The sequence below is a fragment of the Molossus molossus genome, unplaced genomic scaffold (assembly GCF_014108415.1).
Source record: "Molossus molossus isolate mMolMol1 unplaced genomic scaffold, mMolMol1.p scaffold_m16_p_8, whole genome shotgun sequence".
Lineage (NCBI taxonomy): Eukaryota > Metazoa > Chordata > Mammalia > Chiroptera > Molossidae > Molossus > Molossus molossus.
The window spans coordinates 104,786,881-104,852,409 of NW_023425402.1; the positions used below are offsets into that span (position 1 = coordinate 104,786,881).

Here is a 65,529-nt window from a genome sequence, read left to right on the forward strand (position 1 = left end):
GCCGTAATGGAAATGGCTCGTGTTATGCAGCCTTTAAAAAATTTCTAGTGCTCAGCCTCCATGAAATGGATTGCTTATGGGGAGATAATGTCTGTTCTATTCCTTTTTAAGTCTGTGAAAAATGTCATCCTGGTTAATAGGGTGATTAAAACTCTTTATGCTCCGGGAGATAGATGTGATTATGTTTGTCATACTCTACCCCAGATAAAGACAGCAAAGAAGACAAACTTGAAATTCCATAACATTTCCTCTCTTCCATATCCAGGAACATTCAGAACTCAATCCACAGATGGTACTTCACATAAAGAATAACATTATCTGTTCAACATTTTTCCTTTCCATTAACCAATTTAACAATATGCCGTGGTATAAAAGGAATAGACAAATGCTACATCTTCTGATGTCTGAGTTCTGAGTGCGGAAAAATACCACTTCAGTCACACTGTTTGTTTTCCTTTTAATTTTCACCCGTTACTTCATTTTGGCTTTTCAAATGCAACCAGGGCCTACGCTTGCTACCTATTCTGGGGACTCTGTCCCAGTCCAACTCCCCTCCGCAAGCGATTCCCATCATTCTTATGAGATCCCCGCCATCCTGCAGGGACCACAGACAGATGTGGAAAGGGTTTGTAGACACCAGGCATGCCGCACCATGTACATTCAGACCGCGTGCCTTCGGGCCTTCCACGAGCTGGGCCGTGGGGACAGTGCGCCCGGCATGGCTGCTGGCCCTGCCGTCAGCCCAGCAGCAGGTGCTGTCACAAGTTTCCAAGGCCCTGAGAGGAGCCCCTACCTTAAGAAGCTTACAAGGCAGGAACCTATTCAATAGAATCGAGATTAATAATGATTTTCCCTTTTTTGTTTAATTTGATTATTTTTATCCTCACCCGAGGACATTTTTGCATTTATCTTCAGATAGAGTGGGAGGGAGAGAGGGAGAAACATCGATGTGAGAGAAACATCGACTGCTTGCCACCCACACGACCCCAGCAGGGGCTGGGAACACACTGCACCCGAGGTACGTGCCCTTAGTGGGAACCGAACCCGGGACTCGCTGGTCCGCGGGCCAACGCTCCAACCACTGAGCCAAACCGACCAGGACGATTTTTCCTTTTATTATCCCAAACAAGCTAGAAATTCTTTTTCTCGTGCCCAGTGGAGGGCTTTTAAAAAATCAATAACTATTCTCTATCTAAGAAAAAGAAAAATCTAGATTCTAGCTGTAAGAAGTGGTAGGGAGCCCCCCCCCCCCCCATCTACTAGGGAAACCTAGACTCAGAATAATAATATGGGCAAAAACTCGTTCAGTTTGGTCGCAGCCTTTCTTCCCGTCGTTTCGTTCAAAGGCTAGTGCTGAGGTCATCGATGTGGCTGCTGGCTGGCTGCCCTGAGGGCTGGACCTGGGCTACCGGAGCGCGCCCCCCCCCCCCGCCCGTCCCTGCAGCGCATGCTCTGCACCTCTCAGCTCCGAGCTCTGCAAGGATCCAGCCTTCGGACAGAAATGTGGCGCTGAAACTAGATGGACAGTGCAGTGACTGACCCCAGTCTGGGCCTCTACAAAAACTTGCACGGACAGATATAAAAAACTCCTCAGCCCAGCCCTGGCCGCTTTGGCTCAGCGGTTAGAGCGTCGGCCTGCGGTCCGGAGAGACCCGGGTTTGGTTCCCGCTAAGGGCACGTACCTCGGCTGCAGTTTGTCCCCGGCCCTGGTTGGTCGTGCGGGTGGCAGCCACTCGATGTGTCCCTTCACGTCGATGTTTCTCTCTCTCTCTCCCTCTCTCTCCCTCCCACTCTACCTGAACAAAAAATGGAAAAATGTCCTCTGGTGAGGATGATAAAAAAAATAAAAAAATAAAAAAATAAAAAAACTCCTCAGTCTTGTGGCCGCCCAAGACAAGCCTCGTCAGGAAGTCCCTCTGCTCAGTGACCCTGCCACCCGCCCACCTGGAGTGGCCCTTCTTTGTCTCTCCCTGCCTCTGAGCAAGGGGCTGGTCAGATTCCACCCGCAACTTCCCCAGGAGGTCGTGAAGCAACAGCTAGAAATCTTAGCGGAGGTTTAGTTAAAAATGAAAGGTGGGTGAAGAGATTTTGTTACTCTACAGTCCTTTCTGTGTAGTCTGGGATTTTTAACAGGTTACATACGGATCCCAGAATTAATTCATAATACAGCAGTTTTAACAGGGTAATGTGGTCCAGAGAAAAATGTATATATGCTACATGCTCACACTTCATTTAAAATTTTTCCTTAGAACTAGAGAGTTTCATTATAACAGATTAAGTTCAAACATACTTTATTAAACCTGATTGCTAATTAGAGCCCAAACAATGATAAAAAAAATTGCACACTTGATATTCAATCAGAGGTTATTTTTCTGGACATATTATTTTTCTTTAAAACATTTAAATCTCCAATACAAATAATTCCAATGAGACATGATTCTGTTTTCTGGAGGAGCTCATGGAGGACAGGAAAGCTTGGGTGTGTATGTAAAAATCCACCAGTTTCATCAGCAGGCAGTACTAAATACTTAATATTGAGACTTACTGCTCAGGTAACTTGCTGGTTAAAAATACTTGTTTGGATAGCTGATAACTGGGCAATGTGTACATTGACAACTGAGACAAAACTACAAACTGTCAGTTAATGTTTAGAGACCCAGAACCAGTTTCTCAGTATAATACATTTTATACCCATGATGTCATTATTCTGATTTTAGCATAGCTGTACCTTCCCAAGCTAAGATGTGCTACTGGCTTCTCGTCCCAATGTGAGACTATGCAGGACACAGGCGGGGTCGCCGGCCCTGGAAGGCCAGCCCCGCCGCAGGCTCGGATTCCCTCGCCTGTCCCCTGGAGGCCGCCCAGCAGGAGCAGCCGTCTGAGTCACAGACGGACAGGAAAGACTCTGGAGACTCATTTAATCAGACACACTGAGGTGCTGCTGGTAGGAATCCAGCATAAAGATTTTCCATCACAGGCTATTATTCAGTTTTCTCAGGTACAAAACTTAGTTCCAACTGTCACAGTCGTAAACAAGTATTTCCCCAGGATCTTCTCCATAGAGAGGTTATCCATGTATTTATTTTTAAAGTCTTCCTAACTTTGGGAAAATTGAACCCCCCCACCCCACACCCCCGTGCACATGCACACCGGGGTTCTGCAGCAAGCACAAGGACTGTGGAACACACCCAGGGTCGCCCGCCACGGGTTCAGACGACACCCGGCACGTCTTCCCGAGGAGACATCAGCCAGGCCCTTCGCCGGGGCGTCGTTCTGGAATCATTCACCACGTTCCTCTCACTTGGGTCTCAGCGCCTCCTCCCACTCGGCAGCAGGTTCGGAGTGCTTGGGAATTGCTGGAAACACTGACTGCATTTTACTTCGAAAGTCTTTCATCTGGAAGGAAAGTCCAGAGTCAAACGCTAAAAGAAGGAAAAAGAGCCAAACAGTGAGAGGACACAGCTGCTCACGGGAAGACACTTCACTGTGCGAGGGCACAGAGCAAAGGAAGACCAGTAAAAGGTAGATACTGTGCATCCCGGCTACCTTGAAAGAAAATGAGATACACCTCTTTTCTTCTTCTAAGTATAAATCTATTGGGCCTCAAATAACATAAAATTGCGCTTTGAATCTGGAAAGCAATAGACTGTCCGCTGTCACCCTGCATGACAGTTACTCCCTACAGGACAGTGTGTATTGCTGGCTTCCACGTGTAAAGACGCAGCTGAGAGCCAGATCCGTCTATCTGAATCCATGAGTACACTCATGCGGGTCCAGGTTAGAAGAATTTTAGAGCCAGAGAGGAGTGGAGGGAAAAAACTTAGTGGGGAGTTAGTAAAGGAATGAACCCATGCATGGCAGATAAACTAGAATGTTTTTATGTGCCAGACAGTGTTAAAAAATCTAGGCTGAGGTTTTACCAGGCGAGGTTGATTTGGAATCAAGAGTCTGATCAAAGGGTTGAAAGATCTTAATATCCAGGGTCAACCTGGGCACCTGGCTCCACACGCTGCCCACTGCCCTCAGGAAGGGGAACACTAGTTTATGGGAGCTGATAATTTTTACCTTAGATAGTACTAGATACATGCCCTTTGGTCCACTCTTTTTCATCTATACGGTCCTGCAATGGCGGTTTGGCTCAGCAGTTAGAGCGTCGGCCCACAGACCAATGAGTTGAGGGTTCGATTCTGGTCAAGGCATGTACCTCGGTTGCGGTTCATCCCCGGCCCTGGTTGGGATCCTGTGAGAGGCAGCCACTCAATGTGTCCCTCTCATGTTGATGTTGCTCTCTCTCTCTCTCTCCCACTCTATCTGAACTAAAATGGAAAAATGTCCTCGGGTGAGGATAAAAAAAAGAAAAAGAGAAACTCCACGGCCCTGCTCTGAGGCGATCTCAGGAGCGCCAGGCGCGGCTGCGCTGTTCGCGTCGGCCGCATCCCAGGCGTTCATCCCAAGGACGCAGCTCTCCTGGATGGGGTGAGGCACCCTGGACTCACCTGCAACACGCCAAGTCATTTCGTAAAGTGGTTATCTTGATGATGCTTTTTTATTCTAATTTGAACCTGAACTCTCACTTTGTTTCCAAGTTCAGGGGGTACATCTTGTCTGGGACCTGCCATCCCTAGGCACTAACTCAGTCACCCTGGCACTGCGTTAGGCCCCCGCGAAGCACGGGCTCTGGCAGGCCTCTCCTGTGCCCGTCCTCGTCCAACACCTGGGAAAGCGGCTCTGCTAAGCGGCAGTTTCCAGGTGTTGGAACGGAGATATTGACCTGCTTACAGGTTGTGAGGCTTGAGATAATACATGTGCCATTACAGCATCACCAAACATGTGTTGTTTCAAGAACAAAGCTCATATGGATATGAATATTATGGTATGTTTATTAAAAGCATTATTTTATGGTTATATATCATTTTGATTATATATTGACACTAGAAGATACATAGGGTATCCATTACATGTCGTCTGTAGGAGGTCCATGCCAGCGTGTCAGTGTTGGGTCCTAGACACCCACCTTGAAGACACACATGTCCACGGGACATCCCACCCCCTCCTCTTCCATGCGGCTCTCTGGTTTGCACCGTGATGAACCCTTCATGAGAGGTTCTTAACTAGAGGCAGTACTGCATCCCTGGGGAGGGACTGAAAATGTAGGGTGTTTTGATTGTCACATCACAGAGGATTGCTACTTTCATCTCGGAGGGCATGGTGCTACGTGTCCAGGATGGCCCACAAAAAGAATATTTTTGTCCAAATACCCCGAGCCCCCCTGAGGAAACGTGCATAAGCCTTTCTCCGTCGACAGACAGACCTCTCTCCGGCTAGGCTTTGCAATGTGCTGCCTGGTTCCTTTCCTTCCCTCTCTCGGCTGCTAAGCTGACGACAGAGTTTTCGAATGGACTGTCAGGTAGCCAGCACATGCACAGGATCATCTGCCGTTTCCCATTCTCAGGGTCTGGAACATGGTTGGGAGCTGAGGAGGGTGAGGCTGGGTGGTGCAAATGAGGCCCGGGTAGGAGAGTAAAGGGTGGCTGCCCTACTTCAACATGGTTCTGTTCCCATTCTCCTCTTGGCCCAATTTTTTTCTTTCCTCTCATTTCCCAAGTATTGTATTCTTCACGTGTTCCCAGGGTCCTAAGTGAGTAACTGAACCACTAGAAGGAATCATATCTCAGAAACAGCCCACTAGGAACAGACAGGCTTCAGAGCAGGTAAAGGGAGGGAGGCAGGTGGATAAAGAACACCCTTTAGCCTTCTTTAATTTTGCAGCAGTGGAAATGGAAACCCCGAGTCTACATTTAAGTTACAAACAGGGCCTCGGGTTGCTTTAAACAACGGGACTCCACAGAAGGTTTTAACGCTCATATTATTTATATTATATGCACAGTAAACGAAAACCTTCAGTTTTCTCACCTATATCAATTTCTGATACGCAGCTCAGAGAAGGTGTTGGTCTTACCAGTGATACTCTTATCACTGGCCAACAGAACACTCCCCTGCTTAGAAGTGTGCTTGGAAAGATTTAGGGCTGGGTACATTTCAGCAAACTCCGTTGTAAGTGTACTGAATTCAATGATAACAATCACAGCCATTGCCATAGAGCCACCCCCTACTCTGGGAACTAGTGTCTCTCTATCCAGCAACTTAGTTTTACTCCAAACTCTGGGATCATTTCCCTGCAGTCTTCCCTTCCCTCTGAGCAGGGAGAATTTCTCCGTGGCTTTGGGTCACTGGGCTCCCTTCTAAGCAGGGCCGCTGGGCACCGCACAACCCAGGGGTGCTCTCCAGAGACAATGGCACTCCCTAGGCACCGAGCCTGCTGCTCCCAGAATGGCTCCCTCGAGTCCCAGTGATCATGTCCAAAAGCACTGGTTTCTAACGTTATCAGAAAGTACAATGTCTAAGGCAGCAGTTTGCAAATGGAGTGCCATGACAACGGGCATTTGTCACTAATCTGGATACAATCAACTTTTTAGATATGAGAACAGATTCAAGACTATATCTCTAATAATGTCACTCTCATTCACATTTTAATAGCTTCTTGAAGGGCCAAACAGCCAGTATGCCAGGAATGAACATAGGCCATGAGGTGTATTTACTATGCATGTCCTGGTGTAGAGAAACAATGTCTAATATGTGGTACAATGAGAAATTACTTAAAAGCTTCTGTGACTGGCTCCATAAGCCAGTCACAGAAAGACAAATACCGTATGATCTCATTTACATGTGGAATCTAATGAACAAAATAAACTGTTGAACAAAATAGAAACAGAGGCATGGACACATCGAATAGTCTGACAGAGGTCAGAGGGGAGAAGGGAGGGAGAACTGGTAAAAGAAGATGAAGAGAGGAGCCAAGGAAATTATATATAGCCTATGAACACAGCCCAGCCGGTGTGGCTCAGTGTTTGAGCATCGACCCATTCACCAGGAAGTCACCGGTTCAATTCCCAGTCAGGGCACATGTCCAGGTTGTGGGCCAGATCCCCAGTGGGGGGCATGCAGGAGCTAGCCAACTGATGTTCTCTCTCATTGACGTTTCTGTCTCTCTCCCTCTCCCTTCCTCTCTCTCTAAAATCAATAAAGAAAACAAACAAACAAAAAACATAGCCTACGAACACAAACAGCATGGTGAATGCCAGGGGAGGGGTGGCGGGGGCTGGGTGGAGGTGGGCAGGGGGAGAAATGGGGGACATCTTTAATAGTGTCAACAATAAAAATTTTTAGAAAGCTCAGGATATGTCCTTGATGTAATTAACATCATAAAATCCTTACATCATTTATTTTAATAAATAGGCAGTTACTAGAATTCAAAGCTTCAAGTTTTAAAGTGTCTTTGCCATTGACCAGCTTACTTAGCTTCCACTTCCTCACTTGCAGGCCTGCTGCCGGCCTCAGTGCTAGGGTTAGAATGATGAACGCCTTGTAGGACCGACTGATGAGAAAGCCTTTGGACATGTCCATAATTACAGCACCAATGGTAATTTTGAAGAATCTGGAAATTCAGCTTCTTCGTAAACTGAAACAGAATAAGACTATAAATATTACCTGAACAGGAATAATAATGTCTGCTATCTGGGATCACCTACGAGCCAGGCACTATACCACGTATCAGGTGATTATTTAGACTTCGCAATTCTATGTGGCAGAAATGAGGACCAACAGAGGTTAGAGGTCAACTCATTCATGGTGACTTATAATGGTTTATGATAAGTACAACTGCCAGACTGATGTCCAGAGCTCTTTTCCACAGTCACTCTGGTTGTGACCTGGAAAGACAAGGTACCTCTATAACCTCTACTACAACCTTCATTAAAAATGACTTTACAAACATATATACCTCTTGCAATGGTGACAATTTTATTTAGAATGGCATGACAGATTATTACCAATTTCACCAGGAGCCAGTACTCATCTACTTGTGAATACAGAGGGGTTAGATTTCTCTACCCTTGTTAAAGTCAGGTAACCATGTCACCAGATCTAGCAAATGAAATGTAAAGAACTGTGTGTCACTTCCAGGGTAAAGCATTTTACTACAGGTGTTTGATTCTCCAGGCCTCTCTTGCCTTTCCATAGCAATCATGGAAACCTGTGTCGCCACAGTGGTGCCTGGAGACCAAGACAACCTAAGGAACTGAGCCAGCTTGTGGAGGACAGCTTCCCAGAGTCGTGTAAACCCACAGTGGGTTTTACATAAGATAGAAATAAACTTTTATTTTAAGCCACCCTCTTGGAAGTTGTTTTTTACTGCAGCATAATCCAACCTATCCTGACATTAATGGTGAAGAGAATTACAAAACAGACGAGGCATGCTCTGATGCCCTTCAATAGGACATTAAATTTGGCTGAAACATGGCTAAATAAAACTCTAGGCCTGGACCAAGGAGAAGAAGAATTCTGTGCAGTTGAGCTTAAAGAGGTTCTATAACTACCTGGAACAAATGAACCTGCACCCTGACCACTTTCAGGGTGCTCACAGTACATGAGTCAGTCCCATTACATGATACTGTTTCCTGGGGAATTAGAACACTTCTAGATGTTGTCAATGAAATAGTAAGGGAACTCAGATCTGCACGGTAAAGAGTTCTCTTTTTGGGAGCAGATCACTGTCCAATGTCTACATGATTAAATTCAACTAAGGAGAACTGGCTTAGAGAGTAGATGCTGGTACTTTTCATGTTTGATGAGGCCTGTTGATATCCACAAGGATCCTGAGATATGATTGACTATACCATATTATTTATTTAATATTCAATTACATTAGGAATGCTATCATGAATAAAATCTCAACTTCTTATTTTTTAAATTATAGTACTATCATTTAGGTAAAGGTCAGACAAGTCCTTTAACTTTCTCCTAAATGCTCACTGTATCACATGCATGAAGTCTAAAATCTGTAGTCAAGTCCATTGATTTAGGAATAAAAATGAAAAGTGTAACTTTTTGAGAAATGCAATCCCTGAAGTACTCATAGAAATGGCCAAGTTTTATGACAGTGATTGACAACAGGGCACAATTCAAAAGCAAAAGCTTTCTGTTAATGTGAGAAAACTGAACAACAGGGATGACCCTGGAGTATGTTAGGGCCAGAGCCACACTGCTGCTAAGACTCAGCCCAATAAGAACAATTTATAACATGCTTCTTGATTTAAGGTGTTAACAGGTCAAGTTCTCAGAGGCGGTTCTAAAATGATTTCCGTCAGGCTTTATTTTTAGTAACTGCAAACTTTTAGGATGTTTTCTTGCTCTGCCAAATAAATGACAGTAATGGTACCACCTCTGTCAGGCCTCTTCCTAAAAGCTTTATATTTTACTGCATTAAACACTTAATAACAGCTACCAACCTGATCACTATTATTTTCATATTTTAACCTCATGATCCTGCTTCACTGGCATGAGGGTGCACAGCACTCAGATCACATGCACTACACACACACACACACACACACACACACAGGACCTGCTTGTACCTCCCATTTCATGATGCCCTTTTAAAGACCCTATTGCTAGGCTGTCACAGGAGAATGAAGGCAGCTGATGGCTCCATTACAGAAAGTACTTCTGTACATTTACTTTTACACTGTAGAGAGAGTTACAACTTTTTTTTTAATCCTCACCTGAGGATACTTTCTTTCCCACATTTATCTTCAGCTAAGAGTGGGAGGCAGGGGAGGGAGAGGGAGAGAGAAATATCAATGTGAGAGAGACACATGGATTGCCTCCTGCATGACGCTGACCAGGGCTGGGGACAAACTGCAACCGAGGTACATGCCCTTGACCAGAACTGAACCTAAGACTCATTGGTCCACAGGCCGATGCTCTAACTGCTGAGCCAAACCAACCAGGGCACAACTTTTAAAAAATGGTATATAAATTAATAGTACATAAGCCAGCCAGAATTAACATGTACTTAATGAAAAGAATCAATTTCTACAACACAATAAACACTTATACCCCACATTCTTTTGGACCAAATGGCAACTACATATAAATTCAAGGTAAGTATTGGCACATCAGTGGTACAAAAACACCTTTGATGCAGTCACTTAGAAATTGTTAAGAAAAATAAACCACACAACGGGATGCTAAATCAAAGAGCTGGCATACTAAATAAACGGGAGTCACTCCACTCTTTCCTGTTTCCAACTTTTAGGAATCTAAGTTTATTTAAGAATTTGACATATACAACCCATTACTGTTTTTTTTCCAGTAACTTCAGAATGGTAGTTTTAACTTTTCAACTTGAGGTTCTTCTGAATCTTCCAAAGAGTTTCTGCACTCTTCCTCAGACGAGCCTGTTCCTCAGAGGTCAGTTTGACCTTTATACGATCTGTAATACCCTTCTCTCCCAGGACACAAGGAATACTGAGGAACACTTCTTCATTTATTCCATAGAAACCCTGAATCATGGTGGAAACTGGATGCACTCTTTTAAGATTCTTCAAAACACTTTCTGTTAAATCAGCTACAGAAAGGCCAATGGCCCAATTGGTATAACCTTTCATTTTAATAATCTTATAGGCGCTGGCAATCACATCTTTGTGGACATTTTCCCAGTGCTCAGGATCTTTATTAGTCCCTATATCTGAGTTCAGCTCCTTCAGAGGGACACCAGCGACATTCACTCCACTCCACACTGGAACACTGGAGTCTCCGTGCTCTCCAAGGACCCACCCGTGGCAGCTTTCAGAGTGGATACCAAGCTTGTGACCAATCAAGAAACGAAAACGGGCAGTGTCCAAATTACAACCACTTCCGATAATACGGTTTTGGGGAAATGCACTCAACTTCCAGGCTATATAAGTTAAGATATCTACTGGATTGGTAACCACAATCAGCTTGCAGTGAGGGCTGTACTGGATAATATTAGAAATCATGACTTCGAAGATGGGCACATTTCGCTGGATTAAATCCAGGCGTGTTTCCCCCGGTTTCTGGCGTGCACCTGCTGTGACAATCACGAGGCTGGAGTTTGCAGTGACAAGGTAATCTTTGCTGGCAACAATATTTGGCATTTTTATTAAAGGACTGCCATGTTGAAGATCCATTGTTTCGCCCTTTAGTTTGTTTTCAGAAACATCCAGCAAGGCAAGTTCATCGCTCAGCCCTCTCAGCAGGATGCTGATAGCACAGGCCATGCCGACCGATCCAGTTCCTATGATGGACACCTTATTGTGGCGAACGGCCTCCTCTGAAGTGACACTCTGCATAAGCTCACTCCTGACAGTCGCCGGCCTGGACACCGGGACACCGGGCCAAGGGCCCCTGAGTGGGATGCCAGCTGCCTGGCACGGTGCCATCCTCAGACTCAGGAAGCTAGCTCCCGCAGTGCCCACTCTCCGGTTGGCCAACAGGACTCCCACAGCCCGGCTCATGGCCATTCACTCAAAAGGTGGGGGAAAACAACAGACCACGGCAGGCAAGGTTTGAGACGAGAAGGAGGGGAGCTTGCGATTCTCGGCCACCTCCTCGGCGTGGCACTGCGCCTGTGCAAGGCTGAGGGCCGTTAGACATCCCTCAGAGTGGCACTGCGTCTGCGCGAGGCTGAGGGTCGTTAGATATCCCTCAGAGTGGCACTGCGCCTGCGCAAGGCTGAGGGCCGTTAGACATCCCTCAGAGTGGTGCTGCGCCTGCGCAAGGCTCAGGGCCGTTAGACATCCCTCAGAGTGGCACTGCGTCTGCGCGAGGCTGAGGGCCGTTAGACATCCCTCAGAGTGGTGCTGCGCCTGCGCAAGGCTCAGGGCCGTTAGACATCCCTCAGAGTGGCACTGCGCCTGCGCAAGGCTGAGGGCCGTTAGACATCCCTCAGAGTGGTGCTGCGCCTGCGCAAGGCTCAGGGCCGTTAGACATCCCTCAGAGTGGCACTGCGTCTGCGCGAGGCTGAGGGCCGTTGGGCATCCCCTCAGCGTAGTAGTGTCTGCGCGAGGCTGTTGGATGCCGCCCCCCCTTTTCCCGCGTGGTACTGCGGCTGCGCAGGGCAGGCCCAGCTCGCAAGACCTCACAAAGGCCTACAGAGTACTTATTCTCGAATTGAAGTTTTACAAACATGAATTCAATTCAAAATTTAATGTGTATAATTGGCCAACCCTGATTTTGTATTTTAGTATGTATGCCAAGTAAAAATGCTTTCATTAAATACAGATGAAAATAAGATTCAATTGTTTGAACTGTCCTATGCCAGAAGAGACGGAGCTGCGCATTGTCTCGCAGTGGTCCCCTGCACCATTTCCTTGCACATGCGAAAGTGAGGCTCCTGTTCTACATCACATTCAGTTTGAGAACCTTCTATGTGAAAAGGGTCCCAATGCTTTAATGCCAGTCACCACCGTGATCTACAATGTGGAGAAGTCACAGCACAGGGGCAAGGGGACCAGGTGAGCTAGTACAATACCAGAAACTCCCCGGGGGAGGCTGTTACCTCTTTTCCATGCCAAAGGAAAGTCTGTGGTTGAGAGTCCTGATTAAAAACCATTTTTCAAGTACAAAGGTGATGGCGTAGCCTTCTATTAGAATGAAAATATATCTTAAATGTCTTTAGAGTGGAAAATGTTAACCCATGCACAAAGATCATTGATTAAAACAGTAAAATAAAATATGGCTGCCCTTGAACAACAGGGGTTTGAACTGTGTGTGCCCACTTATATATGGATTTTGCTCAGTTGACCTACACAGTTCACACCTGTGGTTCAGGGGTCAACTATATTAGCTAGTACAACACAGGATCAATATGCCTGACCTGCACTGCATTTTTCTGGTCATTCTTATGAACTTCCTTTTAAGTTTCTCAGGACATATAAATTTTATATCTGATAAAATATATACCCTAATAAACTACAAAAATGCAAATAAAAATAATGGCACTTTCTCTCCCCTTATTACTAGAACTATAACCATATAAGGATTCTTCAAAGCTCTCCTCTTCTTCTAAGAGAGCAAAGTGCTCTCAGTTTCAGAATACCAAATCTTGGCAAAGTGAGTATATTATATTCAGGAGCTGAAAAGCTATTCTCATTCTTCCTGCCACTGAAATGTAGTCCAAGAAGAGAGGGAAAATAAGCAAAGAAGTTGGTGAGGGGCGAGAAAAGTGTGGCAATCAAGAGTTCCTACAACCTATTTTAGTGGGACTCAATGGCACTTGAGCAGGGATCACACACCCTGTTTAGATGGTATAGTCACAAGCTCTGTAACACAAGAAATGGTAAGAGCACCACATATATGATTTCTCTCCATATTGGTGGTTAGATTTATAGCAACCATTTGTCAAGATAAAAACTGGAATTTTTTTTTTTTTAATAACAAAATAACCTTTTGATTATAAGCAAATTTAAGCATTTCAAAATTAACAGGTTGTTAATTTTCACAGGACACATGGACTGGACATTTCCTTTGTTAAAACTGAAGTCCGTTAAATTGAGGTCTGCAAAATTGAGGGTTTACTGTACTCCAGACATTAAAAACGGAACTGCCTATGACCCAGTGATTTCACTTCTAAGAATTATCCAGAGAAACATGAAACAATAATTCAAAAGAATATATGCATCCCCATGTTCATTGCAGTACTATTTACAACAGGCAAGATTTGGAAGCAGCCCAAGTGTCCATCCATCAGTAGATAAGTGGATACAAAGCTGTAGTACATTTATACAATGGAATACTACTTGGCCATAAAAAGGAAGAAAATCTTACCCTTTGCGACAGCATGAATGGACCTGGAATTCTAAAAATGATCATCTTGCCCTGGCCGGTTTGTCTCAGCAATTACAGTGTCGGCCTGCAGACCACAGAGTCCCAGGTTCAGTTCCCGCTAAGGGCATGTACCTCAGCTGCAGTTTGTGGGCCCTCGTTGGGGTCGTGTGGGTGGCAATCAGTTGATGTGTCTCTCTCACATCGATATTTCTCTCTCTTCCTCCTCTCTCCCTCCTGCTCTATCTGAAGATAAATGAAAAAATGTCCTTGGGTGAGGATAAAAAAATAAAAAATAAAAATGATCATCTTTATTTAATGGAGCCTAGCATTTTAGAGGGATCCTTTTAAAAGACCAACTTCTGATAGCTATAGTTTATTTTATTCTGGTCATAACTTGAAATGTTCTAACCTAATGCCTGTTCCCACCTTCTTCCTATAATGATGCCTTTGGCCAGTCAAGTCATTTTCTAGGATAAGTGTTCTTGAGGATGAAATTCAAGGACATGAAGACTCTTAGCTAGACTGCTTCTTTCTATAGTAATTTTCTTTGTAGAGTCTGAACCTCTTTGGAAATAAGAGTCTCCATGAGAGGTGCCTCTTCAGTTTTTCCCCTTAACCACAACTAAATCAATTTTGAGAAAAAAATAACACTCCAAAATAAAATACCTCAAACAAAACAGTTTTTTATGTACAATAAGTCTTGAGATAAGTTAGAAAGAACTAAGAAAAATGAAAAATGTATGTGACCTCCACAGCAGAGTTAGGTCTATTCAAAGACATAGGAAGCCAAATATAACTAGGCAATGCCCTACCCTAATGACCCTCCATCTTAGGTCGCCTATTATTCCTTTTGAATGGAAAACCTAACTCAAATGATCTAATCAAAATGCAGTACAATACCATAGCTGATGAAAGGATTCTACCACAGTACTTTTGGTTACACTGCTCACGAGGATGAAGTAGGAAATGAAGATGACCACCAAGTCTCTGGACCAAGAATGATTACAATGAAGTCATTCTATTCTTTCCACCGACTCTCATCCCCAGCCCCCTGCTCTTTTTCTCTCTAGGAGTCCAGTCCACGTACAAATGCTGCTCAACTGGTATGTCCTGATAAACCCACTGTATGCCGAAAATATCTTAAGTGGACAATGCACTCAATATACCTAACCTGCCAGAGATCATGGCTTAGTCTAGCCTACCGAAAACATGCTGGGACACACACTAGCTACAGCTGGGCAAAGCCATCTCGCTGACACTGTACTGCACCACAAGAGAATACTGTACTGCACAGTGCTAACCCAGGAAAAAGATCAAAATTCAGCCTAGCCAAAATTGAGGCTCAGTGGTTGAGCGTCGACCCATGCACCAAGAGGTTGCCAGTTCGATTCCTGGTCGGGGCACCCCAGTGAGGGGCATGCAGGAGGCAGCCAATCAATGTTCTCTCTCATTGATGTTTCTTTTTCTTTTTTTTTTTTTGTATCCTCACTCGAGGGTATTTTTATATTTATCTTCAGATAGAGAGGGAGAGAGGGAGGAAGAGAGAAAAACATTGATGTAAGAGAGACACATCGATTGGTTGCCACCCACACAACCCCAATCAGGGCCAGAGACGAACCACAACTGAAGTACGTACCCCTGGCCAGAATTGAACCCGTGACTCTTTGGTCTGCGGGCCAACGCGCTAACCTCTGAACCAAACTGGCCAGGGCTCTCATCTATGTTTCTATCTCTTTCCCTCTCCCTTCCTCTCTCTCTAAAAATCAATAGAAAAATTAAAAAATTTTTTAAAGATCAAAATTCAAATTTTGAAGTACAGTTCCTAATGAATGCATATCACTTTGGCACTATCATAAAGTTGAACTCGCCTGAGTTGGGGACTGTCTGTACTCAATCTTCTCCTAAGTTGTCTACAATGCCCAAGCAGAACTGACTTTTTAAACTCCTGTTCCCCCAAAGTACTTTGTACCTCTCACTATGATAGGATTTATGACACATAATTAAATTTAATCCAAAAGGGATCACCTTTTATCTACCAGCATATCCCTGTTGTCTAGAACAGAGCTTGGTCTATGAATAGGGGTTCAGTAAAAATGTCTCTGGTAGAAAAGAATAAGTAAATAACTACAGAACTGAGTTAAGTAAGGCTAGAGGGCTCAAAGGTGAGAGAGAGGTGGAAAGGCACTGAAGGGTAGGCAAATGTGTAGGTAGGTGTCTCTTTGGGGTTTCTTAGCAAGGCTGATGTATACATGTCAGATAAAGCTATTGATAAGCTAAAGATTTCTTAACTATTCTCAAAGCCAATACCTACATTTACCAAGTTAGAACATACAAAAAAAAAAAAAAGAGAGAGAATACAATTTCTACAGTGCTAGGAACACAATAAATGCAATGGCAGAGATAATATTTTTAACCTTTAAAGTTATTTAAATGCTTTGTTATTTGGAAAGCTTTATAAATTTATGCACAAAACTCATGATTCGCACACACACACAAAAGTAATGAGAACAGTGCTCATTAATATTATAAGCTGATCTAAAATAGCCTATAAACTCACCAGCATGTAAGTAGGACATTATATAAACAATTATTTTTAAGGTCTTTGTGATTTCAAAGTTATAAAATGCTAATGTAGTTTTAAAACAAATTAGTGGGCTGCAAATCTACTGCTCATAGATACTAAAATCTACATAAGTATGTAATTCTTTGGGGAGGGGGGTCTTTACAAATCCCAGCACTTGAAAGTATTTTCCTTTGGCAGCAATGCTGGGGAAGGATGAAAGCAGGACCACAGAGCTTTGTCTCCTGAACAGAATAAAAGTAAACTGTCAAATCAAAAGTTAACACTGGGATCAACTTCCTATTTCTGGTATTCAACTCATATAATGTGAATAGGCAAACTCTAATAAATTACCCAATCTCCTTTTTGTTCTTTAAAGGCATCATCTTACAAATAATTTTTGGTGCACTGTGAAAGAGCTGCTTGTATTAATCATAAAAAAGTGGGGTAGAAGCCCTGGCCAGTTTGCTCAATGGTTAGAGCATCAGCCCTCAGACCAAAGGGTCCAGAGTTTGATTCCCAGTCAAAAAGGGGGGTAGGGGAGAAAGTGTTTTAATGTGGCACAAAAGAAAAAACAAATTAAAGCCCTGGCTAGTTTGGCTCAGCGGTTAGAGCATCGGCCTGCGGTCCGGAGAGACCCGGGTTCGGTTCCCGCTAAGGGCACGTACTTCGGTTACAGTTTGTCCCCGGCTCTGGTTGGTCGTGCGGGTGGCAGCCACTCGATGTGTTCCTTCACGTCGATGTTTCTCTCTCTCTCTCTCCCTTCCTCTCTCTCCCTCCCACTCTATCTGTACAAAAAATGGAAAAATGTCCTCGGGTGAGGATTAAAAAAAAAAAAAAAAATTAAAATTCATTAGTATGTGTGTAAACATCTCAAATTGTTATCTAAAAATTGAGAAATCTGAAACTACAGGGCCTAACTACACAGGTGTTTTATTACCCCATTTATTTCCTGCCAGTGGATTAAGTAATAGAAGTAGTACTGTAGTCTCCAGTATTAACAGCTTGATTCATCTAGAACAATTGACATGAAGAATATCTTTGTTACTTTCAATTTCAGGTAGAAACTGAAGTTACCTTTATGAACTCAAAACTGCCAAAGATCAACTCCATGTGGTAAAGGTTAAAAATTAACTTGCCTCAGGACTCTGTCTGGGCAAAGAACAGAGTCAGCAGCAGGGAGACGAAGGAGTGTTCTGGGGGGACGAGCAAGTCCCAGGCTCAGAGGTCAGGAGGAGCACGGCCACATCTGGGTGGGACAGAGGCTTGTGGAAAGCACAGCTGGGCTCTCAACAGGACATTCCAAACCAGATCATTCTTTGTGGACCTGTCCTGTCACTGTAGGATGTTTAGCAACATCCCTGGCCTCTATCCCCTAGATACCAGTAGCACCCCTGCAGTGATGATAGCCAAAATGTGTTCTTCCGGGGGCAGGGGGAGGCAACACTGCTCCTGGTTGAGAACCCCTGAGTTTGTGAATAGGCAGGGGCCAGATCACAGAGGGACTCAAACCATTTCAAGAAACTTGGACTTTATTCTCAAGGGAAGCGGGACCCACTGAAATGACAGACGCAGTGTGATCAGATTTCCCTCACCAGACGCTAACTAAACACCCCCTCTGTGCTGGGCACTGGTACAGGTGCTGGGGACACAACAATGAACAAGATAAATGAGGTCTCCACTCTTAGAATTTGCATGCTTTTTGTGAAGACAGATAAAACAAGAAAATGGCCAATATCTCATCTTGCAGTAAGTGCGGTGAAGAAAAGTAAATAGGATAGTATCAGAGAGGAACCAAGTGATGTGAGTGAAGAGGCTACTTTACTTTAGACCAGATGGCGTGGGAATCTTCTCTGAGGAGGTGGAATAAATGCGAGGTGCAACCCTGGAGGGCAACACAGAGCCAGCTATGCCAGGACCTGGGGGTGGGCTTTCCTGGGCAAAGCTGCGAGGCCACAGCAGGGCTAAGGCTGGTGGGCGTGGCGGGGGGGGGGGGCAGGTGAATGTGGTGGTTCCAGATGACCTGGGGAGGCCACCCTCACATCCTCTGGGACTTCAGGGGGAGTCACTGCAGGGTTTTAAAGAAAGGCATGACATGACCTAACTGACATTTAAAAAGTGTCTTAAATGTGGAGAATTCTAGAGGACATAAAGGAGAGGCCAGTTTCCTAGACAGGAACCTATGTCAAAACACGAGGCAAAGGTGGAGGAGGCGGCTGGAGATGAAAGGAGCCGGCTCTGTTCAGTAGCAGAGCCACAAGCAGGACGAGCTCACGGAGATGAAGGGAATGCAGGGAAATGAGAATCTAAGCTGATCCTCTCTGGGTTTCTGGCTTGAACAACAGGGGGGGAGGGGGGCACTTTCTGAACAGGGAAGGGAGGAGCAAGCTGGGGAGGAGGGGAGGACACTGACATGCCCGTGACACAGTGACAATCCACAGCAGGCGTGGGTGCGGCAGATCTGAAGGTCAGGCTGGGGCCATCTACTTAGTCATCACCAGACTGTCTGCCCAGGCTGCTTTCAGTGCCAGGGCCTAGACTGGAGCACACGGGATGGAGAAGGGGAGAGTCGGGGGGAAGCCACTGGGCGCTAAGGTTTAGTGGTCGGCCAGGGGAGGAGCCAGCCAAGGAGACAGGAAAAACAGCCAGAGCTTGAAGGTGTCTCAGAAGCCAGAACAGTGTTTCATGGAGGGGAGAAGGCTCCGTCGTGTCACATGCTGCTCGAGAGGTCAAGCAGCAGAGGATAAAGATGTGACCTGGATCTGGCCACGAGGACACTGGGAACCCCGACACCAGCAGTTTCAGGGAATGCTGGGAAAGAAACTGGACTGAGGAGATGGGGGTGGGGCAGTGAGACAGCGACCCTGGTGGCTCTTTTGAGAAAGCTGTTCTGCAAAGAAGGGCAGCAGAGAAATGGGCTGGTAGCTGGAGGAGGATGAAGAATAGCGAGAGAATTTCTACATGTGCAGAAACTAGAGCACATCTCCACACGCTGCCGCGGAGGAAAATACAGGGGCAAGGTCCTTGGGCAGATGCCAGGGGTGGGACTAAATGCCCAGGCTAGGGGGTGGGGGCTGCACTTTGGGAGCCACGGGGCATTTGACCCAGCGGGACAGGAAGGCAGGCAGTGAGCGGTGCAGATGCAGGTGGAAGTCTGGGGAAGGTGAAGCCCAGGGCATTCCCTCTGTGGCATGGAGAAAGGCTTGTAGAGACACCGCAGGGGCAGGGAGAACAGAGGTCAGTTGTGATGATCATGGGGCAGGGAGCTGCTCCCAAACATAGTGGCTGTGGGGATGGGGGAGTAGTGAGTTGGTGACCAATCAGCCAGGGGCAAGAAAGAGCGTGAGTAGAATCCTGCTTTTCTCCAGAGGCAGCCCTGTGGATGCTGCTGCTATTCACTGGGCCTGATCCCGGAGTAGGCTGGGAAGAAATGACAGTTCAATGGGATCACACGTGATGCACGGAGGGTATCCATGCGCCAGTATCCAGTCCAGCAGGCCCACGAGCCAGGAGGTCAGGAGTCTGGGCAGGAGACCAGGCATGGCAGCTGTCCTCACGTGGACGAAGCCACCCGAGTGGATGGGACTTACAAGGAGAAAAGACAAGGGCAAAGGCGGGACTCTCAGCATAGTATGCACAAAGGAAGGCAGGAGCATTTCAGAAGTAAATGGGATACCGGGAAGTGAAAAATAACAGCCGAACTAGGATCGCCAAAAATTACCAAAGGAATGAACTATAAACACCCAGAAACTGTGAGCACAAGAAGCAAACAATATCTGATATAAGTCATCAAGACAAAGTGAAATTATGGTCAGCACAATTTACGTTGTGGAAAGATACACAATCCATTTAAAAATTTTTCCTTCTTAAACTTAGAAATATTTCAGTCAGGAAAATTCAATTTGAGAGAACACTTCCATTTTCTGATATAGGGTAAATGAATAATAATTAAAAAGTATATCAACTTATATAGTATTTTTTCATAGTTTTAGATATTCAAAAGTCACTAATCAACAATCAGTTCCTTTTAAACAAAGCTTAAGGGGAAAGTGGAGACTATCGGACACCAGGATGCTTTAGTTAGAGACCTGCTCGCCTGCCTCCCACTGTCTACACTCAGTGTCAGAAAAAAGGACAAAGAAAAGAAAACCCAAGTGAAACCAAGGATAGCTTTCCTCCCGGGAAACAGGCTGGGGACATTCTCGAGGTGATTAAGCCTGATTTGTGTCAGGCCTTGGAACAAGATTTTTATAGCAGAGCTTATCTTTCTTAGTAATTGTTGCACATTCTCACTTTATAAAATGCCTGGGGCCCTATTTTACTTATAAAAGGAAACTGGTGGGATTTTAAAGAGCTATCTTGGCAATAGGCCAAAACAGCTGGTGTCTCCCCCGCCCCAGAAAAAAAATGTCATTATCTCCCTTTTTAAACTGAGCAAAAGTCCCTGTGATGCGGTCTCTCTGTCACCAAATTGCTCCTCCACATTTACATCGATCGAGTGCCTCTCACCACCGGGACACCAAGCCCATTAGGCGCAGGAGAATGGGAGCAGGGTTAGCGATGTCCCTGTCACTGCAGCCCTGGGTCTAACTGATGCACAGTGCCGCTTCCCATTAACTGAAAAATGACTGCAGGAAAATATTCCTCAGTACTTCAGCTATTTGAAGGCCTGAGAGCTTGACAGCTGGAACTGTCTCTGCAAGATCATGATGACTCTGTGTTCTGGGCCTTCCAGTAAGTACCATTAGGAAGAGGAAGCAAGGCTGGGTCTGCTGACGTATCGTGATCAGAATAAGAAATTGAAGCTGGCTTCCTGGGGGCAGAAGCTGGTCAAGATCTTTGGAAGCACTGAGATTAGATTGGGCAAGGCCGCAGAAGGGAAATGTTTCAGCTACTTTTCGGACTTCTGCAGATGACTCAGGAGTGGCTGCCGCTAAACAATTTGCAGGAGACTCAGATTTGTTTTTGATCTCTGACCTAAGCCAGTGAAAAGCACATAGCATGAAGTCGATTTCCTTCTTAGATATCTTAGAAGCTAAACACTTTGAAGCTTCTCCATAGTTTTATTTTACATATGGGGTTCCAGCATTCATTCTACAATGCTGCTTCATCTGAAATAATGTAAGAATAAATGTACTTAACATGAGATACACCAGAATGTTGGTAAAAACTGAAATTAGCAAAGTCAAAAGAAAGAGATTTGACTATAATTTGCAAAAGCCCTCAAGTTGGTCATAAAATCATTAAGATGTGAACCTTAATATTAACATAAAACATATGCCTAGGAGCAGCTATTAAAGAGAGCTGGAGAAAATACATTTTATCAGCATGCACCTAATACTGTCCTAGAGGAAAGGTGTAGTATTACTTGTCTTAAAGGATCTTTCTTAGAACAGAAAAATCAAATGACAATTTTTACAGAAATATTTAAAATATATGTGTTTTACTTGTTTTTCAAAGAACAAGAAGCCTTGGCTCTCGGGAAAGCACCGCCTCAGCAGCTGAGCAAGGCTGGGGCTAGAGAGTGCAAGGCCCCAGCCACAGACACTCCCACAGAAGCCTCCACAGCGCCGGGCCTTCGGAGAGACGCAGCCAAGGAAGAAAGACATCACTTCCCGTCTATCAGATTGGCAAATATTTCAGAGTAATAGAAGCCTCCGGTGGCAAGGGTGCCAGAAAACTTGCATGCACTGTTGATTTCTTCTAAATTGTATCAACTTTCCTGAAGGGCTGTTAGGCAACAGGTATCAAAAGCATTTTTAACATGCACTTTGATTCAACAATAACAACTTCTGTCTTTAGGACAAATTTCTTGATCAAGAAAAGTACAAAAAGGTGTATGCCTATGGAGGTTCACTATGGTGTTTAATAGTGAAAAATTACAGTCTAGATACTGTTGGCAGAAGAATGATTAAGTAAATTATAATACACGGTAGAGCACCATGTCGCCATTAAAAGTGATAGAGATTTATATACTCTACTGTACAAAGAATTCTTAGGACTATTCAGTGAAAACGGTTCCATAGTAGTAAGTAAAATAACATTTATGTACGATCATGTGACCGTGCCTAGAGAAGAATGTCCGAAGATGTTTCTACTCTAACAGGTGACTACAACTCAGTGAGATTTCTTGTAACTGTATTTTCTAATTAATTCTTTTATTTTAAACACTGAATACATATTTTTACCAAAAAAAAAGCCATTTTTGTTTAAAGAAAGATAGGTCCAAAATATATTTTTCTTTAAAAATAAATACCAATATCTACAAATAAAGTCCTCTTATCCCATGGCAAAAGGGTAAACAAACAAATCAAAGACCTCCCTTTGTAAGTTAATTTTTAAATTTAAATCTCTGGACAATTTAAAGTATTTCACAATAACTAAGAATGTTTTCATTTGTGGTTTTATTACTATTTGAGGTTTTAATTCCTATGAGGGCAACAACTGTAAATAATCAGTAAATTCTAACTACACTGAGGTTCATGAACATATGATATACAAACTACAGTAAATGTTAGCAATGGGCAATTCTGACCAGCACTTTGAGGCTATAACCTCACTTGAAACAAATGTAGAATATGGGTCCACAGGCATAAATGAAGTATTATCCAATCATATTTAAGCAGGAATTATTTACACACCTATTGTTTTTCCTTCTCAGGGGCAGGGGGAGACAAGAGAATCTAGCTATAAATATGCTCAACTTCTTCAGAAACCCTTTCAAGTACTAATACCCAATATAATAAAAGGTAAAAAAAGTAACCAAGTCATTGCCCTTGAGGAACAATAAGTTAGCTGTAGGTGGCATGGCTTTCTCTTTCGATAACTGGAGGATTACCAGCTGGTGTCACTAAAGATCCTATTGATCGACTAAAGAGCACTGATCTCGACTATTTTCTAAACTAACTTGTCTGCCCTGATCAAACAATCTAATCACAGTGCCAGAGTGGCACTCACCTGGCCCGAACATATCAGTCTCCTAGGATCATAAACCCATCATAAATGTTTATTCTTTTTTTTTTATCTTCACCCGAGGACATTTTTGCAGTCATCTTCAGACAGAGCGGGAGGGAGAGAGAGGGGAAAAGAGAGAGAGAGAAACATCAATGTGAGAGAGACACATCGACTGGTTGCCATCCACATGACCCCAACCGGGGCCGGGGACAAACTGCAGCCGAGGTATGTGCCCTCAATGGGAACCAACCCAGGACTCTCCGGTCCGCAGGCCAACGCTCTAACCGCTGAGCCAAACCGGCCAGGATATGTTCATTCTTTTCACAGTTAAGTTACTGTGATAAAAATTAATCTGCCTCACCCTAGCCGGTTTGGCTCAGCGGTTAGAGCATCAGCCTGCGATCCAGAGAGACCAGGGTTTGGTTCCCGCTAAGGGCATGTACCTCAGTTGCAGTTTGTCCCCAGCCCTGATTGGGTCGTGCGGGTGGCAACCACTCGATGTGTCCCTTTCACGTCGATGTTTCTCTCTCTCTCTCTCTCCCTCCCACTCTATCTGAACAAAAAACGAAAAAAATGTCCTCGGGTGAGGATTAAAAAAATATATTAAAAAAAAAATTAATCTGCCTCAATCATAATCGATGATAAAACATCATAATTCAACTAATAAATCCATACTGAGCAGTCAGGCCATATTTGTGGCCCAAGACTGGTCAGCAGGGTGGAGGGAGTGTCCCATGTTAAATCTGGGTGCACTGACCTGGTTGGGTCTGCTGACAAATAGCTTCCACTAGCTTCCTTTTTTGGAACCTCTGATTAAATGATAGACCATTGTGTAAAATACAAATTCTATTTCTACTTGATACATATTCTATGTGAAATGAAATTGCACACTAATTATGAATCGACAAAAAGTAAATTAAAAATATTTCTAAGACACTGAAGAGCTTCACGTGATGCATTTTCTACATGTTCCCTCTCAGGCCAGCAGATGTAGCTGTGAGTTAAAACAGGGCATGCAAGCTGCTCTGTCTGGGTCAGCCATTAGATGGCATCCCTTTTTTAAAAAACTGGGTTAATAGTAAAGAGTTAGTACAACGAAGGCAGCTACCAACCATCATTAGACATGAAAATGACTCTGACCCAGAACAACCCTCTCAGTTGTGTGCTGAGTGCATAGACCTGCACCACTTCTGTCCGACATTCTCCAGCTGAGACCGTCTGTCCTCCTTAGTCACAGAGAGATGACACTCCCAGTAAGAGGCAGTGAATAGTGAGTTCATCACTGGACTTTTCTGTGGGCAACCTCACAGTTTTAATCAAAACTCTCTAAATGCAGAGCTGAAATATACCACCTTGCTCTCCACAAGCCTCAGGGCAGGGTCATCTGATAAGAATTTGCGTAAAAAGTCGTCTTATATAGCCTAAGCTGTTCATACTAAGTCTACTGGGGAGCCCTGTCTTAGCACAGTGCCTGGCTCAGGGTAGGCCCACAAATGTCTTCTAGATGAACAAATCAATAAACACTACTGCTTTCAAAAGCTGTACCCTTGACAAAGTAATAGTGATTCCTTTCTCTGTGAGCTCAGTGACCTGCACATAGGGATGTACCGCAGGCTCACTCTTTCAGCACATTAGGATGCAACGTAAAAGGAGGCCAAGTACCCTTAGGTTCAATAGTGCCAATCCAAAACAAATATTTCTCCCCCAAATATTTCATTTAGGCTATAATCCTCTTAGCAGTCCCATACAGCAAAGAAGCACATTCTAGAAACTAGAATAGCACAGGCTAGCCCATGAAGCCCTAGTTCTCAAGTACATCATTTAACTTAAATAACCTAATTTTGTTGCTGTTTGAAAATTTGCCAGCACAGTTACTTAAAAAAAAGGTTAGTCAGACTAGGAGAAAAGCAACATCTGTTTGTCTATTGGTATATTTTCAGTGAAAAGTACAAAAACGTCTATGTTTAGTTAAGATTAGGCCAAATGTAAAAAACTCTATACTGCCAGTAATAATAATAATAAATAACATCTATGACTCCACGGAATCACTCCCATCAGCATGCATACGTACTGTTAATTCTCCCAACTTAAAAAATAAACACACATTCTCTACCCCAACTTCCCCTTCTAACGATGAGCCCACTTCTTTCTTTCCCTTCACAGCAAAACTCCAGGCTTGCTTACACACACTGCCTCCAATCTGCGTCCTCCACGCCCTCCCGGATCCACCCCGCTGGGGCCGGCCCATCGAGGACTGCCCGGGCTGGCTCGGTGGGCGCCAGTGCTCACCTCCCGGACTTATCCCCAGCGCACACCTCCTTGGAAGGTCCTCTTCACCTGGCACCCGAGTCACCATTCTCCTGGTTTTCCTACCTCTGCACTGTGGAAATCTCATTTGCTACTGTTCTCATTCCCCAACCTTTAAACCTCAGTTTAGAGTTCCTTCCTTCCTCAGACAGCTCGACCCGCACTGCCTCAGTGCGGACATCTGGTCTCGTAGCTTTGAGGACTATCAATATACACTGACGAGCTGCAAATGTCTGTCCTCGCCTCTCCCCTGAATTCCAGCCTTCTATAGCCAACTGCTTACTTGACTCTCCACTAGGCTATCTAACATGTCTCAAACTGACAAGTCCCAGATTGAGCTCCTGACTTAACCCCCAGCACCTGCCCCTGCACACTGGTCCCCATCCACGTTCCCGTTGCTCAGGCCAAGAGCCTTGGGGACAGTTTTGAGTTCACGTTTTCTCACACCTTTTGCACCCAACCTAACAAATCCTTGTTGACTCTACCTTCAAAATCTATCCAGAGCCTCTTTTCATCAGCTCCACTGCTGCCAACTGCTTCACCACCACCATTCCCTCCTGTCACGGAGTGTGGGCCACAGAACTCCCTACTGGTAGTTTAATCGAAAAGAAGACAGTCATTCTGAATGGAGAGCTTTTTGCTTGGAGGCTAAATTACACACATACATACACAGGCTTTTTGGATTTTTCCCCCATAAAATGTAAACACATCAATAATTTTTTTCCTTTATTGATTTTAGAGAGAAAGGAAGAGATAAAAACATCGATGAGAGAGGACATGGATTGGCCACCTCCTACATGCCCCCCACTGGGGATTTGGCCCACAACCTGGGCATGTGCCCTAACCGGGAATCGAACTGGCAACCTCTTAGTGCATGGGTCAACGCTCAACCACTGAGCCGCACCGGCCGGGCAACACATTAATAATTTAAATAATTTTACAAGGTTTTAATTATTTCAGAAGAATATATTTTAAATTTTATTTTATTGAATTTATTGGGGTGACAATGGTTTCAATTTGTTTGTTTTTATATAGAGTGGAATGGAGGGAGGGAGAGAAACATCAATGTGAGAGAGACACATCGATTAGTTGCCTCCTACATAACCCCAACCGGGCTGGGGATTGAACCTACAACCCAGGTACATACCCATGACTGGGAATCAAACCCAAGACCCTTAGGTCTGTGGGCTGATGTTCTCAAACTGCTGAGCCAAACTGGCCAGGGCTGAAGAATATTTATATATAAGGATGTCAAACAGCATAGAAAGTTATTCCAAATGAAATAATTTCCCTGAACAAGTAGCTAGTGCCAATTAATATAGAAAGAACATCTGCTATGAATTAGTCATTACTTAGTTATATTTGAAGTTTCACCACCTTCAAATATTTAAATGACTAATAGTATTTACTAGTAATGAGAAGTTGCCTTGTTTTTAGAAAGAATTTAGTCACCTTCTCTGTCATCACTTCCTAAGACAGTGAACAAAGTACACAGATTTGAGAATCAGGAAGATATGGCCCGCAGAAAGAAGAATAAACATTCCAGATACCAGTTAGGGGACTGTAGTTACTTACACTGTGAACTCCTAAAGCCTTCCAGACCGCAAAGCTGATCACACCAACCCCACACCACGCATACAGGGAGCCCCAGCCCAGGGCGCGCAAGGCCAGGGCAGACCCACTCTCGGGCAGGGCAGCGGTGGCCATACTTCCCTGCAGCGAAGACAGAAAGGTTGGGTTAAAAATCAACAATCCAGAAAAAATAAATATTTGGGAAGGGTTCAAAATTACCGTAAAAAAAAAGCAAACACACACAAAAATACTCCAAAAGAAATCTTTGAAATTTATATAAAACTGTTTACATAAATGTTAGTGAGAATGAACCTTTTCCCAAGTTATGAACCAGTGCTTGTTTATGCCTTCTGAATGTATATTCATGTTATTTGCCCACTGACAGCTTTCTTATTTGTATATTCTCTTTATATATTAATGTTCTTCAGCCTTATACTTAATGTGCTATCCTAATTTTCCAGTTTGGTTTATCTTTAATTCCTTGTATTTTACTTTTTAGTTTTTGGTCAAAGATGCATTTTAATGCATTTAAGCTCACTAAAACTTCCCCTATCCTAAAGTTACAGTCATGTCTCTTTTCCATTAGCTGAAATTTTATTTTTAAATTGTCTCTTCTTTTTACCACTAACTTTTTAGTTCATCTGGTATTTATTTTGGTTTTGATGGGAGCTGATCACTCAAGGAAGTTTACTTCCCAAAAGCTTAGCAACTGCCCTACTCTATTGATTAATCCTTCTCCTCCCAATTTATTTGAGAAACTTATAGAGAGGTTTATTGCTAAGCCATTTTTGTACCAATACTTTATTATATTTTTATGCCAGAATCACACAGATTTAATTATAGAATAAAAAGTCCTGATATCCAGAAAGTGCATCATGCACATTACTTTTTTCAAAAATTTCATTGCTGCTTTTGCCTATTAATTCTTCCAAAAAAATCCTAAAACATTCTGTCAAGATTTCTCCAACCCCCAAATAACTGGAGAAAATGTCCATTCATTAACATTTGCATTAGAATGACATCAAACTAAATAGCTAATAAGATCAATGACAGCAAACATATTATCAACCTGTCTTCCACCTGGAAATGTATTTCCATTTATTTTTCTTTTTTAGAATAATTTTTTTTACACTGTTCAACACATTTCTTAATACATGTTCTTTTGCATGTGTATTTTGTGATTGTGAATGTTACTGATAGCACACAGGGACTGTTCACCTGTATCCCACGTGTACCTAGCCCATGCCTAGACCTGGTACATACTCAGTATTTGCTGACTCACTTTTTTGTAGCTATGCCGTGGACCCATCAACATTTTCAAGAAATTTTTCTTTAGCCATTTCTTATAATAAAAACAATATGCTCTCATCTTCCTCCTTGGCTCATGTTGCTGTAATTTCACAGTGGTTCCCTAGAGCCCACATAAGTGCACAAAGTTCTAACTGACCTGAATTTTCATCTAGAAGCTGTGCCACTAACCAAATATTATTAAACTGGAGTCGGTTTAAGTGTTTTAACCTAAATTTTATTTTAGAAAATTAAATTAAAAATTCCTTATTTCGCCACGGCCAGTGTTACTCAGTTGGTTAAGCATCGTCTGTGTACCAAAAGGATGCTGGTTCAATTCTCAGTCAGAGCACATGCCTGGGTTGCAGATCTCCGGTAGGGGGTGTATAGGAGGGACCCGATCAATGTTTCCCTCTCATGTCAATGTTTCTCTCTCTCCCTCTTGCTTCCTCTTCCTCTAAAAAACTCAATTAGAAACGTTTTTAAAAATTCCTTATTTCCCTGGGTAGGACAGAAATTATATATGTATTATATATGTACATATATTTTTAAGTCTACATAAACCCACGTGAGTTAAAAAGGTAACTATGGCCTTGGCTGGTTTGGCTCAGTGGTTAGAGCATCGGCCTGCGGTCCAGAGAGACCTGGGTCCAGTTCCTGCTAAGGGTACGTGCCTCGGTTGCAGTGTGTCCCCATGTCCTTTGCGCTTCAGTGTTTCTCTCTCTCTCTTTCTCTTTCTTCCTCTCTCTCCCTCCCACTTTATCTAAACAAAAAATGGAAAAATGTCCTCACGTGAGGATAAAAAAAAAAGGTAACTACATATAAAAAGAACCCTTGCCTGGCCGGTATAGCTCAGTGGTTGAGCATCGATCCATGTACCTACCAAAAGCTTGCTGGTTCAGTTCGTGGTTAGGGCACATGCCCAGGTTGCGGGCCAAATCCCCAGTAGAGAGCATGTAGGAGGCGGCCAATCGATGTTCTCTCTCATCGATGTTTCTATCTCCCTCTCTCCCTCTTCCTTCCTCTCTCTCTAAAATCAATAAAGAAGAGAAATTTTTGAAAATCTTATCAAACAAAATTAAATTTAGTGCAAAAAAAAGGGCAATGTTTTACATTTCTGTTAATCCTTTAAATGTCTGGCTTAATAAAAGACAGTTGGATTTTCATATATATTTCTGAATTCAATGGGTTGCAGTATACTTTCTGACAGAAGTAAAATCCAGCCTCGCACAGAAATGTGGTGGAAATGGGAGGTGTACTTTGATAGCCTTCATTCTTTGATATTACACCAAAACTTGACAAATAGTTTCTTAAAGGTTAGCTTCAATATGAAATGTGAAATCACATCAATAAATTTTTTTGTACTTTGTTACACTAAAATCCATTCATCTATTTTGTACTTTGAATGAAACTTTTATCATAATAATTCAGAAAATTGATTTACCAAGTTACACATATCTTTCCTATGTTGACACCATTTGCTAAACATTAAAAAATCACTTCAGCCCTGGCCGGTTTGGCTCAGCAGTTAGAGCGTCGACCTGCGGTCCAGAGAGACCCAGGTTCGGTTCCCGCTAAGGGCACGTACTTCGGTTGCAGTTTGTCCCCGGCCCTGGTTGGTCGTGCGGGTGGCAGCCACTCGATGTGTCCCTTCACGTTGATGTTTCTCTCACTCTCTCTCTCTTCCTCTCTCTCCCTCCCACTCTATCTGTACAAAAAATGGAAAAATGTCCTCGTGTGAGGATAAAAAAAAAATAAAAATAAATAAATAAATAAAAAAATAAAAAATCACTTCATTAATATCATCACAATCTCATCAGAAAAGCCTTTAAGTATTGAGCAGCTCTCAAGTTCACAAAGGGAGAAGCAAGTTTTCTGAAACGTAATTTTCACTTGAAGGCTCAAATTTTATCATTGGCAGCAAATTCTGACAATTGCTTGCTTGATGAGACAGGTCCATTTTGTTCATTTTTAAGAAAATGTCTGAATAACTACAGTTTGTCAGCTTTTATTTCAAGTAAAAATCATATGCCATGAAAAAAAGCAGTTAGTTCATCATGCAACTCAATTGCTTTTCCTTGAGAAAAACATCTTATTTTGATATAAAGTTTTATATGTACCTTCCATTACTTCACAGAGAATATTAAAGAAGTATGTTCAAGAGTTAAGATTTAATAAAATAAATTTACTGCTTCAACAAGGACATTCTTATAAAATGATGGTTTTTTAAAACTGTAGGTGCACAGTAGTGAAGAACACAATGGCTGTTAGTACAGTGTGGGGCCACTGCCTTGATTACACCAAGGCACCAGCCATCCTCCCCCGCTCCCTTTGCTCCAATACCATCAGCGCAAAAATCATAGTATTATTATGAAGTGTTGACTCTACAGACCCCAAAAGGGTCTCAATGATCCCCAGGGCTCTGTGGACCACAGTTTGAAAACCATAAAGGGCAAGTGTGATAATCAAATCTTAAACCACAAAATCAAAGTGAAGCTGTGAACACCTGTATGTGCTTCTCATCTTGAGAGAAAACTCCTAGTTTTCATCAGCTTCTCACAAAGACCTGTGACCTAAAGGTTAATGTGGAAACGTAAGCTTAGAAATCAACCCAAACTCCACTATTAAAGCACCACTATCAGTTAGGTTTGACTTATTTCTGCCACAAGATATATTTCCACTCTGAAAATATTCTGTAATATAGGTAGAAATAACTATGAGGTTTATAGGAGTAATTTGGAAAGTTCTATATAAACCCTGAGTATTCAGAAGAGGACCCAGATACACTTTAATTTTTAATTTTTTTTTTTTAATCCTCACCCAAGGATGTTTTTTTCCCATTTATCTTTAGAGTGGAGAGGCGGGAGAGAGAGAGAGAGAGAGAGAAACATCGATGTGAGAGAGACACATGGATTGGTTGCCTCCTGCAAGACCCCAACCAGGGCCAGGGACGAACTGCAACTGAGGTACATGCCCCTGGCCAGAATCAAACCTGTGACTCTTTGGTCCACGGGCCAAAGCTCTAACCACTGAACCAAACTGGCCAGGGCCAGATACACTTTAAATGTGGTCTCTCGCAATTACAGTATTCATAAGGCTTAAGTATGGTTAATAGGTTATTAAAGATACATAGAAGTAGAAAGGGATTCAACTGGTTTATGATATTTTTACATAACACTCTTCTTCTAGAGCAAATATCAAATCGTAATTATGTAGTTATTTATGTGAATTTTGTTTAATATCTGTCTCTCACACCAAAGCTAGACTCCTGAAGGGCAGATATGTTTTCTTCATTTTTGTATCTCTTATAGCTAGCTAGCACAATGCCTATCACATAAAAGGGCCCAAGTAATAGATAAACAAACCAGGGGAGGGCAGAGACAGAACAATACATAAGAACAAATAACTACAAGCAAATGTAAAGAAAATTTCTCATCAACTAGGTAAGTAAGCTAGCTATATATGATCACAACAGTGATTGCTCAATCTTGCTCTTGGAGTAAGGATTTTCTGTCTTAAGCACGTTATAGTCATTCAATTAAAATTTACGGAGCACCTACTGTGTGCCAGGCACTTTTCTAGAGGAGAGCTGCAGCAATGCATAAGCATGTATATCTCTGAATTCAAGGAGCTGATATGTTTTTCATCAATTCTAAGATGCACTTTATTTCAACATTTTAACATCTCTGAGATAGAAATGCCTCTTGCAATCAGTATTGCATCAAGAATTTAATTGGCACTACTTTTTCTTTCTTAGTGATACATAAAACATTGGGGTCTCTTACAACTGACAGTGAATTACCTAGATTTAGATCTAAAGTTATGTTGTGAATGGAGTACTATGCAGCTGTAAGAAAGACCTCTTATCCTTTGGGACGACATGGAGGGACCTGGAAAGTATTATCCTAAGAGAAACAAGCCAAACAGAGAAAGACAAGTATCATATGATCTCACTTATTTGTGGAATATAATGAACATAACAGTCTGAGGAATGGGGTAGTCCCAAAGACATGGAAGTGGGGTACAGACTGACAATCCCCAGAAGATGGGGTGGTGGGGGAAAGATAAACCACAGAACGTATATGCATGTATGCATGAACAATGGACATGGACAACAAAGCTGGGGACAGGGCGGGGAGGGAGGAGGAGGGGGGAATCAGTGGGGGGGAAAAGGAGAAACATCTGAACAAAAATAAATTAATTAATTAAAAAAAATAAAGTCATGTTGTGAATAGAAAATGTACTGGATGAGCTTTCAAAGTCTTGTCTGCTAAAAGTTAAGAAATCATATAATTAAGTACCTCTTTTTAAATGAAAATAAAGACTGTTGACTAATTTGTGCACTTCTTGAAGCTATGAGGTGTATATAGGTTTACTTCTAAATGCACTATAAAAGGCCATCGACATTTTCTTTATTTTTCCTATGCAAAACAGCTGCTATTAAGTTGTAAACAATAACAATGCTATGAATAGATTTCAGTATCACAAACCTTATTAAACCATTCTGGGCTTCTCTTTTTAGCCAATGATAATGTTGTAACAAATCCAGCTAGCATTCCGGCTGCAGCAACAGTACCTAGGAAAAGTCCACCTGCCGAAGGTTTTGGGGATAGGATGTGGAGGATGGGGAGAAAGGAGAGGGGAGGGGAGGGAGGGAAGGGAATGAAAGGAGGGAGGGAAGGGAAGGAGGAAGGAAAGGAAAAGAGGGAGGGAGGGAAAGTAGGGAGGGAGGGAGGGAGGGAAAGGAGGGAGGGAGGGGGAGAGAGAGAGACCTGCCGTTAAAAAGATGTGCACAAGTATATTTCAGGCACTACTTAAATTACAGTCAAAATCAATTTTGAAATTCCAGCAGCTCTTGCCAAAGGTAAATGATAGGGGCTGTGAAACCTTCCTGACCTCATGACCTCTGTTTCCTGAGGTCATTCTATCATTCCCAAGTGCAGAGAATGGATACAGGGACCCTTACTGGGACAGATGGATCTTGAGAACATCATGCTAAGCGAATTAAGTCAGACAGAAAAAAAAATCAAGAACCATATGATTTCATGCATCTGTGTGGTATAAAACTGAAAGCAACAAATGAACAAACAAGACAAAAACTCACGGACACAGAGCTCAGATGGTGACCGCGAGGGAAGGACGGTGGGGGATAGTGAAGAGTAAAGGGGGTCAAATATATAGTGAGGAAGGAGACTAGCCCTTGGGTGGGGAGCACACAATGCAATATGCAGATCATGTATTATACAAATGTACACCTGAACCCCATATAATTTTATTAACCAATGTCACCCCAATAATTTTCATCAAAATGAAAAAATGTTTAGTTCTACAGGTTTAAAGAAAAGGGGGCACGAGAGCACCCGCGGAGGGACGGGGCGATGCAGCACACAGAACAGCGCGCGAACCAGCCCCGCTCGGCCACGGACCCGGGCCGGACCGCGGGCTAAACTCGGGCAAACCCCGGCGCAGGTCGCGCAGGGCAGGTGTAGGTGGAAACGCCCGATCCAGCGAGGCAGGGCCCGGGGTGAGCTCGCCCCTATCCCGCTGCTCACCACACCACACCTTTCACCAGGAAAAGCCGGTCCTCGAGGGGTCCCGGGGCCTCCAGCCCAGACGACCGCTGCCCCGGCTCAGGGCCCACGGGCGCCATGTTTGGGTGGAGCCTCCACGCCAGGCCCGCCCTCAACGGGCCCGGGTGGAAGCGACAAGTGGCCGAGGAGAAAGGTTCCGCTCCCGCCTGCCCCTGTGCAACCTGAATATCAGTCCGGAGACCAGCCGCTGTCCCGCACGCTCTCCTCCCCGGCCCGGGGTCGGGGGTGTGGCGGAGGCCGCGGTGTCCCAGCCCGGCCCGGGGGGTGTCCGCCAAGGCCGGCCCCCGGGGAGGATCACTGGCTGCTCCAAGGTGATGATCGCTGCACTTGGACTTGTCCGCTTGAGCAATGGTCAGCCCGACTCGGGGAGGCAGCGGGGAGGGGCGGGGGTCACCGATGGCCCCAGAAGCCCGGAGACTGCCTGGCCGAGACCCTGGAGCTCCTACAGGGTTTGGCCAGCGCTAACAGCTCTCGATTCTAAGGAGCTGGCCTCAGTCTTTTCTCTGTCATTTTTCTGGGAAATTTCCCAAGTGACAGGTTCTGCCCCTGGAAGAGCGTCGGCCGGCCAGCTCTTGGTGCTGCGCCGCCTTCCCTACGGTTTTGATGGATCCGCCTACGGAGGGCAGTGAATACTATCATAGCTGAACTGAAGTGCAGGGTACAACCCAGCAGGGAGAGCAGGGGGCCCACTGGGAGGGTTCAAGGCTGCCCTTAAGCTGGTCCGGCCTGGAAACGCTGGCGACCGGCAGACAGGCCTGCGCTCATTTGCCAGCGCTGGCGGGTTCTGTCAATGGCTGATCAAAGGAGTCATAGACAATCTTTTCATTCTCTCAAAATCACACACATAACATCATCTTTTAAAATGAGGAGATCTGTCATTTGTTCATTCTGAGCCAAAAAAAAACCTCATGAACTTCTTGAAGTTTGGGGATGGAGCTCTTTACTCATTTTCACATTCCCCACCTCTCAGTGTATTACCTAATCACGCATATTGAATGAATGTTGGATGAATGAGTAAATAAGTGCATCATTTTTTTTTGTTTTATCAGTTCAGTGCAATTAATAGCTCAAACCTGGGCTCAGGTCCTAAACCACTTTTGAGCTATGTGAATTTGGTTGGGTTATTTAGGCTCACTATTGAGCCTAAATCGCTCGCTATTGAGCAAGAGATTAACTTGCTCAACTCAGCTGTTAAATGGCAGAGACAGGATTTAAAAGCAGCTCTGTTAGAGTCCTTACCCACTGCCCAGTGGTCCTCAAACTGGACTTTGGTCATTGAAGTTGCCTGGAAGGGCTTGTTGACCACAACTGGCCAGGCCTCACTCCCAGAATTCTTTATTCAGTTAGGTTAGGGGGCCTGAGAACTTTTTCATCTAATAAGTTCCCAGGTGATGCCCACGCTGCTGGTTCCAGTGAGATGCCTTCTCTCTGCCACATTCTTACTGGTACAACTCCTACAATCCACTCTAACACTTAGAGAGAAAACGTGCAGCCTGTCTCCACTCACCTCCTCTTTGCTGTCTACCCAGAAAGCACAGACATTTTTTATTTAAAGGATTTTATTACTACTTGCTGAAAGAAACAGGAGAGAGAGATAATAACATCTTTAAATCTGGGGACAGAACAGCATCCTGCACTCTACAGTCTGTCTTTATTTTGAGACAGTAACTAGAAACCCTGCTTTTATGCCTGAGGATGCAGCCCACAAATTTCTACCTTCATTCTAACTCCCCAAGGTAAAGGACAGTTTTACTCCTTGCTACTTTCCTGGAATACGGACATAGAGGAGGCACTTAGAGCAAACCAATGGGTAATCTTTGCTTTAGGTGAGCAATTTGTGTTTTGAGGATCCTCCTCAGATACATCCCCTGAGGAGGAGGGGCTGAGAGCTCCTTGGACAGAGCATGCTTATGGGAAAGTATAACCCCATTCCTCACTTGCCCCAGGCTCCTGCCACTTGCTCTGTCCCAGGTCCTCAGTGATGGTGATTCCAGGACCTGGGAAACCTGCAAGGCACAAGGCCAGAGACTTCCTGACCCTGAGATTAGAACCACATTCCAGGCATCCCAAGTTAGAATGCTTAAAGAAAACATATTTTAAAGGCAATGTTACCCAAGGTCTCATATTTCTACATTGCACACAAGTAGGTATATCAGATGCCATCTGATGATCTGGCCTATTTAAGGAACCCCCAAATCCCACATAGACTGTTTCTATAGCAATGCATGATACAAGCTCCAAATAGGTGACATGGAAACATTTGGAGCACAGCCTCTGGCAGACAGGGACACCGGTTCTGAAACAATAACACAAGCATTTCCAAGTGTGGAGACCAGTGCTCAAAAGTTGTGGAACTTCGGCGCTCCATGCAGTTCGAGCAGGACTGTCATTTCAGTGGAAGCATGATTCTCCGTTAGGAAACTGTAATAGAAATTTCTTGCAAGCCAAAGGGGCTGCTGGGAAAGCAAGATTCTCTGAGACAGACTGTGTTGCTATTTTGGTGTTTGTTTTAGTCAGCTGAAGTCCACACCAGAGATGTGTCTGACCACATTGTTATTTCAAACATTTTGGCCTCAGCAGATTTGATTTCAAATTTTGACAACCATAAACCTGCAAGTGTTCAAATTCCCAGAATTCGAGTAGCCCTCACTCTAGCTAGTTCCAAACACTGATGGCTTTTCTTCCATCCATTTTATTTATTTATTTATTTTTATTTATTTATTTTTTTATCCTCACCCGAGGACATTTTTCCATTTTTTGTACAGACAGAGCGGGAGGGAGAGAGAGGAAGAGAGAGAGAGAGAGAAACATCGACGTGAAGGGACACATCGAGTGGCTGCCACCGCACGACCAACCAGGGCCGGGGACAAACTGCAACCGAAGTACGTGCCCTTAGCGGGAACCGAACCCGGGTCTCTCTGGACCGCAGGCCGACGCTCTAACCGCTGAGCCAAACCGGCCAGGGTTCTTCCATCCATTTTTAAAACATGTTTTTGGAGCTTCAATTTCTCTTTGCTTAAACTATGAGGCTGACCTATTTTTTAGATCTGACAAGAGTCACATATTGGGCATTCTTCTCCCTACTGCTTGATACAAGATAGTAGTCAAAATATAGTGCAGAGATCTTTCAAAGTTATTGGCTAATTAAGTGTGTGCCTAGAAGAAAAGACCTGCTGGACTTTACACTGAATTATTAACAGAGGCTAACTTGAAGAAGTGGGGAGGTGAAACTTGCTAATTCAGCGATTTTCAACCTTTTCATCTCATGGCAAACACATAAATTAATTACTAAAATTCTGCGGCACACCAAAAAATATATTTCTTGCTGATCTGACAAAAAATAGGTATAATTTTGATTAGTTGTAAGAAAGGACACTGGGCTGGCCGAGAACCCATGTGGAATTTGCACACACACGCGCACACACACACAGAGTTTGCTGTTCTTGTAGCCTCTTGAATTCTTCTGAATAGCTGCTCTAGGTTCCCAGAGGTATCGCTACTTTGATATACACTACATGCAATATAAATGGTAAGCGTGGTAATCATTCCTCTTCAGTGAGCTGAATCTAGACTTCCAAAGCTTGAGTCTCATTACTCACTTCCAGCAACTCATCACTTATCTCTTAGAATGGTATAACTGTCCCAGGTTGAATAATAGAAGTCTGTCTTCATCACAGTATATGAAAGTTGCCATTATGGGCTCCTTCCCTTCCATTTTTCTTTGTTTCAGAGAGTACTTTTCCTATCTCGTTCTATACTATCAGTTGAATCATTACTTTTAATGATAAAACAGAAATCACTTTGAAAGCTGTTGTATTTCATAAGCCACTAGATATTTTCTCATAAAAGAGGGATGCATATAATTTTCTTTAACTATGTTCTTCTATCTTCTTGTGAACATCAAATATGATTACATATGTCCGAGCACTTTGGAAATTGTTAAGTATTCTGACAATATATAGCAGTATTATGCTTAGTCCTGTGTGTCTCCCAGTCATAGAAAACCCTTTTTCATTGCCAAAATTAGAATGTATTTCCACCTATACATTACCATCTTGCCAGGATTTCAGACACAGACACATGTTTCACTCACATTTCCTATTATGATCACGATGTCAGCCACTATATCATGAATACTTATTGTGTGTTTATTTTTATTAATTATCTTCTATTCTGATATATTAAAATTATAAACTACAAAATGACTAAAAACTGTATATGACTAATAATAGGTATGATGAAAGAGTGACTATCTAAACTAATGAATCTTTCATGATTAAATACTGTGTTTAGATTGACTGATGTTTTCATTCATTCAGCAAATGTTAACTGAGAACCTACTGTGGTCCTGGACACTGGCTTTAGTGTGGTTGAAGTGAAGGGGCACAGCCCTCGGCTTGCTGTGCTTATAATTCCATGACCTTGCTTTTCCAAGTAAGTGAGAATTTTATCAAAGCATCCTTTGTATTTCAACCTTTGTGGTTGATATTCTTCCTAAAAGTATTTGTTCTACTTTCTGTGTTAATAAGTAAAATGTGGACGAAAGCAACATTTTTTTTCTTTTTTATGAAATCTGCAGTGCTTCAGGTCACTTTTCTGAACATCAACTGTTACTGCCCATGTAGGCAGAGAGGGCCTAGGAGAGAGGTCTGTGTGCGTCTGTGCTGAGCCTAGACAGACGTGTCTCAGAATTCAGAGTGGGCCTGTGGGCAAGGGGTTCATGCCCAGATTAGGCTCCGTAACTGAGGCTCCGGCAAATGACTTGGAAGCAAGTAGGCTTGTTCTGGGGGACAAATCACAAGCCTGGGGTCATGGAAAGAGAGGGCTGCAGCCCAGGTGGTCTAGCTGTGAGATGAAGTTTAAGGACTTCTAAACAGGCAACATGGCATCACGGGATCCGGGGCAGAGGAGGGAGTTCACAACTTCAGGCAGGAAGGCGGCATCACCAAGAGACTCACCACGGATAACAGCATCCCAGCCTGCGCAGAGCTGCAGATCCGGAGATGGTAACTGATCCAGAGAAGGCACAAACCCAGTGAAAATATTGAGGGCACCAACATGAGACCACGGTCAGGAGCCCAGTTACCAGACTCGGAGCGCTGTGGTGCTGTCAGTAACTAAGGTGAGTAGCAAGGTCCACAGACAGAGCCTGATTCGGGTCAGGATGAAGGCTGGGTCTGCAGGTGGCACTCGGTTCAGCCCTACAGGGGTGGGGGGCTGGAGGAGAGGGAGGGAAGCAGATTGGGACCCTACTTTAGTGGTGTAACTTACTCATTCGCAGGACGTCCTCTGTCTGGGGGGACAGGTAGGGCTGGAATCCAGTCTGCATTCTGCTCACCAAATCTTGTGCCCAGTTTGGGGCTGCCACTGCCCCCAAGAAGGGTCACCTTTCCTGGTTCACAAAAAATCAGCATGTGGGCAGAATCCACGTTGGAAACATGACATTTGAAAACTTCATATTCAGAGGCTAGAAACCAATTTAAAATATGCCAGCTGATGAGAGTGTGTCTTGTACCTCAATGTACTGAGGCAGAAAAACAAATCTTGAGAAAAATTCTAAAGCTTCCCGGCTGGAGTCGGAACCCTTGGATGGTAAGTGAAGTGTGTATAGATTCAAAGTGCCTCTGGAATCCAGAGAATAAGTCCGAAAGTGCTTCTGAAGGGTGCCAGCATCTCAAACCACTCGAATTCCCTTTACTTAAAAACGTATAGACATAGCCTTTGGGCAATTTTTTATAATTTTGGCTGAACAGCTATTTCTCTCTGCATTACAAAAGAAATGTCTACAGTTGCCCTGGCCGGTTTGGCTCAGTGGTTGGAGTGTCGGCCTGCAGTCCAGAGAGGCCAGGGTTCGGTTCCAACTAAGGGCACATACCTCGGTTGCAGTTTGTCCCCGGCCCCGGTTGGGTCATGAGGGTGGCAGCCACTCGATGTGTCCCTTTCACATCGATGTTTCTCTCTCTCTCTTCCTCTCTCTCCCTCCCACTCTATCTAAACAAAGAATGAAAAAATGTCCTCGGCCAAATGGATTTAATAGATATCTACAGAGAATTACACCCCAAAACTACAGAATACACATTCTTCTCAAGTGTACATGGGACATTCTCAAAGATAGACCACATGATAGGACACAAACTAAATCTCTACAAGTTCAAGAAGATTGAAATCATATCAAGCATCTTCTCAGATCACAATGGCATGAAACTAGAAATCAATTGCAACAAGAACATGCAAAGACATTTCAACACATGGAGGCTAAATAGCATGTTATTAAACAATGAATGGGTCACCGAGGAGATCAAGGAAGAAATTAAAAACTTCCTGGAAACCAATGAAAATGAACACACAACAACACAAAATCTATGGGATGCAGCGAAAACAGTTCTGAGAGGGAAGTTCATAGCACTACAGGCCTACCTCAAAAAACAAGAAAAATTTCAAATTGACTGTCTAACCTCACAACTTAAAGAATTAGAAAGCAAACAAAAAGAAAACCCCAGAGCAAGTAGAAGGAAGGAAATAGTAAAGATCAGAGCAGAAATAAATGACATAGAGACCAAAAAAACAATTCAAAGGATCAATGAGACAAAGAGCTGGTTTTTCGAAAAGATAAACAAGATTGATGGACCCTTAGCTAGACTCACCAAGAAACAAAGAGAGAGAACCCAAATACACAAAATCAGAAATGAAAGAGGAGAAGTAACAACCAACACCACGGAAATACAAAAGATCATTAACAACTACTATGAACAACTATATGGCAACAAATTCGACAATCTCAGCGAAATGGACAAATTTCTAGAAACACACAGTCTCCCAAAACTATTCCCGGAAGAGATAGAAAACTTGAACAGACCAATAACAACTAAGGAAATTGAAGAGGTAATCAAGACTCTCCCAGCAAACAAAAGCCCAGGCCCAGATGGTTTCACAGGGGAGTTTTACCGAACATTCAAAAAAGAACTAACACCCATTCTCCTCAAACTATTTCAAAAAATTCAAGAAGAAGGAAGACTTCCAAACACGTTCTATGAGGCCAGCATAATTCTAATTCCAAAACCAGAAAAAGACACTATGAAGAAAGAAAACTACAGGCCAATATCCCTGATGAACATAGACGCCAAAACCCTGAACAAAATATTAGCAAATCGGATCCAGAAATACATCAAAAAAATTATTCACCATGACCAAGTGGGATTCATTCCAGGGATGCAAGGCTGGTACAATATTCGCAAATCAATAAATGTGATACACCACATAAACAAAATGAAGACTAAAAACCACATGATCATATCAATAGATGCTGAAAAAGCATTCGACAAAATCCAGCATCCATTTCTGATAAAAACGCTCTGCAATGTAGGAATAGAGGGATCATATCTCGACATAATAAAGGCCATATATGAAAGACCTACAGCCAACATCATACTCAATGGGCAGAAACTAAAAACATTTCCATTAAGAACAGGAACAAGACAGGGATGTCCACTTTCGCCACTCTTATTTAACATTGTACTGGAAGTCTTAGCCACAGCAATCAGACATGAAGAAAAAATAAAAGAGATCCAAATTGGAAAGGAGGAAGTGAAACTGTCATTATTTGCAGATGACATGATATTGTACATAGAAAACCCTAAAGACTCCATCAAAAATCTATTAGACTTAATAAATGAATTTGGCAAAGTAGCAGGATACAAAATTAACGTCAAGAAATCGACGGCATTCTTGTACATCAATGATGAACTCACAGAAAGAGAAACTGAAAAAACAATCCCATTTACCATCGCTCCAAAAAAATTATGATACCTAGGAATAAACTTAACCAAAGAAGTAAAGGACCTATTTGCAGAAAACTACAGGTCATTGAAAAAAGAAATAGAAGAAGATATAAAAAAGTGGAAGCACATACCCTGTTCATGGATTGGAAGAATTAACATAATTAAAATGTCCATACTACCCAAAGCAATCTATAGATTCAATGCAATCCCCATCAAAATACCAACGACATATTTCATAGAACTAGAACAAATACTTCAAAAGTTCATATGGAACCAAAAAAGACCCCGAATAGCCACAGCAATCTTGAAAAAGAAGAACAAAGTAGGTGGGATCACAATACCAGATATCAGATTATACTACAAAGCAACTGTAACCAAAACAGCCTGGTACTGGCACAAGAACAGGCATATAGACCAGTGGAACAGAATTGAAAACCCAGAAACGGACCCAAGGCAATACGCTCAATTAATATTTGACAAAGGTGGCAAGAGCATACAGTGGAGTAAAGACAGCCTCTTTAATAAATGGTGTTGGGAAAATTGGACAGCTACATGCAAAAAAATGAAACTAGACCATCAACTTACACCATACACAAAAATAAACTCAAAATGGATAAAAGACTTAAATGTGACCCGTGAATCCATAAAAATTCTAGAAGAAAATGTAGGCAACAAAATTTCGGACATCATACGGAGCAGAATTTTCACTGATACATCACCTAAGGCAACAGAAATAAAGGAGAAAATGAACACATGGGACTACATCAAACTAAAAAGCTTCTGCACAGCAAAAGAAACAATCATCAAAATGGAAAGGCAACCCACTGTATGGGAGAACATCATTGCCAATGATGTATCAGATAAGGGGTTAATTTCCAATATATATAGAGTGCTCATACAACTCCACAAAAGGAGGACAAAGAACCCAATTAAAAAATGGGCAGAGGAGCTGAATAGACACCTCTCCAAACAGGACATACAAATGGCCAAGAGACATATGAAGAAATGCTCAACATCACTAATCATCAGAGAGATGCAAATTAAAACAGCAATGAGGTATCACCTCACACCTGTCAGAATGGCCGCCATCAACAAATCATCAAACAACAAGTGTTGGCGAGGGTGTGGAGAAAAGGGGACTCTAATACACTGCTGGTGGGAATGCAGACTGGTGCAGCCGCTATGGAAAACAATATGGTGCTACCTCAAAAAATTAAAAATTGAACTTCCTTTTGACCCAGTGATCCCACTGCTGGGAATATACCCTAAGAAGCCTGAAACACCAATCAGGAAGAATATATGTACCCCCATGTTCATAGCAGCACTATTTACAATCTAAGATCTGGAAACAGCCCAAGTGTCCACCAGTAGACGAATGGATAAAAAAGCTGTGGTACATATTCACAATGGAGTACTATGCAGCGGTAAGAACGAAAGACCTCTTATCCTTTGAGACGACATGGAGGGACCTGGAAAGTATTATCCTAAGTGAAAGAAGCCAAGCAGAAAAAGACAAATACCACATGATCTCACTTATATACGGAATATAATGAACATAACAGTCTGAGGAATACAGTAGACCCAGACACATGGAAGTAGGGCACAGACTGACATCCCTCAGAAGAGGGGATGGGGGGTGGGGGGGTGGGAAGAGATAAACCACAGAACTTATATGCATGTATGCATGACCAATGGACATGGACAACTAAGCCGGGGACAGGGTGGAGGGGGGGTGGGGTGGGGGGTGTAATGGGGTAAAAAGGTAAAATATCTGTAACAAAAAAATAAATAAAAATTCATAATAAAAAAAAAAAAAGAAAAAGAAAAAATGTCCTCGGGTGAGGATAAAAAAAAAAAGAAATGTCTACAGTTACTCTTTGCTGGACAGTCTATTTCCATTTCAGTCACAAATTTAACTGACACCTGACCCCTTTGATTTACTCTCATGTATGAAAGAATAACCTCTTAGGATGTGATTATACAGCATGATAAAATATTTCACTATATAGTAAATTACATGCCATTTAAAAGATAGTCTCATTTATTTAGGTCAACTGTACAGGGCCCAATGCCCTTTTTAAAACGTTCAAAGCATTTGATGGATTCATTGTTGAGTGCACTATAAATAAGTACAACCTCAGATTCCAGACAATGAAAATGTGCTAGGGGATACATAGAAACTACCACCATTAGCAATGCCTCTTTCAAGGTGACAGAAAGAGCCTGGACTAGCTGTCTGAGAGCCAAGGTCTAGTTCCCAGCCCTTGCCAGCAAGGGGGGTGATTGTCTCTGTGTCTCTTAATATGGGCTTTATCATTCTCCTCTGTCAAATGAAGGGAGTATTGAATAGATCAGCACGCCACGTCCAGAAGCTGTTAGGCATTACGTAGGGGGAAAAGATTTTTGTGGTCAAATAAATTTGACAAACAAAATATAAGAAGTTTCTTTGCTTCAGGGCTTCTCCAAGTCTTCAAGAGAACACAGTAAACAATGATTCTGTTGGTTACCTGCCCATGGAGTCCCTTGTTTAGGAGCATACTGTGCACTGTTGACTGTTGATTGAGAAATGCTGAGCTAGTTGGTCACCAGGGTTCTTTCTGCTCCCCCCACCCCCACCCCATTATCTGGCTAAGTTTGGAGAAATTAGGCTATTCTATTTAGAGGACAGAGAAAGATGCCTCTCCTTCCTCTTGTAGCTCAAGGTCAGATCTAAAAGATAATGTCTTCACTCTTCCATTAGTCTGAACCCCAAAGGTGGTTGAAAGAGCAAAGACCACATTTCACTCAGGGATGGAGGCTTTGATTCTATGTAAGCCAAAAATAGCATCTCACTTTCCCATCTCAAATTTAGAGCTATTCTTCACATTCTAAGATAGAAGAAAGAGAGCTATTTGTTAGGGAGGGGGTGGGGAGGAAGTCAGAATGGTCATGAATAATCTACTTCATTCCAATCAATTAGGAAGAAAAACGCAATCCCCAAAGCACATTCTGAAGTGATAGAGTTAAGAAACCAAAATAGACTTACAGTAGAATTAGACTTACTATTTCAAGTCCTGGTATTTATTTATCCTTATTTGGTTGCTTTTCGCAGAGTTGCATGACCGTGGAAATGGAAGTGACCGTGAGAGGTCATGTAGTGGATCATCTTGTATTCAGGAAGGATTTCACTGAAATTCTCCTAAGTACAGATTCAGCAGCAGGTCTATCTCGACTCCTGGTTGTAAAGCAACCACTTGGTTTTGTCACATTCTATCTAATGCATACTTTCTCTTCGAGGAAACCCACGTGCTGTGGTTACGGAGCAGTACCTACTGAGAAAGTCAATGACGTGATGGATGCCAGTCACATCCTCAGTTCTGGGGAAAATAACTGCACACAATTCCACTTGCTGAAGTTTCCATGTTTCGTGTCACATGACCCAGTCACCCTGGCCAGAGCAAATTGGATCAAGATCACCATCAGACCCAAAGACAGCTGTCTATAGGCCAGCAACTCTGTCCAATGGGAGCCCCATTTATTGCGTGGTGCACTCCATCTGCAACACGTGTTCTGACTACTCCCTCTCCCTGCAACTGCTATTCTGTCTTGTGTCCCGAAGCTGTTCTTTAATTTCTCCTGCTCAGCCCCCCGTCCTCTGGCTGCCACGCTGTAACTGTAGTGATCTTTCATGGTACTGCCACTAGCCCTTAAGGCCTCTTTGATAGAAATGGAGAAATGCACCCCTCTCTCACATAAGGTTGTGTAACATTAGTAGGTCATTGAATACCTGCACATGTGTGCCACATGCTTCCACACTCACACACCTTCCAGAAGCCGAGGACCACACGGACGCCATGAGCTGAATGGTGTTATTACTTGTGGTGAGTTCTACCCCCACCCCCACCCCTAGGCAATGGTGCATTTCACTCCAGGAGTCGGATCTTATCCAGCCGCCGGCTTCTCCCTGCATGCCCTGCTCTGTTGTGGCTCTGCACCCACAACCAGCCACATCACTGATGGGTCAAACAGAACTCTGGGTAACACTCCTGTAACAGTAGACTTTTAACCAAGTCCCTCCTTTCATGACTTTAACATGAGGTTGGTTGTACTTAAAGCTGGTTGAGCACCTGTGCCCAGAGTATTGACCTGTGTATCACCTGGAAGGAAGCCCCTGAGGCCGTGTTGGAGGTCTCTGTCCACAGCCCTGGCTACATATGCTTTACAATGCAGAGGGTAATGCTGAATTAAGGGTTTAGATGTAGATTCTCTGGTCATTGAGCACATCCGGGCGAACAAAGCTTCTGAGATGTGGTGTGGAACTTACAGAGCTCATGGGCGGGCTAACCCACGAGCTCCCCCGCCACATGGAGAGGTTGTTACTGGAAAAGAGCAGATGGTTCCTAAATCAGAAGAGGAGGCTGCACAGAAGAAAAGAGATCCCAGAAGAAACTGAAAAACAAAAACTTACGGTGTGGGAGTAAATTCAGCATAAGATAAATGCTAATAAAAGTTTTTTTTAAAAAAGAAGAATAGTCAAGAAATTTTTGAAAAATCAGTATTCCAAGTGGGGACTTGCCTTGCAATGTTGAAATGCATGATAAATTACATTAAAGTACTAGCCATAGCACAGGAGAAACTAACTAGATCCATGAAGTAGAATAGTAAGTACAAAAACAGACTTAAATGTATCTAATAGCTTAGTAAATAATTAAGATTTTCAAATCAGTGGAGAAAGTAAAAAAAAATATATATATATTTTGGAACAACTGGCCAATTATCTGGAAAAAATGTTTGCATTCTACTTCATATTACAATGAAACCATAAAAACAATGGAAAAAAAATACAGATGACCCAGTGATCCCGCTTCTAGGAATATACCCTAAGAAGCCTGAAACACCAATCAGAAAGAATATATGTACCCCCATGTTCATAGCAGCACTATTTACAATAGCTACGATCTGGAAACAGCCCAAGTGTCCATCAGTAGACGAATGGATAAAAAAGCAGTGGTACATATACACAATGGAGTACTATGCAGCGGTAAGAAAGAAAGATCTCTTATCCTTTGAGACGACATGGAGGGACCTGGAAAGTATTATCCTAAGTGAAATAAGCCAAGCAGAGAAAGACAAATACCACATGATCTCACTTATATACGGAATATAATGAACATAACAGTCTGAGGAATACGGTAGACCCAGAAACATGAAAGTAGGGCACAGACTGACATCTGTCAGAAGAGGGGGTGGGGGGTGGGAAGAGATAAACCACAGAATTTATATGCATGTATACATAACCAATAGACATGGACAACAAAGCTGGGGACGGGGTGGGTGTGGGGTGGGGAGGGGGGGTGCCAATGGTGTAAAAAAGGAGAAACATCTGTGACAAAAAAATTAATTAATTGATTAAAAAAATAAAATAATAATAATAAAAAATACAGATGACTATCTACTGAAACACATCCTTGAGTTGAGGAAGAACTTTCTAAGCATAAAACCAAAGGACAAATATACACTGATTTGACTATATAAATCTTAAAACTGCTCTATGGTAGATAGTAAATTTGCTCAATTAATTTCATCTTTTTTAGCCCTTGCCTGCCCCTCACTTGCTGCTGGGAGAGGCCATGTGACCAGTCCTGACCAATGGGAATTAGCAAGAGTCAGCTGGTGTTCTTTCTTTCTCCACCACTTTTCCTCCTGCTGGGAATGCAGATCTGATGGCTAGTGATGCAGCAGCCATTTAGTGATCATGAGATGAGAAGCAAGAGAAGGCCAATTGAGGACAGGGATGAGCTCTCATATTGTCTACCCTCTGAACCAGTTCCAGCTGCTGCCTCTGTAATAGCTTGTGATGTGAGATAAATCCTCTTTCTTTAAGCCAGTGGAGTTGGACTTGCTGTTACATAAAAGTCAAATGCATTTCTGGGTCTGAGCTTAAGGCAAAACATCATATTTTAATAAAAGGCAAATAACAAATAGGAAAAGACATTTGCAATATATGTAACAAAAGTTAAATTCTTATTAATATAATATAATAAATAACAGATACTCCAATAAAAATGGGCAAAGAATCTGAACAGAAAGATTAAAAGAAAGAAATTTAAATGTCCAATAAATTTATTTTTAAAAAGTTAGCTTCACTAGTAATCAGAAAACTACAAATTAAAATAAACCTAATGATTTATGAGCTATAAAAATTAGCAAACACTCGAGCAACTGTATTTTCTGGAAGGCACTCTGACAAAATGTCTCCATAGTCTTGGAATGCTCATGCCCTCTGGAAATCTGCGCAGTGAAATGGTTAATGAAGTGCAAAGATTTGCTGCAAGAATATCTCTCGCAGTGCTGCTGGCAAGTGCAAAAATATGGAAATGGAAGAAATGGGCAATAATGGAGCTCTTCTTAAATAAATTATATGATTGCTCCACCTAAAAAAAGTGTATCTATTAACGTGCTATGTAGTAGGGGCATATTTCTGACATACAAAGATGCTCATTATTCAGTATTAAGTGAAGAACAAGTTGAAAAAACCCACTTCAGTAAGAATAAAACATTTCTATTTTTGTTAATATGTGTGTTTGTGTATTTGTGTGTGTGAAAAATGGCAAGGGAGACAATAAATCAAGGCATTGATGTCATCCCTGGGCTTGGTCCCCATTTTCTGATTATTTCTGTAATAAACATGGATTGCTTTTGAAATAAGAAAATCACTCTGATAAAATATTTCTTGGTGAGCACAGAGTTGAAACCGAGGAATGAGAAGAATCGATTATTTAATGGTGTCTGGCTGAGCTAACCCGAGGTGTCTGTCTCTCTATAAGGGTTTCGGAACCTTCCGCTTATTCAGGCTTGTTCCTCTGCCTGGTGCGTCTCTGAGCACGGCGGATGCCTTCTGCTGTGATCTTTTTTTTTTTTTTTTTTATAGAGTGGGAGGGAGAGAGAGGAAGGGAGAGAGAGAGAGAAACATCGACGTGAAGGGACACATTGAGTGGCTGCCACCCGCACGACCAACCAGGGCCGGGGACAAACTGCAACCGAAGTACGTGCCCTTAGCGGGAACCGAACCTGGGTCTCTCCGGACCGCAGGCCGACGCTCTAACCGCTGAGCCAAACTGGCCAGGGCTTCTGCTGTGATCTTTAGTGGCCTCTTGTCACAGCATATTTGTGCTTCAAGTAGTTTAATATATTCAGCCAAGCTAAAGCCAAGCCTTACCGTTCTAAGGGTCCTTCTTTCTTTCTTTTTTTTATCCTCACCCGAGGACATTTTTTTGTTTTTTGTTCAGATAGAGTAGGAGGGAGAGAGAGGAAGAGAGAGAGAGAGAGAGAGAGAGAGAGAGAGAGAGAGAGAGAGAGAAAGAGAAACATCGACTAAGAGTGGCTGCCACCTGCACAGCCCAACCAGGGCCGGGGACAAACTGCAACCGAGGTACGTGCCCTTAGCAGGAACCAAACCCAGGTCTCTCTGGATCACAGGCTGATGCTCCAACTGCTGAGCCAAACCGGCCAGGGCGGTCCTTCTTCTTTTTAAGGTGGCTTTGCATCCCTCTGTTCTGGTCAGTACACGTGACTTCAAGTTAGACTCCTCGAGAGTCATCTTATTTCCTTGATTTCCAAGGTCGTTGTGGGTTGGGATAAGGGTATGCCTCAGGGAAGCCCCCAAAGATTGGCCGAGTGTGTGTTGGAGTCCTATAGAGAAATAATTAGCGTTCTGCTTTCAGACATTTGACCTCAAGCATATTTGGAGGGTTCTGACAATTTAGTCACAGCTTCAGCTTCTGTAACTTTCCACTGGTCCCCGAGGGCCTGAAGTCCCTCTAACTGATCTCTGGGGAACAGAATGGTTTTCCTTGGCTGCTTAGCAGCGTGGGAGTGGCTAGGGCCGCGTTAGCTGATTCCCCAGTGCGCAGGGATTCTTCGCCTTGAAGAATCCATGGGGGTAAAATGTTTGTGTCATCCGGAGCCCAACAAGGGGAAGCAGCTTAAATAAATAAGTCCCTGTTCAGAAGTGCCTGTTGCCATGCCTAGGGGAAGGGTTTCCATGGGAAACAATAATACAAATAACATTATTTTTAAACTGGGAGGAAATGGCACTTTAGGTATCCAGATTTTAAAATAATATAAAATTACAGAGGAAATATGCGAAGATTCAGCTACTTCGGTTTTTACAGCAACCCTTGCTGCATTCTTCGGATTCCATTACCTGGGACCACAGGTGGGAAGAAAGGTTATGAGTGGTCCCCATTTGTGATGGTCCATCCTACTCTAGGAATATTTAATTGAAATCAATTTAATATCTTATTTTTTAAATCATAATTCTAGAGATAAGTTTTTTCAGTGACATAATCAAAACTGTTGTTAAAACTAAACTCCCCTTCTGAATATGAGGGTATAGTTCCCCATATCCTACACGTATTTGAATGAAGTTTTGAAACAACTTAGGCCTTTTCTATAAATAAAAAATGTGAAAATCTGGTACCGCAGTCCAGTGTTTAAATTATTGGTCCGTTGAGAGCTTTTTTCTTAAGGTGTTATGGTTTCTTTCAGCAGACTGTTACCAATGGGTGATCATAGCTTTTCTTCTCTTAATTAATCATTTGTCTTTGGCAAGAGCAAATGACTCTGTAATTTTTCTTCAATATCTTTGACTGTTTTCTGTAGGAGTCCAGAAATTACCCACTGCTTTCAGACCCTTCTAAAGCTTGTCCTCTTCCCCCATTACCGTATTATTCATATCACAGAATTATAGACTTCCGATGGTGAGCAAGGGCAGTGTTTTTAATCTTTTAGAGACTCATTTGTTTTAACAATTACTTTCTGGTAAAGCAGCCCAACTAATCAGAGACAGATCGGGAGGGCACGAGGTCAGATGTGGGTGCTGGGAAGAAGGCAGACACATGCCAGGTCAGAGCAGGACGGCCGCCAGCTCACACGGGTGAAATTGACCCCTCCATCTCTGCATCATCCAACTTCAAAGAGACAAAGGACTGTAGGATTGTATGCCACGGACGACAATTAAAAGTGAATTCCGCCCTGGCTGGTTTGGCTCAGCGGTTGGAGCTTTGGCCTGCGGACTAGAGAGTCCCGGGTTCAGTTTCCGCTAAGGGCAGGTACCAAAAAAAAAAAAAAAAAAAGAAAAGTGAATTCAGATAACACCTTGATCCTGGGACAGAGCCCTGCCTGAAATGCCTCCAGGGGGAGTTCCAGTTGCCTCAGACAATGCCCCTCCCAGGAGTCGGCCAGCACTGCAAAAGCAAGTCGCTACTGTCCTCTGCTGAAGTCACCGTGGCCAGGTTCTCCTTGCCACAGCTGTCGCCACGGCGGCCTGCCCCGGCGTCCGCGCAGCTGAGCACGCCCAGGTCTGTGTACGACTGCAGGCATTTCAATGTCCTGGAGGGAATAAAAGATGGTGGTGCCAGCCATGACTTGCTGTTTAGAGATAGCTTTGAAAGAGCTGGGAAGGAATAACACAAGAAAGGCAAAAGAAAAAAAGCAGATGTTTTGATTTTGTGGTAAAAGGGATCTCCACTTATTAAAACTCTTCCTCCCCTTCAAAGCTAGAGTTTAAAGCTACCTCCTTTCAGAAATCTTCTGGCTGGCCCCACCTGGAGGGAACACCTGGTCCCTCTCACAGCCTGTGTACTCCTCACGTAGGGGTGTTAACCCTGTGTGTGCCTGCAGTGTATTAGCGGGATGCAGCTTTCTCAGCCTGGGACAGAATGGCGAAGGTCGCTTTGTGCCCTCTGTGGCGGCCAGGAAATATAACCTTAAATCAAGTCGTTTGGGTGATCTCGGATAATATAACTCTCTAAGCCTCAGTTTCCTCATCTCTAAAAAGGGGGCAGGGACAGTACCTACCTAACTGGGATCGTGTGAAAAGTGAGTGATTCAAGAGAAGTGGGCAGTATGGTGCTTAGGACATGATCCTCAAATACATAGATGGGTGTGTACATGTATATTCTTGTGACATAGATGATCTGTCCTCCTAGGGTACCTGGCTAAGATACAGGAAGCAAGAGTGGTGTCTGGCACACTTTCTAACATGCCTTCTCTTCTCTCTCTCCTTCTGTCTATCAAGGTGTGTGTGTGTGTGTGTGTGTGTGCTCACCCCAAGGGAACCTGGCTAAGAGGGGGGGAACCGGACAGGTAAGCATGTTTCCTGTCCTTAACTGAGTCTACAAGCACTTCCTGACCACCTTGTGGAACCTTTCTAGCAACAAGTTGAGCTGGCTGCCGCCATCCCCTTTGCTGTTTGTTCCAGGGGCACTAAGAGGTCCCACTGTCAAGACCTTTGGTTTACTAAAGTATCTTTCCATTAAACACAGACCACAGGCTAATTGACAGATTACACTGGAATGGATCCAGAAACATCTCAGGTACCTGCAGAATACAGCAGCTCAGGACATGTTGCTACCTACCCTTCCCTGGGTTTCTAGGGTAACTGGCATCTCCACATCCTGGTTTGTATTCAGCCTATTCTTAGTATGACGATGACAGTGCGCTTCATACCTCACGGTCTGGCGTTCCCTTCTCTGTCATGGCTGTGCTGCCTTCCTTCCCTGCTGCCCATTCTTCCCACAAACCCCCACAAACTGGCCCAACACTCCTTCCAACTGCTCCCAGAGGACAGCAACTTCCCGCTGCCCAGTGCAAAACTCTCCCACCAGACCTCCATGCCGCTCTGTGGCCTTTAACCCTGGCCAGCACCCCGTTCCTTCTGACACCTGCCTTCCTCGGCTCTGCGGCCTTTAACCCTGGCCAGCACCCTGTTCCTTCTGACACCTGCCTTCCTCGGCTCTGCGGCCTTTAACCCTGGCCAGCACCCCGTTCCTTCTGACACCTGCCTTCCTCGGCTCTGCGGCCTTTAACCCTGGCCAGCACCCCATTCCTTCTGACACCTGCCTTCCTCGGCTCTGTGGCCTTTAACCCAGGCCAGCACCCCGTTCCTTCTGACACCTGCCTTCCTCAGCTCTGTGGCCTTTAACCCTGGCCAGCACCCCATTCCTTCTGACACCTGCCTTCCTCAGCTCTGTGGCCTTTAACCCTGGCCAGCACCCCGTTCCTTCTGACACCTGCCTTCCTCGGCTCTGCGGCCTTTAACCCTGGCCAGCACCCCGTTCCTTCTGACACCTGCCTTCCTCGGCTCTGCGGCCTTTAACCCTGGCCAGCACCCCGTTCCTTCTGACACCTGCCTTCCTCGGCTGCTTTGAAACTGCACCGCGGGCTTTCTCCTCTCCCACTGACCCTTCTCTGCTGCCTTTGCTCGCTCCCACCTGTCCCTGAACTACCAGCATCCCAAGGTTCTGCCCTGAGCTACATTCCTTTCCTGCTCTCTATACTTATTCCCACTTGACTCTAGCTACTCACATGCTTATTCAAATAATGGACCAATGAAGAAAAGCCTCATGGAGAAAATTTTTTAAATCACACAAACCGTCACTGATGACATTTGTCATCTATATTTATGTACACAGTTCCATGGCTTTATAAAAATTGGGTCATTCCATACATGTGTTTGATAGCATGCTTTTAAAAACTCAATACTAAGGCCCGGCCAGTGTGGCTCAGTGGTTGAGCGTCGACCCATGCACCAAGAAGGCACCATTTTGATTCCTGGTCAGGGCACATGCCCAGGTTGTGGGCCCGATCCCCAGTGGGGGGCGTGCAGGAGGCAGCCAGTCAATGTTCTCTCTCATCGATGTTTCTATCTCTCTCTAAAATCAATAAAGAAAAAAAATTGTTTTAAACAACAATAATATGTCTTAAATATTCTAGGGTTTTTACCATCATTTTAAGTTTACCATATTGAATTAGTTTGCTAGCGTGGCCATGAAAAACTGCTCCGGACTGGTGGCTTAAACAAGACAAATTTATTTTCTCATGAGTCTGCAGGCTAGAAATCTGAGACCAAGGTGTCAGCAAGGTTAGTTTCTTTTTTGAATTTATTTTTTTATCCTCACCCAAGGACATTTTTCCATTTTTTGTTCAGATAGAGTGGGAGGGAGAGAGAGGAAGAGAGAGAGAAACATCGACGTGAAAGGGACACATCGAGTGGCTGCCACTAGCATGACCAACCAGGGCCGGGGACAAACTGCAACCGAGGTACGTGCCCTTAGCGAGAACAGAACCCGGGTCTCTCTGGACCACAGACCGACGCTCTAACCACTGAGTCAAACCGACCAGGGCAAGGTTGGTTTCTTTTGAGGCTTCTCTCCTTGGCTTGTAGACATCCATCTTCTGTGTCTTCACATTGTGTTCCTCTGATTATCTATGAAAATGGAGTCGGGCCCACCGTGACTAAAGACCTTATGTCCAAATACAGCCACATTTGGAGTTACTAGGAATCAGGACTTCAACATATGAATTTCGAGGGTGCAGGGGGGCATACTTGAGCCTATAACACACATATTTTTAAAAATAATTCTTCACTCATGCCATTTTTTTCCAAATGCTTAAACAATGTTATGGTAGTTGCCCTTCATCCTTGGTTTTGAAATTTTCTTTTCATACCTTTGATTGGAGATGAGTAGAGTTTCAGTAAAGGTCCCGACTGAGTGCCGGCTGCCCTGTGCAACTGTCCACAGTTGGTATTCCAGCGCTCACATTGGCAGCATGTACACAACTGGTTATTCTTCACTGGGCCCTGTGCTCTATTGTGTGCACCATCATTATGGCAATTATTCCACTCTGCCTGTGGGGGCGTCCTTAGTTACCTTCTGTCACTACCCTTAGCATCAGAGACGGGTCCTCACCCACTTCTGCATCCCCTTGCGTATAGCACATGCCTGGGACTCTGAGGACTGGTATATGAGCTATAGTTCATCAACGTTACTCAAATTTACCTTGGGTACCCAATACTTTGAAGATTCACACTTTACATTTTTCATATCATACAGATTCCTTTTGTTTTCTTTTCAGTTCTCCCCTTCCATACTCTTTTGTTTTTTCGGCCTACAAGAGATTTTTCAAATTTTTGCCTCAAGCTAATTGCATACTGGTGTTAATCTAGATATATTGGTTTCACTGTTAAAAACTAAAGTTAAGAAAATAGAATTTTTATTAGCCACCTTCCCTTTTTCCAGGAGGGTAGTAAATATTTAACAGAGAAGAGCTGATTGAGATCAAGTAACACGGTTACATTTTTCTTATGGTGATGGTTTTACATGTGGACACAGCCATGACAGGGGCCCAACAAATACTAATGTGTAACTGAGCTCTGCACCCTGTGTACACTGCACAACAAATAGTAACGTGTAACTGAGCTCTGCACCCTGTGCACACTGTACAGCAAATAGTAACGTGTAACTGAGCTCTGCACCCTGTGCACACTGTACAGCAAATAGTAACGTGTAACTGAGCTCTGCACCCTGTGCACACTGTACAGCAAATAGTAACGTGTAACTGAGCTCTGCACCCTGTGCACACTGTACAACAAATAGTAACGTGTAACTGAGCTCTGCACTCTGTGTACACTATACAACAAATAGTAACGTATCAGAGCTCTGTACCCTGTGTACACTGTACTGTGGATTTAAGATGCCTTACTTCTCTCCCAGGTATTCCTTCTGGCCTTGCTTGACGGCTACCATGTTTTGCCTAACCCTTGTCTCAGTGTGCAGATGCAGACCTTTCTCGTCAGTGGAGGATAAGGCCAGAAAGAGACTCACTAATTACAGAATAAGAAAAGTCAAAAGGAAAGTTCCCTTGTATCTGGTGGTTTGTTTTTTGTCCTCACCCGAGAACATTTTTGCATTTATCTTCAAATAGAGCGGGAGGGAGAGAGGGAGGAAGAAAGAGAGAAATATTGATGTGAAAGAGACACATTGAGTGGCCACTACCCACAGGACCCCAACCAGGGCCAGGGACAAACTGCTACCGAGGTACGTGCCCTTAGCGGGAACCAAATCCAGGTTCTTTGGTCCGCGGGCCGACGGTCTAACTGCTAAGCCAAACCGACCAGGGCTTATCTGGTGGTTTCTAAAGGATACATTTTTATCTGAGAAAACATATTGTTTGAAAACACTTTTATTCGTTTCTAAACACACCAGGGTAGGGAACTAAAAAGGTAACCCTGCTCTTAAAAAAATACGAAGAGCCCTGGCCGGTTTGGCTCAGCAGTTGGAGTGTTGGCCTGCGGACCAGAGTCCTGGGTTTGTTCCCGCTAGGGGCACATACAAAGAAAAAAACAACGAAGAAATAGTGCAGAGTTATAAAAGTTTAGCTGTTAAACAATCTTCCTGTGCCAGTCATACAGCTTAAACTGTGGATTCTGTTTTTCTTCTTTCCTCTTTCCTTTTTAGAGAGAACAAATATCCTAAATTTTCTGTTTAGCATTCCTTGGATTTTTTTTGAAATTTAGTATATAACTACAAATATTATACCCTGTTATATTCATATAAAAACATAATATATGTATGTAACCTTCAGCAAATTTCTCTTTTCATCATATCATTTTGGGGGGGAAATGTACATGGAATTCTTTCTGACTCAGTAGCATTTTTAGTTAAGTATTTCTTTGTTTTGCTCACTTCCTTTGAGGAGCGTGTGGGTGTTGATTGCCCAGATGTAGGTGTTCTGAGGACGGAGGCTGGGCTCTTGCCTTTGGAATCAGACTTTGGAACGCAGCGCTCGACTCTGGGGTCTCCTTCTGGGCGTCATTTTAGTAGAATTGCTTCTCATCGCCGACAGGAAGGATCTCCTTTGACCATGTTAACTGCTTTGGTACACGTTTGACAAGTCATCGACAAAACAGTTTGAGAGCCTTGTACCTCTTCGTCATTTTTGCCTCTTGGAAACTGAGTGTATCTTTTTTTGCCTCTTCATTCACAAGTGTCTGTCTTTGGGTGGCAGTTTTGGCTTGGGCTTCCAGCACCTGCGGCTGGAAGCAGTGTGGACATGCTTCTCCAGAAGTGCTCTTCCAGAGTGCGAGAAACCGTGGGCCCAGAAGCAGCAGCGGCCTGGCCCAGGCAAGCATCCTGTGGTTTCAGTGACGCTGTCTGCACGCACATGGCTGAAACCTGCCGGGAGCCCTGCCCTAGGTTTTACTGTGAAGTGTCCTGCACTCTTCTAAAATGTCAAAAGCAAGAAGACATATGGGAGGTCTGTTCCATATGGAAGGATTCTCAAGGGACCAAATGTCTAAGTGCCATGTGTGATCCTGACCAGGGAAAGATGAACTGTAAAAGACATTGTTAAGACAATCGATAACATTGGAATAGGGACTCTGTGTGTGTGTGTGTGTATAGTTTTGCCTATAATTATATGAGCCTGGAGAAGGGCATATACCAAGTTATCAACATTGCTTACATGGGAAAGAGTGGCGGTGAGGTATTAAGAGGAAAAATACTGTGACTATACCCCTGGCCGGTTTGGCTCAGCGTTTAGAGCGTCGGCCTGCGGTCCTGGGAGACCCGGGTTCGGTTCCCGCTAAGGGCACGTACCTCGGTTGCGGTTTGTCCCCGGCCCTGGTTGGTCGTGCGGGTGGCAGCCACTCGATGTGTTCCTTTCACATCAATGTTTCTCTCTCTCCCTCCCACTCTACCTGAACAAAAAATGGAAAAATGTCCTCGGGTGAGGATAAAAAAAAAAAAAAAATTACTGTGACTATATATGTTTTAAAAAGCATATAGGGTGAAAGCATGCATGATATGATTCCATTTTTGTTAAATGATATAGGTAGATGTGTATGTGTGTATATAGACATAAATGAATTATGTAAGGATGGTCAACAACATGGTAATGATTAAGATGATGGAAATTTGAACTTTTCCATTTTTAATATTTGTGTGTAGTATATTCTCTTTAAAATATTTCCAATGCACATGTATTATTTTTATAAACATACTGAAAAGCAATATTTTTAGTACTAAAAAGGCAAGAAGAAGTCACTTGATGAAATTACAAGAAAATTTTCGATTATTTTTCTGTCTCATCCAATTTTTCTTTTTTAGTTTTTTGTTCAGATAGAGTGGGAGGGAGAGAGAAGAAGAGAGAGAGAGAAACATCGACGTGAAAGGAACACATCAAGTGGTTGCCACTTGCACAACCCAACCAGGGCTGGGGACAAACTGCAACCGAGGTACATGCCCTTAGCGGGAACCGAACCCGGGTCTCTCTGGACCACAGGCTGATGCTCTAACCGCTGAGCCAAACTGGCCAGGGCTCATCCAATTTTTCCTGTAGTGCTGAATTTATTACTTTAAACACCTTATGCGTTTTGTCACCAGATGTTCCCAGATGCACTGAGCACATGTGAACACGGGAGCAAGCCCCCTGGGATGGCAGGAACTAGGGTGTCTGGTTTTCTGAGGAGTTTTGTTGGTATGAGTTTCAGCAGTTTCTTCCTGCCATCTCAGAACTCTCAGACGAAATCCCTTTCTGTGATTTCAAAGTTCTCCTTCTAGGACCATGTGCCTTGACCTCTACGTACTTAGACCACACTGGGTGCACACTCATCCTGGCCCCCAAAGTATATAAATCACTTAATGTCCTGGGATCTGACTGTCTTCCTCCTTCACTGAGGATAAGACCAGACTTCCTCTTGGCTGCCTGGAGGTACTGTGAGAATTGCCGAGGTGGGTTTGTGGAATGCTTTGAGCTTCTCAGATGAAAGGAACAAAGCTCTAATTTCGTTGATAACATAACCCCTGTTGTCAGTGGACCCCGAGTCAGATGACAACAGGGAAGGACCCACTGGAATCAAAGATACCGCCCACTGTCAAGGGCGGGCCAGCTTGGTGCTGAGTGGTCCTGGTGGTGACGGCTTTGGGAGTTTTCGGAGGGCGTCATGTAAAGAAGATGAGTTAATGCTCCCAGAAGGAGCTCTCAACTAACAACAGGTAGGTTGGTGGATCAAGTCCAGCTTCCTCGCCCCCCAGGCGGGGTAACCATGAGGCAGGTTCTGCACCACTTTCCACAGTCCCAGAGGGTCTGAGCTTTAGCTACCCAACGTGCATGTAACTGCTCAATCTTAAAGTCATAGGTCCCCTTTTCTCCCCTTCTCACTTCCTGACTCTCCTAGCAGTGTGTCCTGGAATCCCCTCCCCAGTCCAGTCTACTCCAAGGAGACATCACGTGTTGTCCCACCATTCCCATTTCCACGAGATCTTAGCCCCTTTGGCTCTGAATATCTGAGCTGCCACAGTCCCAGAGTCCCCTTTGCTACAGCCTGGGCCTGAGATTCCTTTCCTCTGAAATCAAGATACTCTTCCCTGCTCATTTGGCAGGTAGTCGTACACGGTACACTCTTTCTGTTGTATAGTGGGCTAGGGTAGAAAAAGTGGGAATCGGGCATGTGTGCTGGGCCTTGAGTCCTGGCTTGGGTACTCACCAGCTGGGAAACCTTGAGCGAAGCACCTAACTTCTCTGATCTTCAGTTTCCTTCTCTGTGAAGTAAAGATAACACTCCTTGCCTTGTTGGGTTGTCCTCTGGATTTAATGAGCTAAATATATAAAGAACCAAGATAGGCCCTGGCCGGTTCGGCTCAGTGGTTAGAGCGTCGACCTGCGGTCCTGAGAGACCCGGGTTTGGTTCCCGCTAAGGGCGCGTACCTCGGTTGCAGTTTGTCCCCGGCCCTGGTCGGTTGTGTGGGTGGTAGCCACTTGATGTGTTCCTTTCACATCGATGTTTGTCTCTCTCTCTGTTCCTCTCTCTCCCTCCCACTCTACCTGAACAAAAAAATGGGAAAATGTAAAAAAAAAAGAACCAAGATAGGATATTGGCTAATATAAGAACTCCAGAAAAGATAGGTGTTTTTGTTACATTATTTTCTCCCATGGTTTCTCATCCATCCCTATCTTGCTTCCTGAACTAGATCGTAGCTTCTCTGCCATATTTAACTTCTTTTCCCACTGCCTTGTACATGACAGGCACTAACTAATTATTCCTTAGTTTTCTGAAGCTTTGTATCAGAGTAACTCTTTCCATTCGAGATTCATTTATGGACTGTGTTTTATTGTGAGGCATTCTCAAAGAATTTGTAGCAGGTCACTCCTTTCCAGGGCCTCAATTTCCTCTTATACAAAACAAGTGTTTTGGTCTGTATTTCTAGGTACACCGAGGCCCCCTTTTTTTTTTATCCTCACTGGAGGACATTTTTCCATTTTTTGCTCAGATAGAGTGGGAGGGAGGGAGAGGAAGAGAGAGAGAGAGAGAGAGAAACATCGATGTGAAAGGGACACATCAAGTGGCTGCCACCCGCACGACCAACCAGGGCCGGGGACAAACTGCAACCGAGGTACATGCCCTTAGCGGGAACCGAACCCGGGTCTCTCTGGACCGCAGGCCGACGCTCCAACCGCTGAGCCAAACCGGCCAGGGCACACCGAAGCCCTTTTAACATTCAAGTTTGGAATCTATCTATTCCTCAAGGGCACATACTGTATGTTATTCTTCTTTCTGAACCCTCAACACTTCATCCAATGCTGGTCAGGAATTAAGTGACTCCCTAGTGCATGCAGAATCAATTCCAGACACCTGACCAGCCCTGTCACCTCCCCGTCATACTTCTTACCACTCACCTTCTCTCACTCAGTTCTAGCCAGTTTATCTTTGTACCCCTAGAACTTTCCAGGCCCGGTCTGCCTCAAGGCCTTTGTTTTTGCTGTTTTTCAACATTTGCTTCTCTGCCCAATGTCTCCTCTGAAGAAGTCTCTCTCTCCACCCGTCTCTCTAGTCCACAACCTTTTTTCATTCATGTAACTGCTCTCTGAAATTCTTATCACTTATTTGATTTCATTGTTTGCATTTTATTTTCATTCGTTGTTTTGTCTCTCCATCTCTCCCACTAGCCCCCCAACATCTGGGGTCCTTTTATATCCCTGCTGCTAGAATGGTACTTAGCACCAATCAGGTCCTTAAATAAATGTGAAGTGAATGAATGAATGACTGAATGACTCTACCATGCCTTATAGAGTAGTTTTTAGGTGGTGAGCTAAAAACAGTGGCTATCGTGCTAGGTTCTAGTGAACTTCTTTAGGTATGCGTCCTAAGTGAATTAATTGCCATAGTTCTGAGCAAACATTGAGTGGGAAGAAACAGGAACTCCTAGGAAGATAAGTGCAGACAATCGTATCAGCTATGTAGAAACTTATTTGCAATGGGAAATACAGATATAATTAAAAAGAAATAATTCATTTCTTTTTATTAAAGAAAATTCCCCACATAAACATAAGTAGACGTGGTAGATAAGAATAGCATAATGGACTCGCTTGTACACTGTGGTGGACACACTCTAGAGTGGCCCCTCACCCTAGTGTCCAAACCCATGTCTATATAATCTCCTCCCCTGAGTGTGTGGCAAACCTGTGACTGGCTTTCTCACCAATAGAATATGGCACATTTGATGTCACCTCTGTGTGATTGTTTTGTGTTATGTAAGGTTCCATCTTGCTAGCAGACTGACTCTGGGGCTCTCCTTGCTGGCTTGTTGATGCCAAGTGGCCATATTGGGGAAACCCACATGATGAACTCCAGCAGCCCTCTGGGAGCTGAGGGCAGTCTCCAGCTGACAGCCAGGAAAAAGCCAGGTCTTCAGTCCTACAGGTGCCAGGGGGTGAACTCTGCCAGTGAGCAGGGTGAGTGTGGAAACTGATTCTTTTCCAGTTGAACTCCAGATGAGAATGCAGCCTGGCCAACACCGTGCTGGCAAGTGAGACCCTGAGCAGAGAACCCCAGGTGCTTGGACACCTGCCCCACAGAGACTGAGGTAACAGATCTGTGTTGTTTCAAGTTGCTAAAGTTGTGGTAATTTGCCACAATAGATAACTAACAATTTTCAACAGTTTGCCAATATTGTTCCATCTATACTGTCATGTTTTGGGGGAATGGGTGGGCTGGAGTATTTTAAAGCACATACAACTACTTTAGTATGTATCTCTAACAGAGAAGGACTTGTAGAAAGCACAGCCGCGATGCCAGAAAAATTAGGTCTTAATTGACAACAAGAATGAGTCTTTTGTTTTTCTAAAGCCATCATGTCAATGGATCTCATATATTATATTGATTAGACACCCCGAAAAAAGTGCTTGTAATAAATTGAAAAAGAATAACATCCCGTTGATCCCATGAGCTAAATCAGGACAGGAAAGCATATGACAGCTTTCACTTGAAATGTCAGGCTTGCCAGCTTTTGTTTTTAAATAGTGCAGCCAAAAAGTACTTAATGGTCCCCGTAATATGCTCATCCATCATGCAACATCTAAAACCAATGGAATGCAATTCTGATTATCTAAGATCCTACCCATTCCCTTAACCTGCGTTGGAATGGACACTTGTAAATTCCATTGTTTGTTCATACCTCCTCATAACTTCGTGTCATTCTCTAATTGCCACCCTCACCACGTTTTCCTTACTGTAGGAAGCTCTCCCTACTGGCCCCAGTTCTTTTCCTCTTTTGATTAAACCGATCTCTTCTCCCTTTGACACTGCTCACCGAGGCAGCACTTCGTAAGGGAAATCCTCAGGGTTTGGGGTCCTATCCCCTCTCTGCCACAGGAACGCTTTGCGATCCCTGGCAAGGCGTTGAGCATTCTCGAAGCTGGACGCAGCGGACCTCGCAGGGCTGCAGTGCAGACTGGAGAAAGGACGTGCGTCCTGAGTCCAGGGCCAGCACAGCCCTTCCCCACCGCTCCCTTTGTTAGCGCCCACCTCCAAACAACGAGCGAGCGCCAGAAATGCCCAGCACCGTGCCTCTCCCGCCCTCCTCGCGGGGGATGCAGGGATTTGTAGTTTTTTGTTTTTGGTTCGCAAGTGTTTCCTCTCGGAGCCGGACTGCGAGAGGAAGAACTACACATCCCAGTGGGCCGCGAAAGGAAAGTGGGGCTCGGGAAATCCGAGTGTCTGCGCCCAGCTGCCTTTGCTTTCCGCTGCCCACGGGCTGTGCCCACGGGCGGAGGGCTCGGACCCCGCGACAGCCCTGGAAGGGCGCGAGCGCCAGAGCCCACCGTTCGGATCGGGGTGGCGCGGGGCGGGTCGCACGGGCGGTCCCTCTGCGGCCGTCCCGGCTCGAAGGGGAAGCAGAGAAATAAAGCGAGCAAACTGTGAGCACCCGTGTCGGAGAAGTGAGAAAGAAAAGGCCTGGGAGGCAGCAAGCTACCGGCTGGTCCTAGGGGCGGGCAGCAGGGGCCGGGGCCGGAAGCGACCCAGACCGCTCCGCTCCGAGTCTCCCCGCGGAAACCCAGGAAATCCGGCCCGAGACCCCCGCCCGCAGCCCCCTCCCTGGAGCCCGGCCTGATCGCTCCCCATCCCGTTGCCGGGGCTCCCCACCCCATTCCCGACTCGACCACGCGCCCCGCTGGGGGAGTAAGGAAGGGCCCGGGCCGGCCCGGGAGGTCACCTCTGCGTGCGGGGTCTTCTGATCCCCGGGGTCGCAAGAATGGGTCTGCGTGTCGTGTGTGCGCGAGTGAGTGTGCTCCGCGGCGGCAGCTGCTGCCAGGAATAGCCCCGGGGGAGAAACGGGGGGCGGACACGAGTCGGCCGAAGAGCGCAGCCACGGCGGGGCCGAGCCTTCCTCGGGCGATGCCGGGAGCCCAGCGCCTTCCCCGCGGCCGCGCGGGGCGGGGGCCGGGCCGGGCCGGCGCGGGGCTCCGCGGAGAGGAGGAGGAGGAGCGGGAGGAGGAGCCGGGAGGGCGAGGCGCGGGCCGCCGCCCACCCCGCCAGCAGGAGGCGGACCGCTCCGAGCGCGGCGCGCGCGCCAGCTGAGCCTTGCAAACAAGTGTCTGTACGCTCGCCCCGCGGCCCTGAAACGCGCTCCTCCGCCCCCGGCGGCCGTCCTCGCGCGGGGCAGGGCGCCTGCGGGGCAGTAGGGGGCGAGGAAGCCCCCGGCCGCGCAGCCCGCGAGCCACCGCCGCCACCCTCGGCGGGGGCAGCTCCGTGCGGGGGCCGCGGAGTCGGCTCAGCCGCCAGGCGCGCCGGCGCGGGGTCGCAGCACTAGCAGCTCCCGGATCGTCGCCGAGCCCGCTCCCGACAGAATAACGTGCTTGGTGTCCCCACCCCTGGGAGGGGTTGCCGGTGCGGCGAGCGGCCTCCCAGTTTCCATCTCTCCTGGGGAGGATCCGCCGCCGGGAGGAAGGATTAGAATAAACCTGGCCGAGGCGCAGAAGTGGCTCCCGAGCAAGCCGGCTCCGCCGCCGCCGCCTCGTGTCCCCTCTGCGCGCAGCGCTCGGGGATCGGCGGGCCGGAGCCGAGGCGCGGCCGGCGGGCCGGGGGCGGCCGGGCCGAGCGAGAGGCTGGGTGAGGGGGCGGGCGCGCGGCGAGCCCGGAGTCGGCCAAGCAGCCCCGCGCGCCCCGCGGGGCCCCGGAGCCCCGGCACGTGGGCTGGCAGCGACTGAGGACCGCCGCGGGCTGCGGCGAGCACCGTCCCCCCAGCCAGGGGATCCGGCTATGACAGCTGGGCTCCCAGAGGGGTAACCTGGGTGTCCTCCGCAAAGTTGTCGCCGAGCTCGGATCCCGCTTAGGGGCCGCGGCGCCGCGGCTCGAGGGACGGTCGGGCGGCCGGCGGCGGTCGTGGCTCGGCGGGGCCCGCGCGCCCGGGGGGCTTCGGGGGGCGTGCGCCCCGCGCCGGCTGCCCTCGTGGATGCCTCCCGGCGGCGGCGGGCCCATGAAAGACTGCGAGTACAGTCAGATCAGCACCCACAGCTCCTCCCCCATGGAGTCGCCCCACAAGAAGAAGAAAATCGCGGCCCGGAGGAAATGGGAGGTTTTCCCGGGGAGAAACAAGTTCTTCTGCAACGGGAGGATCATGATGGCCCGGCAGACCGGCGTCTTCTACCTGACTCTCATCCTCATCCTGGTCACCAGCGGACTCTTCTTCGCCTTCGAGTAAGTGGCCGCGAAAGCTCCCCACGCGGGGCTCCCCTCGCCGCCTCCTGCCCCTGCCCCTCCCCTCGTTACTTTCGTTTTCTAGAAGCGGTATCTCCTGAATGTTGTTATATAATACAAGCCCTCTCCCTCTTTTTTTTTTTTGCAAGGTCTGTTTGCTTCTGGATCCCGAGATAATGCAGTTCTGGGCCGGGCTCGGGGAGGAGAGGGGAGGGGAGTGGGGACACCGGTAAGATGTGCCGGCCTCGCTGCTTCCCGGGGTTGGGCGGCACCTCCCAGGTGACTGATTCTTGGCGCTGCCTCTGTTGAGTTTGGAGATTAGCAAAGGAGCCCAGATGTAGCCTGTGGGAAGGGGATGAGGCAGATTGTCAAGTCAGGGATAATTAGAATGAACTTCCTTTCTGGCTCGCAAGCTGTGAGGCATCTCGTTAAGCTCAGTTCACCAAATCTTCCACATACCTTTGCTGAATAATGAAGAATCTCGGTTATTTTAGGGTTCAAAGTGTAGGCCACCCAGTGTGGCCTGGAAGGATAACTTCAGATTTCATTCTCCTTAGATGTCCACTCTTGAACAACGATTTCTGATTTACCACGATGTTCCTAAACTGTTCACTTTGTAAAAAGTTTCAGCAGAAAGTGTTTCACACACACACTCTTGCCCACCCGCCTCTATTCGGGAACAGGTGAAAGGAGACTGCAGACCTGTTCAGGAACCGTGTGGCACTGCCTGGCAACTTCCTCAGTCCAGAAACAGTACTCGGGCACTTGAGCGCCTTCACTGTAGAAAAGTGCTTATGAGGCTTTGCCGTTTTCAAGAAAATCAAATTGGCCAGTAGCAACTACCCTCCTGCCAATTAATGAAAGATCGTCTTATTTATTAATGGTTTTAGATAAAGCAGTTTAGCCACATTCCAGAATCAATTTCCATTGCTCTTCTTGGGTCCAACATTTGCAATGCAGCTTCTTATGTAATTCCTGGTATTTTAGGCT

At 44.7% G+C, this 65,529-nt stretch overlaps 2 protein-coding genes across 3 annotated transcripts; both read right to left on the minus strand.

Annotated features, from left to right (window-relative positions):
- Positions 1–2,171: 2,171 nt before the first annotated feature.
- TMEM242 (transmembrane protein 242) lies at positions 2,172–39,349 on the minus strand. 2 transcript variants are annotated; one of them, XM_036249424.1, is made up of 4 exons: positions 39,232–39,349; positions 32,860–32,960; positions 27,086–27,223; positions 2,172–3,396 (listed from the first exon to the last, which is right to left on the minus strand). In XM_036249424.1, exons 1-4 carry the CDS (start codon positions 39,287–39,289, stop codon positions 3,298–3,300), a joined length of 396 nt encoding a protein of 131 aa, XP_036105317.1. In that variant the 5' UTR covers positions 39,290–39,349; the 3' UTR covers positions 2,172–3,297. The 2 variants fall into 2 exon arrangements, with proteins under 2 accessions (XP_036105317.1, XP_036105316.1); XM_036249423.1 differs by lacking the exon at positions 39,232–39,349 and adding an exon at positions 33,932–34,033.
- On the minus strand, positions 10,233–11,384 carry LOC118621274 (L-lactate dehydrogenase A-like 6A). Its single transcript, XM_036248604.1, has one exon. The coding sequence runs from the start codon at positions 11,382–11,384 to the stop codon at positions 10,233–10,235; it is 1,152 nt and encodes a 383-aa protein (XP_036104497.1).
- Positions 39,350–65,529: the final 26,180 nt, after the last annotated feature.

Bases quoted from the DNA above. Each gene is read 5' to 3' on its own strand.
- LOC118621274 (XM_036248604.1), bottom strand. From the start codon at position 11,384: ATGGCCATGAGCCGGGCTGTGGGAGTCCTGTTGGCCAACCGGAGAGTG.
- TMEM242 (XM_036249423.1), bottom strand. From the start codon at position 34,019: ATGGCGCCCGTGGGCCCTGAGCCGGGGCAGCGGTCGTCTGGGCTGGAG. The intron at 32,961-33,931 runs GTGTGGTGTGGT...AACCTTCGGCAG, and splicing joins CCGGCTTTTCCTGGTGAAAG to GTGGACTTTTCCTAGGTACT. The intron at 27,224-32,859 runs GTTTGTGATACT...TCTTCGCTGCAG, and splicing joins GCCCAGAATGGTTTAATAAG to GGAAGTATGGCCACCGCTGC.